The following is a 72,089-nucleotide window of genomic DNA, read 5'->3' as shown; positions in this document are numbered from 1 at the left end:
CTGAGCACTTTACTGTCAAGAGTAGCTCACGAAGGATATGGATATAAGTGTCCCTCTGATCTGAGATCATCACGGTGACTTGCAAGCAACTCACTATGCTTTGGTGCTGGACTATTTAAATTTTTAATTCAGTGATAAAAGATTTCTGGATATAGTCAAATACTTACGAAGTTGGTATGTGAGTCAAGATGAAATTGATCCCTCTGAATAAATAAGAGTTAATGTATCAGTGTGTTTCAATTCAGTAAAATCTTGATCGGAATAATCCATGTGATGAATTTTAAAAATTAAAATACAATATGGATGACCATATCAGGGTTGGCAGTTAAACTTTAGGTCATCTTGAGTATTTGGGTCAAAAAGATGAATTATACGGTAACCATATGCCAATAAGTTCTTGAATGATGCTTTGCAATCTTTCGACCTATCCGGACGTCGGGTATCAATGCTAGATGGTCACTTTGATTGGTATAGAAAGATTATTCTCATACTATCGGCTTAGATTCGAACCTATGGGGTCATACTCAAAAGAAGTTTCTAACTGATCATATGGTTGATCGACGATTAAGAATCATTGCAGGATAAAACAGTCAATTCGATTGATGATTAATCCTGTGCAAAAATTATAATGAATCAATTCGCTAATTGTTAGTGAATTATAAGAGAATTGATTAGTAATTAGATTGTTAATTAACTTAATTTGATCAAGCATTGAGGTTTGGATCGAATCTAATTGAATTGGATTCCATTTGGTTTGACTCGATTAGGTTATGAGATGACCTAATCGCTAAGGGTGTTCGATTCCTGATATGATCAGGACTTGAACTTGATTAATTTTTAATTTGATTAAAATTTGATCTAAGCTATTTCTATCTAATTAGATTAGGTTTAATAATCTAATTGGATTTAACCTAATTTGGTTGGGTTAAGAATCTAATTGGATGAGAAAAATAATGTGAATTAGAATCCCTTGCACCTCCTTTATCTGCACCCTCTTATTCTTCACGTGAGAAATATTTTATGTAATTTTTTTTCATGCTCAGAAGCCTTTCTCATATTTTTATCTGAGTTTTTTTGAATTAAAAATTGGTTGGTTTAAATTTGAGTTCAAATTGATTTGAATTTGAATGAAAACCTAGAGTCCAAATTGAGTTGGACTCTCCTCTTCATGCCACCATATTTCTCCATGCATAAAGTATTGTTGTATGAGATTTTTTATACCATTTTAATGTTGGCCAACCCTTCTCTGAGTTTATAAGATAAGGATAAAATTTGGTCCAAAATTTAATTCAAATTTGATTTGAATTGATGATAAGGATCAACCAACATTTGAATTTAAACCGAAACTAACTTATTCTTATCCTTATCTTCCATGGGACACCAACCTTAAAAGGGGATCCATTTTGTGTGAGATTAGAAGTAATTTTTGGTGTGAGAAATTTGAGAGAGGAGACATAAAAAGTTGAGAGTGGGTTGGACGTCCGTGCGTGAGAAACAGTGGAAGTGTTCTTCCTCTCGGGCGTGGGCTATGGGTTCTAGGGTTTCATCTCTAGATTTTGTGAGAAGAAAAATACAAGAGTGAGTCTTATCCAATCTTTCACACCACCATCTTCTCGTAAAGCTTCATCTTCTGATCCAAAAGAGTTTGGAAGATCTGAAGAAAAAAGCTTGGATCAGCCATCCAGAGTCTTTGACATGAGCTAGCACTCCCACGAAAGAAGATCCGATCAGAGCTTCAAGTGGATGATCTATAGAGGTCGGACGACCTATGCGACTGCTCGATATCAGTGAGAGCTTCATACCATACTTACCAACAGTGAAGATCATCAATCCATAAAAAAGTGATGAGTTTGAAACTCTACCGACATAATCTAAAAGTTAGATCAAATTCAGGGTATCGATGTGATCGATACAGTTTTCTATTTTATTTCAGATTTTATATATAAATTTTTTATATCATAGATCCTTAATAATAGTTTAGATCTAATTTAAGATATATTTAAAAGATTAAAATATTTAATTTTTTATTATTTTATTGTAAAATTTTAAAAATACATGCTTTGAACTATCCATTTTTCCTTTAGATGGTATCAGAGCAAAGTTTCTTATGACATGAATTTTTTGTATATAATTTGATTTTAATTATTTAGATTAGATCTAAATAGTTAATTTTGAATCTGAGTAGTATAGTAATCTGATTGGATAGATTCTTATAGTCGTCTGGTCATAGGAGAAATCAGGATTTCACTATTTTATTTATCCATTCGATGAGATCTCCTATGGTGTGTAGGGGTGTTACGTGGTCTTTTTTATCATGATGAATAATAAAAAAATTTTAAAATTTTATTTTAGATTTGAAATAATATGTACTATATTTAAAATTAAAATTTTGATCATTAGATGATTGATTGTAAAAAATATTTTACAAAATTAAAAACTATTTTCAAACATCGAACTTGAACCCATATCAGCCCAAAACTTAATTGAGAATTAAGCAATCTAGATTTGAGAATCAAAGATCTAAGGTATTAATTTCATAACTCATAGGTTAATGGGTTAGCTTGAGTCAAGTCCATTTAACTGGATTAGACCTAGGGTTAGAAATCATTGATAATGGATCATGTTAGTAATTGATCAAATCTAATTAAAATTAATTCTGATTGGATCAATTTCTTCTTTTGATCAATTTCGATAGATGTAGTTGGTCAAGTCCATATCTTTGATTAGACCAATATGGATTTTGATCATAGCTCCATGGTCGAATCCAAGTCTATAAGTTGATCGAATTGAAAATGACTAACCAGTTGGTGTCTAAAAAAAATATGGCAACTTTGATCAGTGGTCATTAATTAGGAGCAACTCACATATATTGAGTCTATGTCGAGTTAATAGTATATCTCTCCCATCGATCTCACTTACCTGGCCAACATGGTGAATCATATTTTGATTAGATCACTTAATGATTGGAGTTGATCCATGCTAACTAGAAAATCAGTGTGACTGATTTAGGTACTCCTAGTTTGACTTATCTTGAGTCCTCTTTATGACTTGATAAAGTCAATGGAAGGATTTATGACTGGTTGGCTGGATCAGCTTTTACCTAATCTTCTTTAATCTAACTTGGTGAAGTCAGTGAAAGGATTAAGATTAACTGATCAAGTCTTTTCTTATCTCTCAATTCAACTAATTAAATCTTCTAAAATTGTTAGGTCCTTAAAAATAAAATAGTTATGGCGATAACTAGATCATAGCCTTCCATTAAGTTGGGTGATAATGAGTCCAACAATTTAGATGATCATTGGAGGTGCCACACGCCTGATGCTCATCTAGCTGTCGGAATTATCATTCATAATATATTATTTTAGTTGTGTCTTTTTAATGATGGTCAGGTTGGCCGAGCCACACTCGAGTCTAATCACTCGTTTGTTAGATACACTAAATCCTGACATGTTAATGGTTGGACCTAACCAAAACTTTTAGTAGAGGCACCACACGCCTGTTAAAAAGGGGTCTGAGATAAAATTGAATACTAAAAATTATTTAGTGAAATAATTGGTTAAGAACCTACCCATGGGTATACAAGGGTTGGTCGAGCCAGACTCGAGCCCATGTGTAGTCCATATGGATTCTAGTATCCACTAAAAAATTGGTGTAATTTCTCGAATTAAAGATAGAGGCTATCAATTTGAATAAAATAGTGAAAAAACTTTTAGACTAAAATTTATATTTTTAAGCTTAATCAATTCATATACTAATTAGGTTCTGATTTTTCTTTTACAGTTATGGCCACCACTTTATCGCTCCGATCACTATTAGATAGTGATAAATTGATGGGATCAAATTTCGATAGCTGGTATTGAAAGCTCAAAATTATCCTAGAGCACAAATGAATCTTGTATGTGTTAACTGATCTGACACCCGAGGAGCCAGCTCCAAACACACGTAGCTCGATCAGGGACACTTATCAGAAGTGGCTCAATGATCAGACTACGGTTTGTTATATTATGCTGATAGCGATGAATGATAAGTTTAGCCATCATTTTGAGAATGCTTAGTCACATGATATGTTGCAAATATTGAATGAATCTTTTGGTACATCCAACGATGTTGAGAGGCATAAGACTAGTGGTGCCATCTTCAATACTCGAATGAGTGAAGCATCAGTCACTGATCATGTATTGTATATGATTGAGATGATTGAGCACCTAAGCAAGCTCGGCTTTCTCCTATATGAGCAGTTAGAAAATGATGTTATTCTGAACTCTCTGCCCAAGTCTTTCCTCCCTTTTCTTACTCATTTTTGAATGACAAAGCCTGCAGTTAACTACCATGGTTTGCTGAAATTGCTGCAAAACTTTGAGAAGGATCACCAGCTCCAAAAAGAGTTGGTGAATATTATGGGAGGGTCTTCTTCTGGACGTCGATCCTTTAAAAAAGGAAAGAAGAATAAGAAGAACAAAAAAAGAGTGTAAAGTGCTGGGGCACCCAAGCCCAGTCAGATCAAGAAATCCAAGTCCGATCAGAGTTAGGTGGAATGCTTCTACTACAAGAAGCAGGGGCACTGAAAAAAATTATCCTCAATATATTACCTTTCTGAATCCAAACAGATCGAAAAAGAAGCAAGTTGTTGCTGGATAGAGTAATCATATGATAATACCTTGTAATTTTTTAATTTATGATTCTACTATCTAGATATTAAATACCGAAAGTCCTTTTAATATTTACAATTCATTGCAGGGTCTATAGGTTAGTAGGAGATTTGAAGAAGGTGAAAGGTTCTTTAATATTGAAGATGGAAGATTAATTCCAGTTCTAGCATTAGGGACTATTAAGTTTGTATTCAAATCTAATATAATTATTCTAAGTGAATGTCACTTTTGTCTTTCTTTTTTATTGAATATTATTTCTGTAGGCCTTTTGACCATGTATAATTATAAAATTTTAATAAAAAAAATAATTTTAATATCATTATGAATGGTGTTAATGTGATGAATGGACAACTGAATAATGGTATTTACATATTGTCATAATCTGTTTGTGTAATGTACACATCCAACAAACACTCTAGAATTAGTGATGTCTTCGATATCTTTCTTTGGCATTGTAGGTTAGGTCATGTTAATAAGAACAGAATAAACAGGTTGACAAAAAAAAAATTTTCAAAGTCAGTGATTGTGAATCACTCCCAACTTGTGAGTTCTGTCTTCTTAAAAAATTGACCAAATTACCTTTTATTGAAAAAGATGAGCGAGCCAGTGAAGTTCTAGGTTTGATACATACTGATGTATGTGCATCAATGAATACTAGTACCAAAGGTGGATATTATTATTTCATTATATTTACAGGTGACCTATTGAGGTATGAGCACATCTACTTAATGACACATAAGTCAGGATCATTTGAAATGCTCAAATGATTCCGTAATGAAGTAGAGAAACAAACTGAAAAGAGTATTAAAACTCTTCAGTCCGATCGAGGAGGAGAATACCTCTCCAGTGAGTTTCTGACATACTTAGAAGAGAATAAAATTCTCTTACAATGGACACCTCTTAGAACACCACAGTATAATGGTGTATCGAAAAGAAGGAATCAAATCCTGTTAGACATGGTTCGATCCATGATGGGCTTTGCAAGTCTGTTAATTTTTTTTTGAAGATACGCATTCGAGTCAGCTTGTTATATTTTAAATAAAATTTTGAGTAAATCTATAACTAAAATACCACATGAGACGTGGACAGGGTATAAGCCAGCACTCTCTCATCTTAGGATTTGAGGATGTCCGGCTTATGTCAAACGTTTGAAAATTGACAAGCTTGGATTAAGTTCTGACAAATATTTATTTGTAGGGTACCCAAAAGAGATCAAGAGATATTATTTCTATCTTGCTGACGAATAAAAGGTGTTCATCAGTAATAGGACAGTCTTTTTAGAAAAAGAGTTCTTTGATGAAGGAACTAATGTCTCAAAGATTGAACTTGATGAAGTTTGATCGGTAGAAGAACTGACAATCTAGTAAATCCATAGAGTCAGACTTGATTAGATCAAATCCGAAATCTATTGTAGAAACATCTTTAAAGAGATCTGATAGAGCACTGCGTCAACCAGATAGATACTACAATTTTTTTGTCTGGGATGGGGATCCAGTTGAACTCGATGAGAACAATGAAGATCCGATTATCTATATAGATGTGATGCAGAGGTCTGACTTCGATAAGTGGCTGAAAGTCATGAAATTCGAAATGAAGTCCATGAAAATCAATAATTATGGACATTGATTGACCCACCTGAAGAGGTAAAATCCATAGGGTGTAAGTGGATCTTCTAAAGGAAGAGGGGCACAGACGAAAAGGTGGAGACTTATAAAGCTTGTCTGGTTGCAAGGATTACCGTTAATGTTATGGTTTTGATTATGACAAGATATTTTTTTCTGTGGTAATGCTCAAGTCTATTCAGATTATGCTTGCGATAGCAGTACATCTGAACTATGAAATCTGACAAATGGATATGAAAATAGCCTTCCTAAATGGAGAGCTAGAAGAGGAGATGTATATGATACAACCTGAAGATTTCATATTCATAGATGAGTCTAAGGTGTGCAAGCTTCAAAGGTCCATCTATGGACTTAAGCAGGCATCTCAGAGTTGGAACATACGTTTTGATAAAGTGATCAGAACGTATGGCTTCATTAAGAATAGAGAGAAATCCTGCATATACAAATAGATTAATAACTCTATGGTAGTATTTTTTATTTTGTATACCGATGATATTTTCTTAATCGAAAATGACATCCGTGTATTACAGAAAATAAAAGTTTGGTTGTCATCACAGTTTTCTATGAAAGACTTGGGAGAAGCATCTTTCATCCTTGGGATGAAGATCTATAGAGATAGATCTAAAAGGTTGCTTGGATTATCCCAGTTGATGTACATTGATACTGTGCTGAAAAAGTTCAGTATGAAAAATTTCACGAAAGGCTATCTTTCGATAGACCAAACAATTTCTCTTTCCAAGAGTGATTGTTCGATAACTTCTCAAGAGAGAGAACGTATAAGTAAAATTTCATATGCTTCGACAGTGGGATCTATTATATACGCCATGACATGTACGCGACTGGACGTGGCATACTTATTAGGAGTAGTGAGCAGATATTAGTTTGATCCAGATGAGAACCACTGGAAGGTCGTAAAGATCATCTTTAAGTATTTGAGAAATACTAAGGATCAGTAGCTTATCTATGGAGAATCTGACTTAAAACTTGTAGGGTTTACAGACTTCAGTTTTCAGTTGGATCATAATGACAGCAAGAGCGTGTCAGGATATATCTATATTCTGAACGGTGGAGCAATCTGCTGGAAAAATTTCAAGCAGCACACTGTGGCCAACTCTACTTGTGAGGCAGAATATATCGCGGCATCCGATGCTGTGAAGAAAGCTATGTGACTACAAAAATTCATCAACGAGCTCAGAGTGGTGCCCTCCCTTGATGGTCCCGTCTTGTTGTACTACGACAGTACTGATGCCATTGCTCAAGCGAAGGAACCGAAGTCACATCAGCGGATCAAGCACATTCTGCATCGCTATCACCTGGTCCAAAAGATCGTGGATCGAAGTGACGTCGAGCTTCAAAAGATCGAAGAAAAAGAGAATCTGACCGACCCATTTACTAAAGCCCTCGACATCAAAAAGTTCGAAGACTACAAATCAAAGATGGATATACGATACTGCACCAATTGGCTTTAGTCCAAGTAGTTGTTGAGAATTATGTTTCAAAGTCAATCGTCAGTCTGTTGATGGTTGTGCTTATCATTATAATTGTATATGAATTATTAAATTAATAAATATTATTTGATTTTTTCATCACTGTGTACATCTCATTTTGAACTCCAGTTATGTGATGAAGTCCTTAGAACTATTTGATTTGATATAGGAGGATATATCATTTAGTCCTTAAATCTTAAGTTCATGACTAAATGATATACTATTATTAGGACGATAGCTATATCAAGTATAGGTCATTGTGTGCCATGTACGTTAGTTGTCCTTTTAATCAAAGAGTATGGAGATACTAGCATGGCATACAAATGAGACGTAGGAGTACATCTCACTGAATGTGATCAATTGATGAGCACTCTGCTGTCAAGAGTAGCTTGCGAAGGATATGGGTATAAGTGTCCCTATGATCTGAGATCATCATGATGACTTGCAAGCAACTCACTATGCTTTGGTATCGAACTACCTAAATTTTTAATTCAGTGATGAAAGATTTTTGGACATAGTCAAGTATTTGCGAAGTCAGTGTGTAAGTCAAGATAGAATTTACCCCTCCGAATAAGTAAGAGTTAATGTATCAGTGTGTTTCAATTCAGTAAAATCTTGATCGGAATAATCCATGTGATAGATTTTAAAAATTAAAATATAATATGGATGATCATATTAAGATTGACAGTTAAATCCTAGGTCATCTTGAGTATTTGGGTCAAAGAGATGAATTATACAGTAATCATATGCCAATAGGTTCTTGAATGATACTTTGCAATCTTTCGATCTATCCAGATGTCGGATATCATTGCTAGATGGTCACTTTGATTAGTATAGAAAGATTATTTTTATACTATCAGCTTAGATTTGAATCTGTGGGGTCACACTCAAAAGAAGTTTCTGACGGATCATATGGTTGATCGATGATTAAGAATTATTTCAGGATAAAACAGTTAATTCGATTGATGATTAACCCTACGCAAAAGTTGTAATAAATTAATTCACTAATTATTAGTGAATTATGAGAGGATTGATTAGTAATTAGATTGCTAATTAATTTAATTTGATTGAGCATTGAGGTTCGGATCGAATCTAATTGAATTGGATTCAATTTGGTTTGAGCCGATTAGGTTATGAGATGACCTAATTGCTAAGGGTGTTCGATTCCTGATATGATTAGGACTTGAGCTTGATTAATTTTTGATTTGATTAAAATTTGATCTAAACTATTTACTATCTAATTAGATTAGGTTTAATAGTTCAATTGTATTTAATCTAATTTGGTTAGATTAAAAATCTAATTGGATGATAAAACAATTCAAATTTGAATCCCTTGCACCTTCTTTATCGATGTCTTTTTATTCTTCACATGAGAAATAATTTATATGATTTTTTCTCATTCTTAGAAGTTTTCATATTTTCATCTGAGTCTTTTTGAATTAAAAATTGGTTGATTTAAATTTGAGTTCAAATTGGTTTGAATTTGAATGAAAATTTAGAGTTCAAATTGAGTTGGACTCTCCTCTTCACACCACTATATTTCTCCATGCATAAAGTATTTTTGCATAAAATTTTTTATACCATACTAATATTGGCCGACCCCTCTTTGAGTTCACAATATAAAAATGAAGTTTGGTTCAAAATTTAATTCAAATTTGATTCGAATTGATGATAAGAATCAACCAACACTTGAATTTGAACCGAAACTAACTTATTCTTATCCTTATCTTCCATGGGATGCCAACCTTAAAAGGAGATCAGTTTTGTATGAGATTAGAAGTGATTTTTAGTGTGAAAAATTTGAGAGAGGGGACATAAAAAGTTGAGAGTGGGTTGGGCATCCGTGCATGAGAAACAGAGAAAGTGTTCTTCCTCTCGGGCGTGAGCTGTGGGTTCTAGGGTTTCATCTCTAGATTTTATGAGAAAAAAATATAAGAGTGAGTATTATCCAATCTTCTACACCACTATCTTCTCATAAAGCTTCATCTTTTGATCTGAAAGAGTCTGAGAGATCTGAAGAAAGGAGCTTGGATCAGCCATCTAGAGCCTTCGACACGAGCTAGCACTCCCACAAAGGAAGATCCAATTAGAGCTTCGAGTGGATGATCTGTAGAGGATGGATGACCTGTATGATTGGTCGACATTAGTGAGAGCTTCATACCATGCTTACCAACAATGAAGATCATCAACCCATGAAAAGATGATGAGTTCTGAACTCTACCGACATAATCTAAAAGTTAGATCAAATTCAGGACATCGATGTGATCGATGCAGTTTTTTATTTTATTTTAAATTTTATATATAAATTTTTTATATCATAGATCTTTAATGATAGTTTAGATCTGATCTAAGGTATGTTTGAAAGATTAAAATATTTAATCTTTTATTATTCTGCTGTAAAATTTTAAAAATACATGCTTTGAACTACTCATTTTTTCTTCAGTGAGTTGATACCAGGAACAATATAGCGGATCCATTCACTAAGACCTTGTCAATACAACAGTTTGACTGTCATCTTGATAGCATGGGTATCAAGTATAGGGACGATTATCTTTAAGTGCAAATGAGAGATTGAAAGAATAATGTCCTACAAGTCAATCGCATATGTGATGCGATAGGATGTTTATTGTAATTTTTCTTTCAAACTCATGTAAATTGATATTTATATTAATAACATAGATATTTTTGATTCATTATATACTACATCTTATTAATTTTAAGATTATAATGAACCCCATAAGACTGGACAATGACTTTAGGGCTGTGATGAGATCACGCCAGTGAGATCTAAATTTTTGATAGCTCTGATCTAAAATATTTTTAGTTATTGATACATTATATCGAGGATCAATGATACCGATAAGACCGGCATATCTTTTGTATGCTTATAAATGAGGATGGTTGATCTCACAATTACTTGTGTGGTGACACTAATATAAGGTATGGGTGCTCATTAGAGAATGAGTTCACTGAATTGACCTACGAGAGAATATCAGATGGAGTCTTATTTATATGTCAACTGATGATTCTCTAGTCAGAGTTGTGTGAGTGATCTTTAGACCTGAGGTCACCATAGTATCTTATGTACATGGATCTATATTTTGGTTCACTACCTAACTTGATTCTTTGATCTTTGTGTGGGTGCTCTGGATATGGTGAAGTATATATGGAGGTTGTGAGTGATCAATAAGAGATCAGTTACTCCTAATAAGGAGAGCGAACATCATATGTGATCTCATAGGATGGTGATTCTGGAAGTCTTTGGCTAAAGCAGGATGATAATTAGAAAAGAATTTCTAATGTATGATCAACTGAATCATCATCTTCAGATTGAGATACATAAAGATAAGTGATTGAGTTTGATATATTTTCATACCCACAACTCATCTGAGATGTTGTTTGACTGAAAAATTAAATTACACAAAAATTTTTTACTGAAGGATATTTTGATAATTTTTCATCAAAATTTTAAATCTTTTGGATTTTCATGACATATTACTAGATGTCAATCTTGACTTGTGAATTTATCCAAATTAAAAGAGTTTAATTCTGAAGTTGATTTGGAAGAGTCCAAGTTGATTGGGACTCTTCGGGTGACCTAATCTCATCGGATTAAGGATACATCGAAAGTCTTGATCCACTGCTGGCTAGATTTGAAACTCAATGGATCACATACTTTGAAATTTAATTTTAATCTAATTTAATTAAAGTTTAATATAAATTCTATGGATTAATTTGATATGCTAGTACATTATATTAACCCAAGTTCCCAAATTAGTTTAGATCAAAGTATTTGAGCTAACTTAGACCAGTTGCCTTTGACCTAATGGGATTGGGTCAATTTAAATTGGATCCTTATCTAACTTAAATCAATTTTAAGTAGAGAATGACTCCTCTGTGTCCACCAAAAGCCATGGCAAAAAATAAATTCCATCCATCCCTTTATGGTGTGTGAAGTGGAGAGTCCTTCTTAATGAAGGCTCTTAACTAATACGCGTTGTCTTAAATTCCTGATCAGAAATCCTATGTTTTGATTTCAAAATTTATTAAAATTTTTATGACACATAGAAGTCTTAGATTTATTTTTCTTTAAGTATCTAGATCACTAAAAATTTACTCGATGAGTTTATTTGGTGCATGGGAAGTTGGAGCGCCAAAGGTTGGCGCCCCTTCATCGCATGTGACATCCCTTGATCTTCTATTTATGAGGGATGCCCCAAATAGTTTCTTGCTAAAATTTTTTAGGTAAAATTAGAGAGAAGGGATGTGTTAAATATAGAAAAAATGTGGAAAAATTTTAAGAAAAAAAGAGAGAAAAATTTGGGAGGCAAAAGTTGTAAGAAGGGTGATGAGATTTCTAGCAAGTGTTGCTAGAGTGCCATAGGGTTTGATTTTTCCATATTTTGGAGCCAAAAATCAAATCTTAGATTGTATAACATCCAAAGAGTATCTTTCTAGTGTCATTTTGATAGCAACATCAAAAGCAACAGAGCTTTGGCGTGATCGTGACGTAAGTTCGAAGCCAGTAGTATTCTTGAGAAGACAAGGCTGCTGCAGCGTATCGGTTGGGAAAGATCTTGACCAACTTTCATGTGGATCACCATTAGAGGACTTCTACCTTGGGGTCTTGTAGAGAACACCAACATGCCACTTTTTTATTTTGATAAAAGTATAAAATTCTATCTCTTTTACATGCTTGGTTTTGTTTTATCGATATCGACAAGGTGATTCTAGGGTTTGATTTCTGGCTCGATAGTTTTATTTGATAAAACTATTGACTTGTTTAATTTTAAAATTTAAAAAATTATTTTTCACTACATGGTTGGGAACCCAACAAAGCCTTCCATTTTGGCTTCAATAATTTGTATTAGGGGTTCAGCTTCGACCCACTTATTGAAGTAATCCACGGCAATGATCAGAAACTTCCTCTAACCAGTCGTCGATGGAAAGGGACCGCATATATTGATTTTTCCTTGTGCAAAAACCTATGGTGCAATGATTGATATCAACTAACTAATCGATTGATGCTGAATGGTGGCATACTTTTGGCATAATTCGCACTTTCGAATAAGCTCGACAGCATCTTGCCTTATGGTGGGCCAGTAATATCTTTATCGTAGGACTTTATAAGCCAGTGATTTGCCCCCCAGATGATTTTCATAAATCTCTTCATGGATCTCTTAGAGAGTATAATCAGCTTCGATAGGCCTCAGGCACTTGAGCAATGGAAGAGAGAATGACCTTTTGTATAGTTATCCATCCATCAGTACATACTGTCAAGCCATCCACCTTAGTTGTTTAGCTTCCAATAGGTCTCCGAGTAGAGTTTTCCTAGTTACTGAATGATTGGATCTATCCAGCTTGGTTCATCTGTTATTTGTTGCACTTCGTTGATCTTGTTCATACTCAATTGTTCAAGATACTCAACAAACATTCAGTCGAGTAAGTTGGAACAAGTAGTCGCTAGTCGAAAAAGTGTGTTGGCCTGTGCATTCTCCATTCTGAGAATGTGAAATTATTAGGATTTGATACTTCAAGATTCAATCTACATTGAGCCCACAGTGAGGTTCGCGATAAAAATGGAGTCCAATGAGACTAAGATCACTTTAAACGGAGTTCGGATGGAGAAGATACGCACGAAAGAAGTCGGCATGAAACTCGAAGTAGCAGAGGACAGCCGGCTGCTGGCAGCGGGCCAGTGGAGCGGCCGTGCACGACGGGGCATGGTCCAGGCATGACTGCGTGAGGCCCAGGCATGCAGGGCATGGCCTAGCATGCAGCGCGCGGCCCAGGTCTAGGCGCCAGCATGTGCGGGCTGGCCCAGGCCCTGGTGCTAGAGCGCACGGGCCGGCCCAAGCCCAGGCACGTGCAGCCCAGGCCCAGCGAGCCTGCTGGGAGCCCGAATCGAGCGATCCATGGCTGGTCACATGGACTGCATGGATATTTTCCATGGATTTTCTACGGTCCACAACACTGTTCCATGGATCGATGCACGATCGGAGGGTGTGGGTAGTTCTCGATCATGATCCAACAGTCCAGGGTTTGATTTGGCTTGATTATAAGTCCTAATCAGATTCTAATTGGATCTTTTAAGCCTTTATAAGACCTTGATTACAGGATAGAAATGGTGTGGTGGCTCGATTTTTCCATAAGGTCGCGTGGTAACCCAAGTTACAGAATCCACGCGAAGAGAGAGATGCGAGGATGCTGAGAGAAAGAGCAGGGCTCCTAGACAGCAGACAGCAGTCATTTCAGGAGTTTAAGGGGATCTTTCTAGAGAGAGAACTTTTGTGAGGGAGAACTTCTTGTGAGGGAGAAATTGAATGTATGAGGGTTGAAGATGAGATCCCCTCTTGTAATATTTTTTTTCTCATAGTGAAGTTTGCATGCTCTGTGGAGGCGAGACCTTTTTTGACTGATCTATATAATTGATTGTTTTTTGTTTTATTTTTTTTTTTCTTCCTGTTGCATCGTATGATATCAAAAAGGTCCCGAGAGATGGTGTCCTGGTCAGACATCCACTAACAGAAAGATTTCAAAATATTTGAAGGTATGAATGAGATCTCTCATCTTTTGGAGGTTTTTCACTATGATCGGATTTCGGACTTCAAATTCATCCTTAACTTATCTGATGATTAGTTGAAAATCGGTGAAGACCTTTAGGTTATCTACACCAAGTTCTTTCACGATCTTCAAGCCAGCCATCAAGGTTTCATATTCAGTTTGATTATTTGAAGCTTTAAAGTTGAACCGAAGGATATATTCAATCATTATCTCTTCGATATTGGTGAGTATGAGGCTAGATCTACTTTTTTGAGCGTTAGATGCTCCATTGACATGCAACACCCAAATCGATCATGGTTCGATCTTTGAGCTCTCAACTAGCTCAAAATTGTCATCAGATTTGCTATTGGGCTAGTGCACTCGATGATGAAGTCGACCAAAACTTCTGCTTTTATCAACGATCATGGATGATACTGTATATCAAACTTGTTGAGTTTAATCATCCATTTTACCATCCGATTGGAGGTTTTTGGTCACTGTAAGATTGCACTTAGGGGCTAGTCTATCAAGACAACTATTGAGTGTGCTTGAAATATGATCGAAGTCGCTAAGTTGATATAATCAGAGCATAGATCATCTTTTTCATCTTTGAGTATTTGATCTCAGCATTGTGGAGTACTGTGCTGGTGTAGTAGATATGTTGTTGAATTCAATTTTTATCATCTTAGCTGAGAATTGAATAACTGCTTCTAAAGATGTAGCCAAGTAGAGATACAATGTTTCTTCCATCTTTGATTTTGTAAATAGTAGAGGAGATATCAGGTACCTCTTCAAGTTTTCAAAGGTCTATCGATATTCATCCAATCATGAGAAATTCTTTATTTGCCGTAAGATCTTGAAGAAGGGTAGACATCTTTTTGCCAACTTTGAAATGAATCGATTAAGTGCAACAATTCTTCTATTCAATGATTGTATCTCTTTCTTAGAGTTGGGATGTTTTATATCGAGAATGGCCTTTATCTTCTCTGGGTTAGCTTCAATTTTTCATTGTGACATAAGAAATCCAAAAAAATTTTCAGCTGTTACATGAAAGGCATACTTAGTCAGATTTATCTTCATCTGATATCGTCAAAGTATGTCGAAAGCTTCCTCCAAATCTCGGATGTGATCATGTGTTTTGATGCTTTTCACCAGTATGTTGTCGACATAAACTTTCATATTGCATTTGTTTGTGCTTTGAATACTTTATTGATCTGTCGTTGATAAGTCGCATTAGCATTCTTCAAGCTGAATGGCATCACTTTGTAGCAATAGATACTTTTATTGATCTAGAAGGCTGTATTCTCTTCACCTTCGAATGTCATTTAGATTTGATTGTATCTCGAGAAGGCATCCATAAAGCTCAAGAGTTTGTGCCCCAATATCGCATTGACTAGTTAATCAATTTTTGATAAAAAAAATTATCTTTTGGACATACTTAATTTAAGTTAGTATAGTCGATGCAGATTCATTTTTTTTATTAGCTTTCTTCACCATTGCGACATTGGCTAGTCAATCTGGATAGTTGGCTTTTCTGATGAAATCTGCCGCAAGAAGCTTGTCCACTTCTTTGTTGATGACTCTCTACCTTTCATGGGCAAAAGTTCTTTTTTCTGTCTCACCAGTTTAACTTTTGGATCGATGTTTAACTGATGAGTTATTACTTCTGAAAAAATTTCAGACATGTCAGCTACCGACTAAGCAAAAATACCAATATTTGCTCTTAGTAGATCCAGTAGTTGATTTCGCTCTGATTCAGGTAGAGGTGACCTGATTTGAATAGTTTTAGTCGGATTGGCTTCTTTCAATGGGGTCGAAATAGTTGTTCGACCGGCTCACCCCTTTCTTCATTATCCATCTGTCTAGTTTGTCAATTGATAGAGAGTCATCAGATTTATTACCGTCAATAGAGATCATAAAGTAGCATCGGGCTAGTTGTTGGTCCCTTCGTATCTCTCTGATCTTATTCTTTATCAAAAATTGGACAAGCAAATGGTAAGTCGAAACAGCCACTCTCAATGCATTGAGTCTCAGTTGTCTGAGTATGGTATTGTAAGCTAAAGGCACTCGAATAATGGTAAACATTAAGAGGATGGTGCTTTATCGTGGTTCTGATCTGATGGTTAGAGGAAGAGTAATTTTCTTCTCTACATTGACCGTATCTCTAGTGAAACCGATCAAGAGTGTAGAGACTCTTTTGAGTCGATTGGTCGATTGTCGTATTTGAGAGAAAATAGAGTAGAATAACACATTTGTTAAGCTTCTATTATCTATAAATTTTTTTTTTACATTATAGTTGCTATCATCATCAAAATGATGATAGCATCATCATGAGGAGTTTGTGCTCTCCGAGCATCATTATTCGAAAAAAATTATATTATTTTGTCATTGCTTTTTAGATGATTCTTTTTTGAAATTTGCCTCCCAGTCTATCGATCACTTAAAAATCATGTTGAAGACTCCCATCATTGGTTGATTGTTGTCTGTTTTCTCAGATTGAAGCTGAGATTGTTGGTCGGTAGGAGGTTGAGTCGGATGGTTATGATGATACTTTCCAAGATAGCTCCATCAAATCAAATTTTGTATCTTGTCCTTCAGTTGAATACACTATTCGGTATCGTGACCATGGTTATGATAGAATCAACAATATTTTTCTTATCGTGGCTCCTCGAGGGTGCTTTCATTGGTGCGAGACGATGAAGATAGTTTTCTCTCTCTATTTTCATCAAGATCTGTACACGAGGAGCAGAGAGAAGAATATAGCAGTCATACTTATAATCATAGTTATTCAGTTTTAGATTCCGTCGATCGGACGAAGCTCCTTTGTTGGCTGATACCTGACTTGGTTCAGTCGGAGCCCCACTCCTCTGCATCTTTTTCTGACCTTCTCAGATTCACGTGGATTAGAAGCACTTTCCTCTATATAGATGTACTTGTATGTGCATTCTAGGAGCTTGGGATAGGTTTAGGGGAGCGTTTTATCCAGCAACCAAGCGAACTTAGAGCTTTTGAGCCCCCTTTTCATGGTTGAGATGGCCATGTCCTTGCTGAGATTCCGAACCTCAAGTGTAGCGGTGTTGAAATGCACCATAAAATCTCTAAGTTTTTCTCTCTCTTTCTATTTGAGAAAGAAAAGGCTGTCGAATATTCACGACATCTTCCTACTAGTGCTGAAATGGGCCATAAATAACTACTCCGACTGCTCGAAGGAGTGGATGCTTTTCGGTTGGAGCTCAAAATACCATACTCGAGCAACTTTTGGAATAGTGGCCAAGAGGCCAAGACATAGGAGGGTGTTGGTTATCTTTTGAATCATCATGAGAGCTTTATAGCTCTCCAGATGGTCAAAAGGATCGATGGAGCCATTATAAGGCTCCATCTGCAGCATCTTGGACTAAGTTAGAATTGGCTCATCCAAGATGCATCGGGAGAAGGGTGGAGTAGTGTGGATGCCAAAGTCATTGGAGGACCCTTGGCCGTCCACTTGGAGCTGGATAAGTCGGTGGTCGATTTCTTTAAGCTTGCACTCATAGTTGTCGAGCTGCCATTGTTGAGAGAATTTAGAGGTAGAATTCATTGAAGAACTTGAGGATGAAGAGCCTGAAGGTGAGCACGACCTCTTCCCTTTCTTGATATTATGGTGGTGAGAAGGTGAAGGAGACCATCACTGATGGAGGGTGGTATGGTGGGAGTGCCGGGATGGTGGTGGCTCGACATAATGGGAATGTCGAGCTAGTTGTCATTCCAAAAATGGAGAAAGAGATCATCGCGGGGCATGGTGACTGTGCTTGGATGGCACTTGCACGGTGCTGGCTTCTCTGCCATCGATTGCTACTGCTATTGTTATTGTTGCATTTGCTATTGTTGGAGGCTGTGCACTGCCTCTGTCAGTATCTTTACTTGCTGCACCAAAGCAGTAAATTGTTGAGTGTCTACGGTGATGACCGGATATGAGGAACTCGCTCTACTGATGGAGATGGGAGATCTTTCCAGTAAGAAGATTGCTGGGTAGAGCCAGTGAAAATATTTTGAGCTCTCATTTTTCTCATGATGATTGATCTTCCTCCTGCTTGGCATGCCAATCTATTACGGCCAACCCCTGATTGCACCTGACTTCGATGAAGAGCGACCTCTGAAACAAGCCCACTGACCAAAATTGTCTGGCGAGGACCCTTCGATGCCTAAGTGAGTGAAAAGTGATAAACATCAGATATTTTAATATAGAATCCGACAGAGTTTAGCCCAAAAGTCTTCTACCCCTACTGTTCCCTTACCTCCCTTTTATAGGTATTTTGGGTGTAACCGTCAAACATGTGGATTTTCTCTTATTGTAGCATGAATGGGTAGTTAACCCCCATTATTGGGACATTATCACGAAATTAGTGGGTAATTTACACCCACTAATGGTCATGGTTTGGAGTCATTATCCATGATTTTATCTTCATAATTGTAGATTCTGATGTTGATTGAATGTCGATGATCTTGATGTGCCTATTGTATGTCCGTGCTTTTGGTATACCAACTGACCATCGATCAATAATTCTAATATATTGACTAGTCATCGGTTGTATAGTTGATCGAGTCGTTGAGATAGGTTGCCATCTGGAACGATGGTCAAGAGTTGTTGACAAGCAGTCAGCTTACCGAATGACATTCGACCATCCATGTTTCACGATGCCGATAGAAAGTTGGGTGACGGACTCTGTAGATGCTATAGTTGAATCGATAATTTCTTTGGGGATCCCATTTTGACGGTTCATCATCTATTACTGACACATAGTTGAGGTTCGACACTCAATCGGGGAGAGCATATCTGATTGTCCCAACAGTTATCTTTATTTAATTATAAAAAATCAAGTACTCTTAAAAAATTTAAAATCTTCAAAATAGAAGTTGAAAAATAATTATATTAGAAAATATCATCATGAACGTGAGATCTGACCATGGGGGTGAGTATTATGGTAAACATGATATGACAGGATAGGATATGGGTTAAGTTTTTAAGTATTTATAGGATTGTGGGATTGTTGCTCAATATATCATACCTAATAGCCCTAAGCAGAATGATATGACCAAGAGATATAATCGTACCCTTAAGGATATGATGAGGAGTATGATGAGTGAGTCTAACTTGCCAGAATATCTGTAAGATGAGGCTCTTAAAATCGCTTTGTATATCCTTAACAGAGTTTTCAGTAAATCTACTTTGTATATCCTTAATAAAGTTTTTAGTAAATCTATGCCTAAAATACCTTTCAAAATTTGGATCGGTAGAAAACTTTAGCTTAAATTATTTTCGAATTTGGGGTTATCCTATAGAAGTAAGAATATATAACCCGACAGAGAAAAAGACTGACCTCAGAACCAATCATTGTTATTTCATTGGATATCCAGAACATGCCAAAAGATACAGGTTCTATAGTCCTAGAAGAAGTAATAGAATGGTAGAGTCACTGATTGTCAAATTTCTAAAACTTGATATGGCTGATATTGAATCTTCCCTGACTATTGATGTTGACAATAGTTAGATTGAAATTATCTCCTTTTCTATATTTATATCATATGAGAATGTAGTTCCTGTATCTATTGATAGAGTGGATGTTCAAGCCCTTGATCTTTCCACTCCTATTGAAAATCTTCAACCAGCTCAACTTGCTTAGGAGGTACCATTAAGGAGATCTGCCAGATAGAGAAAGCTTGCCATTCCTAATGATTTCTATCTATCTTGAAAAAGTGACTATAACATTGGGCATGTAGTTGATCCAGTAATATTTCATGATGCTATGAATTGTCCCTAGTCTAATTTATGGATAGATGCTATGAAGGCAAAAATACAGTCGATGGTTAACAATGAAGTGTGGGAGCTTATTGAGCCTCCTGAGAATTATAAGTCTATTGGGTGCAAGTAGGTATACAAGACTAAGAAAGATTCTAAGAGAAGAATTGAGTATTTTAAGACTAGGTTGGTTGCTAAAGATTTTACTTAGAGAGAAGGAATAGATTAAACTGAAACTTTCTCTCAAGTATTATCAAAAGATTCCTTCAAAATCATAATATCTTTAGTAGCTCATTATGACTTGGAGCTTCATCAAATAGATATTAAAACTACTTTTCTAAATGGTAATCTCAATAAAGAAGTATATATGAAACAATCTGAGGATTTTCAAGAAAGTGGGAGAGAAAATTTATCTTACAGATTGAAGAAGCCCATCTATGGCTTGAAATAAGCATCTTGGTAATGGAACTTAAAATTTGACGAGGTGGTAACCTCTCTTGGTTTGGAGAAAAATAAGATTGATCAATGCATCTATCTTAAAATCAGTGGGAGTAAGTTTATCTTTCTTATTTTATATGTTGGTATCTTACTTGTCACTAGTGATTTTGATTTGCTTAATGAGACTAAACAAATACCATCTAGGACCTTTGATATGAAAGATATTGGTAAGGCAACCTTTGTCCTAGGTATTGAAATTCATAATAATAGATTAGATCATCTATTGGATTTGTCACAGAGGGCATACATTAACAGGATTTTTGAAAAATTTAATATGTAGAACTGCAAACTATATGATATGCATGTTATCAAGGTGATAAGTTCAGTAAAGATTAGTACCCCAAGAATGAGCTTGAGAAAGATCAGATGAAGAATATACCTTATGCCAATGCTGTAGGGAGTCTGATGTATGCTCAGATGTACACTAGACCTGACATTGCCTTTATAGCGGAAGTTTTTGGTAGGTATCTATCAAACCCAGACTTCCAATCTTGGGTTGCTGCAAAGAGAGTGATGAATGCTTATAGAAAATTAAAGACTACATGCTTATGTATAGAAGAGCTGATAACTTAGAGTTGATGGAGTATTCAGATTCAGATCTTGCTGGATGTCCTGATAATTTTAAATCAATTTTAGGATATATTTTTATGTTATCTGGGGGTGCAGTATTCTGAAGGAGTATTAAACAAATCTTGACTCCTTTTTTTGCTATGCAAGTTGAATTGACTACCTACTATGCGACTGCTACTCAAACAGTTTGGTTGAGAAATCTTATTACAGAATTTCAGATTGTTCATTTTACCATTAAACCACTAACAATCTATTATGATAATAGAGTTGCTATGTTAACTTTATAAAGAATAATAAATCTTTCAGTGGATCTAAATATTTGGATCTGAAGTATCTGACAGTTAGAGATCTTATAAAGAAATGGGATATAACTGTTGAGCACATAGACATAGAGTCCATGTTGGCTGATCTTTTGACCAAGGGTTTAAGGCCCATGAGCTTTATAAGGCTTGTTGAAAATGTGTGCATATTAAGTACTTTTAATGTACTTAGTTAGTAGGAGCAATTTTGTATTTATGTTTTATTGATGTTATATTATTATATACCTTTTTCATCTCATACACCTATGATGAATATTTACATACATTGTTGACATGATAAATTGATGGTATATTTGTGTTAATTCTTTTAATTATGTGTACATATCTATTTTAGTATACTTAGAGATATCTCTTGTTTCTGTACCTATTATATAAAATTTGAGATCAGATTTTAAGTCTTAAATATATTGAACTATCTCGTCATTGACATCATATTGAGTATACAAGATAGAATAGCTTATTGTTGAAACAGTTAAAATTTCTCTTGCTAATAGAAATTGGAGGACTGACAATAAAAATAGCATGTGTTTGGATCACTTTTGGATGTTATTTTATCACTATACTAGCACACCAAGACTCATATCGATAGTGTTGGTGATGTTTGTAATCATGGATAGATCTCATGTCAAATAAAGGATACCATGACTCCCATAATTCAGCATGATTGATACTATTGGATCGAGTCAATTTCAAAATACTATCTATAGATCATATATTTTTAAAACTATGGCCACGTACTATATTTTTTATTATTTAGCTCGAAAGTCTTTTTTAAATAAAATATTTTAAAAATTTTAAAATCATAATTAATGTTGTCCAAGTGGGAGAATGTGAGAATTTTCTTAATTATGGCTGCCAATAATTAATTAATTTATTTATTTTATTAAAAATAGGTTGATTATATGATTTAGGTTGATGAACATGCATGTAAGCCTAATGTTGTTAGTGATCCTTATATTTTGGACTATGCACACCTTATATTGGGTGGTGTGGTTGGGGTGACAAACTATAGGCCTGAACTCAACTAAAGCCCATAATGAGAAGGCCTGTTAGAGTTAGTTTTAGATGGCTGAATCCCCTCTCTACTTTCTATAAATATGATGAGATTAGTTCTCAGGTTGCCCCATCGAATAGCCAAGAGAAGAACTTAGTTTTTGGTGTTTATTTGAGTCTTTGTGATTGATCAATTATTCAGAATCTATAGTAAACACAGGTACACATCCTAAATCTTAGACTTATTATGTGTTCTAAATTTTTATAGTATTTATGAACTTTTTACCTGTGAAAATCTATTCTTAAATTATAATTTTATGTTCTAATCTTTTGCATGAGATTTATGGAAAAATCCTAACACTTCGATCATTAGAGAGAATCCAAACTCTAAGGTTGCATTTGGTAGCTGGCAATCTGTCCAGATTACTGATGATTTAATGTGGTTATCTGGATTACCATGTTTGATATGCTTTTTGGGTTGGTAATCCAGATTGCCTTGGCAATCCAGATTACCTTATGAGAGGTAATTTGGATTATCAAAGGGAGGGGTGGCTATCCAGATTGTCACTACTTTGGTAATTTTGTAATAAATTTTTAGATAAAACTACCCTCCTCCCCTCCCACCCCTCCTCCCCATGCGGCACCACCAGTCACTCGCCCGTGCCTCCCCCCGACCTAGAGACTACAGGCGAGGGCAGCGATGATGAGGATGAGGCTCACCCACTGGAGGATGGTGAGGAAATCGACTTTTGTGTGCTTGAACTCGTCGAGGATGTCCTCATCCACGAAGGGGTCCTCATTGTCCTTGTTGTAGGTGGGTTGGGACTTGCCTAGGATGCCGAACTTGAGGATGCTAGACCTAAGCAGACTAGAGTGGGAGAACCGCTCAGATTTCTTATCATCGACGGTGCCAAAGGCGATGGTGGACTGGGGCAGCAAGTCTATGAGGTGGGAGCAGGTCTTGGTGTAGAGAATGGTGGAGGGGGCGGTGAAGGAGGCGTTAGCGGTGCAGCAAAGGACCTTGCCACCAGTGAGGTCTCGAGCAGTGGAGCTGGGGGAGGTCATGAATCAGTGGAGTTGTGATCGCCATCATCATCATCGGATGAGGAGGGGGAGTAGTAGGAGAGGCGGGAGGAGGGGTTCTCGATGGAGGGATTCTGGAAGGAAACCTAGAGCTCCTTGGAGCCATTCGAGGTGAGCTTCTTAAGCTCCTCCATTTGAGAGAATGGCATTGGGGTGGGGCCGATGGTGGCGCGTTAGAGGGGGTGGGTGCGGCACCGATAGCGAAGGATCGATCGGGACGGGACGAAACGGGCGTAGGGACCGATCGGGGTGGGGGAGGGGGTGGGAGGAAAGGAAGAGAGAAACAAGGAGAAAAAATAAAAAAAAAAGATAAATAATAAAATATTTTTATTTTATTAATAGTAAAAATATTATGAGTAATAATAAAATATTATTATTATGTGATTAGTAATATTATTTTAAAATATTTTATTATTATATGGGGAATTATAAGATTATCTGATTTATTATTTGATTTAATAAATTTATCATTTATTTAATAAATTTAATTTATTATTTAATTTATTATTATTTAATTATTTGATCATTTTAATTTATTATTTAATTTAATAAATTTGATTTAAGGATATTTTGAGAATTTGATATTACATTATTGTCATACCAAACATGTCAATTAAGGTTTTCAGTAATTTTACTGCAACATTGCCAGCGTATACCAAATACAGTAATTAATATTACGGACAATCTATCTAGATTGCTGGTAATCCAGATTATCATTGTCTAGAATGCACCAAATGTAACCTAATAGTAATGGTCCATCCAGTATTTATATTTTTTTCAGTAGATTTATCACCATCTTACCAATTCCCTCAACATTTTCTTCTTCTTGTTGGGGACCTTACCATTTCCTTTTTTTTTTTAAAAAAAGAAAAAAAAATTCTTGCAAAACTATTGATTTCAGTAGATTCTCTACCTTCTTGGCAACCACATTGGCGACTTTATATGAAGTGGTCACCACGTTCTATTTTGGCTTGCCTGTCAACTTTTGGGACTTTGTTGATTTTTCAAATGAGAAATTTCTATGTTCAGATTGATGACTTGTCGTGTTGCATCAATAGTCAAGTGTTTAAGAGTGCTGATGTTGATGGGAAGAGATCAATAAGTACCGAGTCATCCGCAGTTGATTGCTGCCCAAGGATTATACAAAGTTACTAGGCATCAATTTTTAAAAAATGAAGAGGTATTTGCTATCTCCATGGTTGACTAACATTGACCTGAATCAAGATTTTATTTATCCTGGCTGGGATAGAAGATCCAAGAAGTTTGCAAAGAACAAAGATTTCAGATTTTTTAACATATAAAATGGCTATGCAAAGCCGCTGCACCGTATATTTATTGTATATCAGAGATATCGTCCAAGAAGTCTCATAGTTCTCGTGGAGCATGCCCCATCTAGCTGTGGTCTTCAACAGTGGGTGCCAACTTGTCAAATTGGTCACGTCACCGACACATTGAGGTTAACCGTCAAGTCTCAAAGTTCTCGTAGGGCATACACCATCTAGCTGTGGTCTTCAACACTGGATGCCAACTTGTCAAATTGGTCACGTCACCGACAGATTGAGGTTAACCCTCCCCCTTTCTGAAGGGAAAAAATATTGTGGTCTTAAACAATGACCTTAAGATCACGGGAACAAGATAGCTTGGTGATTTTGCAAGGGATTTGCTGATGCTCATCACTATTTTAGATATATTATATTGGTCAATATGAGGAAATTATAATTAACCACCCATTTTATGCATTTATTTTGATATTTTTAACTAAAAAGTTATTTAAGATACAATAAAAGAAAATTTTAAAAATTGGCCAATATTGGTTGATCTAGATATAGCAAAGGGTCAAGTTATATATATATATATATATATATATATATATATATATATATTACACACTATAAAAGATAAGATTTTTGCGATGGAATTATATATATATATATATATATATATATATATATATATATATATTACACACTATAAAAAATAAGATTTTTGTGATGGAATTATTTGCTATATAAATATTTTCATCGTCAATATATGTATTCGCAATGAAAAAATATTTTTATTATCAATAATATATTATTTATAATAAAAAATATTTTTCATCATAAATAATAGAGTATTTATAGTGCAAATATATTTTCATCGCAAATACAGCTTATTTGTAACTGAAAATTTTTATTACAAATAATTGATGAAAAATCAAAAATTTTTAAAAAAATAAATGATAGATTATTTATGATGAAAATTTTTTATCACAAATAAGTTCGTACTTATCATGAAAATATATTTTTCATCATAAATATTAAATTATTTTCAATAAAATTTTTTTATCACAAATAATCGATGAAAAATTAAAAATTTTTAAAAGAATAAGTGATAGATTATTTATGATGAAAATATTTTATCATAAATAATTATATATTTATGATATAAAATTTATTTTCATCATAAATACTAGTTTATTTATGATAAAATTTTTTTATCATAAATAATCGATAAAAAATTAAAAATTTAAAAAATAATAAATGACAGATTATTTATGATGAAAATTTTTTCTATCAATTTTTGCCTGACTTTTCTTTCTCTACTGATTTTTGCTCCTCTATTATACTAATATTTTCTTCAACTAGCCACAAAATCTACTAATATTCTCTTCAACTAGCCACAAAATCTGGATTTGCAACTCTCCAATTTTTTTTCACTCATCCTGTTCATCTCCTATCCTTCTCTTTTTATACTAACTTTCAAATTTTAAATATTTTTGGACCGTCAGGCTTACTCGAAAAAAAAATATCGATTCGAGTGCAGCAAAAATTGAGAGGGATGAATCATTGATGGATGCTATATTTCAATCACTAATGCCTAATTATTTACGATAAAAAATTTCGAATCGGTCTAATCGAATTGATTCGGATTGGGTCATGGGTCAATCCGGCTCATTTGCACTTTGAAGATGATGAACATATGCATCATGCATCGCATCGAACGACGTGCCTGCTACTTCACATTGAATGGTATGAAAATTATTGAAATTTCTATACTCTCTGCATCACATCGAAGTTCTTGTCATCTCCGTTCGCAGTCATAATATAGGTGGCATGCATTTGCACCTGTCCATTGCATGCCATGCGAGCCCGCATGCATGCGGTGTGTCAAACGACGTGCATGCACTCCGTGCGTCGAATAAAAATTTATTTGGAATGAAAAATTTATTTTTAGATAAAATTTATTTTAGAAAAAAATAATTTTTGGATAATTTTATTTACAGAAAGTATTTGTGACGTAAAAATATTTTTTGTCACTAATTTTTTTGTTAAATTTTTTAGGGAAAAAAATTTTAAGGAAAAAGATTTTTTTGTTGGAAATTATTAGCAACAAAAATATATTTTCATCTTTAATAATGATTATTAGCGATGAAAAATTCTATTTCACTGTAAAATAAATTTTTATAAAATTTTTTGGTTAAATTTTTTAGATGAAAAATATTTTAGAAATTTTTTTTTGACAGAAATTATTAGCGATGAAAAAATATTTTGCATTGCTAATAAACTTATTAGTGACAAAAATTTATTTTTCATCACAAATTAATTTTTTTATGAAATTTTTTTGTTAAATTTTTTTAGAGAGAAATTTTTAGAGAAAAAAAATTTGATAAAAATTATTAGCGATAGAAATAAAATATTCATCACTAATAATAGTTTTTAGCGATGAGAATCATCTTGTGTCACTAAAAGTTCAATAAAAATCTCTTTTTCGATCACTTTCGTCTACTTCTCTTGGTTTCTGCAAAATTCCCTCCTCCCTACCTCTCTCCCCCCTTCAGGGCTTCCATCGGCCGACAAGCAAGCCCCCTCTCGGGCTTCCTCTTTGTCATCACCATCGTCACCACCGTCGTCGCTACCACCACCGTCGACTGTCAAAGGTAAATTTTTTTTTTCGGCTCTGCAGGGAAGGGAGAAGTAGGGGTGGGGGGGTGGGTGCTCGAGAAGGGAGGAAAGAGAGGGAGGGGGGGTGTTTGGCGAGGGTGGGGGGCAGTGGTGATGGGTGTGGACCTATAGGGTGTTGCAGAGGGGCACCGTGGGGGGTGGAGGGTGGTGGTGACGGGCTGTGGGGCAGTGCGAGTGGTCGGGGAGCGAAGAATGGGGGGTTTGTGTTCTCGCGGATATCCTCCGAGGCTCGATGGGGAGGGGAGGGGCAGCTGGTCGCACAGAGGCTAGTCAGGGGACCAAGGGCCAATACAGGGGATGGCATGGATAGCCAGAGGGGCTGGAGATGGTGTCGATGATGAGACGACTGACGAGACAGGGGTGAATGGCTGGGGGGCTAGGGGTGGAGCGGCCAGGGTGTTGGGGGGTTGTGGTGTGCTGGGGAAGGAGAAAAAAAGAAAAAAAGAAAAAAAATTATTTTTAAAAATTAATAATTTATTAATAAAAATAATAATAAGTATTAAAAATAATAATGATAGATAAAATAAAATAAAATATTTAGAAATATTTAAAAATAAATTATTTTTTGTTATAAAAATAATTAAAATTTTAAAATAATAATAAAATATTATTTTTAAAAAAATAATTTTAAAAAATATGAGGGGAGCACTAACACGAGGGGTCGGCCTATGGGCCAAATAGGTTGGCCCATTTTTAGGGCCGAATGGGCACCGTGGGGGGTGGAAGGAGACTCTTTAATGGGTTTCGAATTTTGGATTTCAATCCAAAATCTAAACCTGATTTGCTTTATTAGGTTATATGATGTTTTTATATTTTAGACCCTATAGATTGTAATATTTGATCTCAGTCCTCAATTACTTATAGTTTAGTCCCTGTTGTGGAATTTGTTGCATAAAATTTTTTGTGTTACTATTTAGTCCCTATTGTTTAATACACATTACTTTTACTTGTTATAATTTAAATATTTTGTATGTTGTTTTGTATATTTTTGTTTGTTATAATTTAATATGAAAAATATCCATATTTTAGAGAAAACTCTATCAAAATTTTTATAAAAAAATTTCAATACAAAATTATCTTTTTTTGATAAATTAAAAATCTATTCCTGAATGTATGTTTAGAGATGGTAGTTAAATTGCATTAAGCTATAAATTCTTATTTAAGAGTCGATCTCGATCAAGATTAACTCTTGGACGCCCCTTTTTTGAATATTTTGGAAAAGTTTTAATCTTATTATTATTATTAATTATTGATATTTTGTTTTATTATATGGTATTCTTCAGTTATCTCTCATTTGTTCTTTGAGTATATTTTGTTTCATTATGTGGTATAGTGAACCCACTCACCATCTTTAATCTATTTTATGTGATTATGATTTAATATTTTAACTAAGATTAGTTGAATTCTTCAATAAATTTTTAATGCATATAAACTATTATTATTAATGAATTTATATTTTATAATTATGTGTTAATTTAACTAAGTAATTAAGTATTTATTTTTATACACATTCTATTTTTTGATTAATTTACACATTCTATGGCATCTGTACATTTATATATTTTTGTATGAATGGAAGAATTATATACATTGATTAATTGATTGTCCAGTTTGGATAGTTTGAAAATTACAATTGATTTTATAAGTAATTATAGTAATCAAATGATATGTTGAGGATTTGAAAGAAATTTTAGACAGTATTTTTCTTTAATTCTCCTCACACATCTTCAGCCGTGTAGGGAGAACTAAGAAAAAATACTATCAAAATTTTTTCGATCTCTATTGTATATTATTTGATTATTATAATTGATCTATAAAATTAATATAATTTCTGAATGGAATAGGATCTAACTTTATCTATTAGTTGGTGATAGGATGCATTTATTATGTAAGTCATTTTAAATAATAAAATAATTAGGTTGCAATTGCCTTATAGTTGTGTTTATTATGTAAGTCATTTTAAATAATTTGCATCGTTAGGATCCAATCCAAGATCCTGTCTGGATTCGGGTCAAGATCCAGGTCGGGATCCAATTCGAGATCAAGGTTGGGATCTGGTTCGAGATCCGATCTGGAATCTGAATCAAGATCCGATTGGGATGAATGCCAAGGATATTTTCTTTATTATTAATAATTTTTTTTGTTGTTAGATGGATATCAATAAAAATTAGATGAATGTTAGAAATATTTTCTTGTCTAAATATCGAAAAGATGTTTGAAATTTTATTGAATTTGCACGGCATAAGGCTGACAATGCCAGTAGGATAAAGTGTTCATGCAAGAGATATATCAATATGGTATATCATCACATATCACTTGTTGAGGAGCATCTACTATGTTATGGTATAGACACGAAGTATACTCGCTGGATATGGTATAGAGAGGGTGATCTGAATGAAGTTGCACATGACGATGATGATATTGAAGATGATAGTGATGCTGTCAAACCTATCAAATATGATGGTATAGATTCATTATTGGATGATTTACATCAGGGTGTTCACTCAAATGTATCCATGAGTACTAGTATATCTGAAGGTAGTTTTGATCACAAACACAATATTAATGAGGTAGAAGAAACTTATGAACAGTTTGTAAAGCTTGTAAGAGATGCACGAGAGCCACTCTACCCAAATTACGTAAAGTTCTTCAAATTAAAGTTTTTGATCAAATTGCTTCATATTAAAATCGTGAGCCGATGGAGTTAGAAATCATTTGATCAAAATTTGATATTGATTAAAGCAGCTCTTCCCAATGGAGAGAAACTTCTGAAATCATATTTTAAAGCAAAAATATACATACGAAAATTGAGACTTGACTATATTCCTATATATGCTTGCAAAACTAATTGTATATTATTTTATAAGAAGAACGAACCAGCAAATGAATGTTCGAAATATAGTGAGCTTAGGTACAAAATCGATAACAAAAAAATATATATATTTTATAAGATTTTGAGGTACTTTTCATTGATTCCAAGACTTTAAAGGTTGTAATGTCTACAAAGCCAGTTGAAGAAATGATATGGTATCATGAGCAGTAGATTCCAGAGGAGAACATATTTAGCAATCCGATCAACTCTATAGTGTGGAAAGACTTTGATACAAAGCATTCGTATTTTGTGAGTAATTCGTGCAATATCCAGTTTGGTCTAGCAACTGATGGATTTAATCTTTTTAGCAATTTAAGTACTTCCTATAGCATGTGGCTTGTGATGCTAATACCATATAATGTGTCACCTTGGAAGTGCATGAAAGAACTATTTATTTTTATGTCACTATTGATTTCGGATCCAAAAGTATTAGGTAATGAAATTGATGTATATCTACGATCCTTAATCAATGATCTGAAGGAGCTATGAAAAAATAGAGTACAGACATATGATTTTGCCAATCGAAAAAATTTTAAGTTACATGCTTCGATTTTATGGACTATAAATAATTTTCCTACACATGGAGACTTATTTGGATGGAGTACCAAAAGATATCTAATATGTCTAATATACAACAAGGATACACCCTCCTTGCATTTAAAGCATGAAAGAAAAATTTGCTTTATGGGTCATCGACGGTTTCTACCTGCTAATTATTCTTGGAAGATCCGTTATAATCAATATTTTGATGGTAAGTCCGATTGATGTCTGCCACCTAAGAAATTAAGTGGAGTGAAAGTTTTTAAAACAACTTGAAGTCATTAAAAATATGAAATTTAAAAAAATATTGGATACTCGCAAGCAGAAGCGTACTGAAGCTGAGTTAAATTGGATGAAGTGAAGCATATTTTTCGAACTATCATACTGGAAGTAGCTACTACTTCGTTATAACTTGGATGTAATGTATATTGAGAAGAATATTTGTGATAATATCATTGATACAATATTAAACATTACAGAAAAAATAAAAGATAATTCAAAAATTTGTTATGATTTGCAAAAATAGAGAATCCAGTCAGAGTTTCATTTAGTTCATCAAGATGATAAATTTTTTATACCACCTGCATGTTATTCACTATTTGGCGAGGAGAAGAAAAGTTTCTATGGATGGTTCAAAATCATAAAACTTTCTGATGTTTATGCTTCAAATGTATCATGGTGTGTTGGCAACAATGACAGAAATATCTCTGGCTTGAAAAGTTATGACTCTTATATGATGATGCAGTGCTTGCTTCCTATAATCATGCGTGACTATTTGAGTGGTGATATTCTAGCAGCATTGATTAAGTTGGCAGTATTCTTTCGAGAATCGTGTTGTCAAAAATTGAAGATTAATTTATTTGAAAAGTTTAAGAAGGATAATGTGCTCATTCTTTGTAAGTTAGAAAAAAATTTTTTACTATTATTTTTTGATGTTATGGTATACCTGACTATTCATCTCTTAAAAAAAAAATTTTTGATCGGACTGGTACATTATCGATGGATGTGTCCTATGAAAAGGTAAAGAAATCATAATCTCTTTGTCAAATCAGTTATAAGATGTAAATATATCAGTTAAATTTAAATTTATTTTTATTGCCAGATTCTTATGTATCTTAAAAAAGTATATGTGCAATAAGACACGATCTGAAGGGTCTATAACAGAAGCATATATAGCTATGGAGTTTATCATGTTCTGCTCGATATATTTTGACGATATCGAAATAAGATTCAATCATATAGATCGTAATGCAGATCGTGAATGGGGTGACGATGAACCGATACTATCCATATTCAAACAAATGGTTCGACCCATGGATGGAAGGAGATATGAGTTTATGAACGCGAATGAGCTATCCAAGGTATATTTCTATATTCTAAATAATTATGAAGAAATTGAAGATTTTATTGAGTAAGTACCATCTTAGCATATTTTTTAGTGTTCTATATAATTTTTTCATATCGATATAAAATTAAAAATAATAACTTGTTGTAGTGAGCACAAGAGTATACTATTCAGGAAGAATAATTCAGATGTTGATGATCGACATAGGAGAAAATTTGCAAAATGATTTGGAGATGATATAAGTTCCACTAGTATTATGTTATATTTTAATAATTATAAAATTATTTGAACCAATATAATTTTTTATGTTATATTGTAGATGAAATTTAAGCATTTCAATAAAGAAGAGGATGCGATCGATAAGTTATATGATTTAGCATGTGACCCCGATCGAAGGGTTAACTACTATGCATCTTATATTTTGGTATATTGATTGGATATTTTGGTATATTGATAGATATCATAAAATTGAAATACGGATTCAATAATTTGGTATTCTTGTTTTAGTGTGAATGGTGGGATATTAGCAATAAGAAGATCGGTATTCATATCGATCCATACTTTATCAGTATAAATTTTATATGAATATGGTACCAAAAGGAGCCGTATATATTAGCAACTCAAGCAAAATAAGTAATATATTTGAAAGATCCGAAGTATCGAGGTGATTGGCATGTCATACAAAGAATAATATCTAAAGGCATATATGACATACCAACTCGATGAGATGGACAAAAATTTAGATCTACATAAAGAGGAAGCTTTTGAAGAGGATGAATAAACATTGATCGAGCTCCTTATTGATGAAGAACTTATGATGACTCCTTTGAATAGGACTGATCTACTGTCCAACAAAGTTGAAGCTGATTTTATATTTAATCTTGATAATTCAGAAGGAAATGATCAGTTTATAAATAATGATGAGATAGAAGACGATATATTAGTTAATTATTATGATTCAAAGGAGGACCTACAAATTGAGGAGGATACGGATATTAATGAGTAGATATCAATAATGGTATGCAATACAATTCTATTCATTAGCATTTATGTATTTTTTGCTATTATTGTTTATTATTATATTAATTTATATGTCAAATTAGTTATATGCATGATTTAAGTATAGTAGGTATGGTGCTAGGAGGAAGACAACCACGTTCGAGTTTCCAACCTATCCTTGAGGATAAGCCTTCCCTATTTCCACTGTCGCACAATTGGAGCTACCAGAGAATGTTGTAGAGGTGAATTCGAGTGGTATTTTAATATTTTTTATATAGTAAAGTTTGATTTTAATTATATCTGTTAGGCTTACAGATAGCTATCATACTAATGATTTATTCATTATTGTTTCACGCCATTCTCCATAAGTGGTGAGGCAAGGGTGAGATCCATCGAAGAATCTTATCCTGGAGCATTGGAGATACGAGCACGAGGGATAGCATCTCTGTATTGAGATTTCGTTCAGCTTCACAACACTCATTAAGGGATGGTGTGAGCTATGACAGACCGAATTGGGTATCATATGCCATAGCTATATATGCTTATGTGACGCTCTTCGATTGGCATCACATAATACCAGCTTAAAAAGTTTTCTATAGCCACTTACAGATAAAATAATATTTAATAAAATATTTAATTAGTATTATATTTTTATAATATTTGTTATTGACAGGCTATATTTGATATTATTGATTTCGAGCATGATTACGTATAACGAGCTGTGGATGATCATCTATGTTCGTGTTTCAAAGATTACCGACATCGCATTCATCACCATTGGTACACTTTAGTACAGGGTCAGGGGGTGGAGGTAGCACGATAGTGACCATATGACAGAATTGGTATCAAGGACTAAGCTGTCATATACCGCAGGTATGAGGATCCGACATATCAAGTTAAGCATCTCAATTTTTTTTTCTTTAGAGTTTAATAATTAAATTATTTATTTTTAAATTTAGTTAGTTACTAATTTTGACTATTAACTGTACAGGATTGATGTGCCCAAAATATCAGATAGACTATCTCGCACTATGGGTGTTAGAGGCCGTTTGCTCGTCATATAGAGTAGATGGTAAGTAATTTCTATTTAAAATATTTTAATTCTTTAACTATTTAAAAAAAAATTATTAATTATTTTTAAATTATAGAGAGATATAGAGAGTGGCAAGCTTTCTGTAGGATCGAGATCTACCAGTAAACCTACCAGCGACGGTCAAGAGAGTGAATGGCGAGGAGTCAGGAGCTTTATGTAAATTTTTTTAAGTATTTTTTCAATGATATTTTGATTTTCAATACAAAATTAGAATAGCTATAACTTTAATTTTCAAGATCCTATGATAGAGATTAGATCTCAGTCTATCCCTGAGGGTTCGACCGCATCCACAGATGACAAGATCTGTGATCAGATGCTTGATACAAGATCCTGTTATGTTAGAAAGCTAGGGCATGGGATCAAAGCTCTCCCATCCTCACACTCGTCTAGGGCTGACGTCCATGCTGCCTACGATATACGACTGACGCAGATACAGAGATAGATTACTGAAGATCGACAGCGAGTTGATAAATTGGCTGTATACGTTGACTCGTATAAGTTATTTTAGATGCAGATGATGGAACGGATGTCACAGATAGAGCAGATGATGGAGCTGATGAGGTAGCAGTAGGCCGGTCCATCATACTCCATTGATTTTTTTTCTCCAGATGCTGATGCTTGATGGCCAGCAGCTTATTTTTATATTTTTATATTTTTATTTTGAACATCTTGTAATTATTCAATTTATTTTTTATCATTATATTATATAATTAAATGATCAAATTTATTTATGAGTTTCTTGTGTGAATTTTTTTATTTTTATTTTATAGATTATAAATATAAAATATTAAAAATATAAATTAAAAATATATATTTATAGATTATTTTTTTTAAAAAATATTATATTTTAATTAGTGATAAAATTATTTGCAATGGAATATCATCGCAAATAAACTTATTTGCGATGGAAGATTTCCATCACAAAATAATTTATTTTTTAAAATTTAAAAATATTTTTTAAAATTATTTGTGATCGAATATTTTCATCACAAATAATACTCTTTTGTGATGAAAATATTTATGACATAATTTTTTTGTCGCAAGTAACTTATTTTATTTTAAAAAATAAAATATATTTTTAAATTATTTATGATGAAAATTTTTTGTCACAAATAACCTTATTAGAGATAAAATTAAATTCATCATTAATATTTTGATTTACAAAGAAAATTTACATCGCAAATAATTTATTTTATTTTTTAAAAAAATTAATTTTTTTCTTAATTATTTGAGATGTAAAACTCCATCGTAAATAATTTTATTTCCAATAGAAATAAAATTTCATCTTAAATACGATTAGTTGTGATGGAAATTTTCATCACAAATAATTTATTTTGTTTTTTAAAAATATTAAATTTATTTATTAAATTATTGATGATGAAAATTTCCATCATAATTAATTTTATTTATGACAAAAATTTATTTCATCATAAAATCATTTATTTGCAATAAATTTTTACATTGCTAGTAATTTAAAAAATAAAAAAAATTGATAAAATTATTTCGTCACAAAAAAGTATTATTAACGATGAAAATTTTTATTTCATCATAAAATAATATCTGTGATCCCATTTTTAGTGACTAATTATTGATGATAAAATTTTAATCATAAATAATTATTTATGACAGAAATTTAGGATGCATTTGGTTAGCCATTAAAAAGTATTTTTTTTACTTTTTGATTTTTAAAAAGTAAAAATCAAAAAGTAATGTTTGGTAACACCATGAAAGCAAAAGGTAAAAATCAAAATAATCAAAATAATTACTTTATATGCAAAGCAAAAATTTTTTGCTTTTCAAAACTTACTTTTTTACTTTTTTTACTTTCGCATATCTAAAATACCAAACCAAAAAGTAAAGAATCCGAACCCTTCTCCCTCGTCGAGCTCTTCACCTCCCCACCTCCTTCTCCCTCTTTTTTCGAACTCTTCTTCCTTGTCGAGCTCTTCACTTGCCGTCCCCAAACATTGCTTTTTGCTTTATTGCAACATAGCCACTAAATATACTTTTTGATTTTTTTTTTACTCAATAGCAAAAATCAAAAACAATGAAAAAAATTTTTTAAAAATTAAAAATCAAAAAACAAAAAGTATAATCAAATACTCCCTTAATATTTGTGATGCTTGTTTTACGTTGCAAAACTTTTTTTTATTGTAGTGATATAAGCCGATATCTTAATTAGGATCTTGTCGGAGATCAAAACTTTGCTAGTCACTTGAAGGGTTGGTAGGATAAGTCTTGCTCACTTGGCCATAAGATGCTATTTTTACTGCATGAATTTAAGAGAATTTGCACTTGGATCAAAACATATGCTTTTGGATATAGCAATCTTACTCCATGCAATATATCAAAGTTTATGATGTATCCAACTCATAAGCCCTACGGTGGAAATAAATTTTTTGCGGCATGCTGAAACTAATCCACATCTTTAAATGTTTTTTTTTTCAGTATTTCAATATGGACGCTGGAGATCCAATATTACTCAGGATACTAATAATTAATCCATGATTTGTTTGAAGGAAACACTTTCATCGAGGAGAATCAAAAAATGTACTTGAAAAAAAATGTCCAACCTGATTTCTTGTTGAACTAGTTGATTCAAAATAGACATTATGTTCTCAAAAATAACATTTTTTTGACACATTGAACCTGACCCCCACCTCTTAAATTTGAACCTCCACATACCCAAGATGGTCGTTGAAGACCCAACATTACCCAACAACTTAATTGTTTGGATTCATTTTTGTTTTTTCCAAGAGAAAATATTTGACATACCAACTTTGGTGCCTTAAAAAACCTTCTATTCCTATAAAAATCGAATATGAAGTTCCATCTTTTTTTTTTTGGTGAGAATAAGACTTCATCTTAAAAGACTATCGTAGAGGTGATAATAATTTGATAACAGAACAGGGATGTGTGAAGCAAGAATTAATACTTATAGAACAAGATAGACATCCGGTGAAACGAAATCGGAGCTACCAAGTTAACAAAATATGGTTTTCACTTCCCCCAGCGGAGGTGGGACAAAGTCACAGAAGTGTGGAAGAGTTTTATGATACAAAACATCCAGACTCATGCTAAACATATAACAATCAATTACATCCGATCTCAGAATGGACTAAGTCAATTCCAAATCCTGCTGCAACATTAGTGAAGTTTTCCTTAGAATAAAATTAATTAAGAAAATGCTGTAACAGATATTTTTTCTGACATTTAGCATATTTTATTTTCCGGTTCCCACAGATATATTTTTAGTAGATTGATATAATAAATCCATCTTATCGTATCGGGGTGGGGGCGGGGAGAGGGGTGGGAAGATAACAAAGAAAGCCAATAATTCAAACATCTAGACCGAGCAACATCCAAGGTGGTCCACATGCTAATTAAAAATATCTACAGAACTCGGTCAATAACGTGTTTGCCGGTCTAAAATTAATTCCAAGGATCTTCTCTTCCGCGTCAATATGTCTATGAAATTTAGGACAAAACCAACGCATGCTTGAAATTTTTTTTTCTTTGCATCTTTATTATGATTATTATTATTATTTTTATTTGGTAGAATTGCATCTTTCTTATTTAAAGAGCTGATTTCTTCCGTCATAAGAATCTTTCAAAAGTAGAGGGATGGCATCCATGCCAGTGTTCTTGCTCCAGCTACAGCTACAGCTGCTGGTTTGGCTAGGAACAGCAGCGGTGGCATCAGCGATTACTTGGTCACCAAGCTGCCCAGCGCAGTGCGGCAATATCTCCATCCCATATCCCTTCGGCATTGGCCCGAACTGCTTCATGGAAGGTTTCGAGGTCACATGTAACAAGTCGAAGCCTCTCTTAGGTGGCAACGTCGAGCTAATCGATGTCGACCTGGTACTAGGCCTCGCGCATGTCTACAGCCCCATCAGCTCGACGTGCTACGACACCAACGGCAACTTCACCGGCAATGATTCGGGAATGAACTTTGCTGGCACACCTTTCAAGTTCTCCGACACGCGCAACAAGTTCACCATTCTTGGCTGCAGCATCGTCGTCTACCTACAAAGCTCCGACAACGGATCACAGATCTACGAAAGTGCATGCTCGCCGACATGCAACGATACAAACCGCATCACCGACGGCTCGTGCAACGGCGTGGGCTGCTGCCAGATTTCCATTCCCAAGGGGCTTGTCCGCTATAATTTTTCCTTTAATCCCACGCTCAATATCTCCAGCGTCGACCCGCAGTATCCTTGCAACTATTATTTCTTGGCAGATAAGAATCGGTACCAGTTCATGGTCTCTGATATCATAAAGCATCAGATACTTGAGAGACGTCAGAAAGGCATGCCCGTGGTGCTGGACTGGCTAGTAGGAGGCACGAGCTGTAAGAAAGCCAAGCTTAACACCACTTCTTACCTTTGTCTTAGCGAGCACAGCGAGTGTATTGACTCTACCAACGGTCTTGGATATTATTGCAGCTGTTCAGTGGGCTATGAAGGCAATCCCTTTGTCCCCAGTGGATGCCAAGGTACTGATCATGAGTTTTAAATTCCCTTTTTCCCTAAATTCGATCAGTCGTCTGAATCAACGATCATCCAATCTAGATCGGAGATTGAACAAATTTCAGGTTGGATCATCATTGAATTGCTAGCTTTTGCCTTTGAAACTTAATTAGGAAACTCAGTAAATTCCCTTTTTCCCTAAATTCAGTCGTCTGAATCAACGATCATCCAATCTAGATCGGAGATTGAACAAATTTCAGGTTGGATCATCATTGAATTTCTAGCTTTTGCCTTTGAAACTTAATTAGGAAACTCAGCTTTTTCTTTTTCAGTTTTCATTTTTTTTTTGGCACAAAGGGAACTCAGCTATTTAATTGAACAACCCACCTGGGTTTTGGGTGGATCGGCGATCTAACTTGGTCAAATTAACAACCTCTGTCAACATAAAATATTTTTCATATCATGTTGGTTAAGTATATATAGTTATTCTTGACCAGAAACTACCGTATAATTATTTTTTATGAGTCTTTATATGCACAACTTTTGTTTATCTTTCACGCGCGCACATGTGAATTCTTACAGTTGAGTTCCTAAACTTTTGTTTAAACAAATAACTTTACTGATAAGTATTTTTCTTATTGATTTCTGATTTTTTCTTTTATATGGAATTTATGGATCTGTGAGTTAATCTGACCAAGATATCAATCCGCTGGAACTGCAGTGGACTCGAGCTCTCTCTCCCCCTCGCCAAAAGTGGAGGGAGTCATGAATCCCCCACCAAATCACCAATTTATTGCCGAGAGACGTACTTCTCATAATTCTAAATTTTGCTTCAAAGCATGCCTCCTCCTCCTAATTATATTGCTGTTTTTATTGTAGACATAAACGAGTGTGGGCTTCCGGAGCAGTATCCATGCTATGGAACCTGTGTTAATTCCCCGGGGAACTACACTTGCAACTGTCCACGTGGCACCCATGGAAAAGCGCTGATAGAAGCAGGGTGCATCAGAGATAAGTCCCATTTAGGTGCGTTCTCTCTTCTACACGTAAGTACCTAAGAATTGATATACTTTTCTTGAATCACGGATTCACAAAGCAACAATGACCATAGGTTACAGAATAAATATAGGACGTTGGCAACATCCAAATACATGCATGGTGCTCGATTATGGATTATCTAAATTGTATCGATGTCCAGTTCTGTCTAGTTAAATCATCCACCATTCATTCACGAGATTCTTACTCATCAACGTCGGCTGATTGATAGACATGGTTAAAACTAGAACGGGAACCATGTGTTTGATTACTCCTTAGAAATAGAAGAGATCCACCTACGTGGATGGTGATGGCTGATTTGACTCGATGGAGTAGACACACAAACTCGGGAGGATCTCGCTAGCTCCATCATGGCCATGACTAATGGAAGCTTTATTTATTCTTTCCTACTTCTTTCTCCTGCCTGTCTGAACTTAATTTGTCTATCATTTACCATGCAAAATGTTGCAATATGTCATTATAAGTTCTTACGTTTCTTGGCAGGCACAATAATTATGATGGCTGGAGGAGTTGGAGTAGGCATTCTTCTTCTTCTTGCATCTTGTGTTCTGACTTGGAGAAAATTGAAGGAAAGACATGTAAAAAAAAGAAAAAAAAAGTTCTTTCGTCAGAATCGGGGTTTGCTATTACAACAGCTCGTCTCTTCTGATGAAACTCTTATTGAGAGGATAAAAATCTTTACACTAGAAGAGCTGGAGAAGGCGGCCAATAATTTTGATAGCACTCGTGTGGTTGGTAAAGGAGGCCATGGCACTGTTTATAAAGGAATTTTATCAGACCAACGGGTTGTTGCTATCAAAAAGTCAAAGATAGCAAATCAATTTGAGTTAGATCAATTTATAAATGAGATGGTCATTCTTTCTCAAATCAATCACAGGAATGTGGTTAAGCTCTTTGGATGTTGCCTAGAATCCAAAATCCCCTTGTTAGTATATGAATTTATCTTCGGTGGAACTCTTTTCAACCATCTCCATGATAGCCAACAATTTGCTCCTCTATCTTTGGAAGATCGTCTAAGGATTGCCGCTGAAACTGCAAGTGCACTGTCCTATCTACACTCCGAGGCTTCAATATCAATTTTCCATAGAGATGTCAAGTCATCTAACATTCTACTCAATGAAAGTTATACTGCAAAGGTATCAGATTTTGGTGCATCAAGATCTATTCCTCCTAATCGAACATGTGTAACCACAGCTGTTCAAGGAACATATGGTTATTTGGATCCTGAGTACCATCAAACAGGCCAACTAACAGAAAAAAGTGATGTTTATAGCTTTGGAGTCATTCTTCTGGAGTTGCTAACTGGGAAACATCCAAGTTCGTACGGTAGACATACAGAGAGAACTCTAACTTTGGATTTCATTTGTTGCTTTAGGGAGAATCGTCTCTATGACATTTTAGACCCCCATATTGTGGGAGTGGGAGGAGAAGAAGAGATTGAAATAGTGGCTGCTCTTACTGAATTGTGCCTGAGAGTGAAAGGGGAAGAAAGGCCCACAATGAGGGAGGTGGAACAAAAACTTGACACCATGCGAAGGTTAGGAAAATCAAAGTGCGATTTCGATGTTTTACAAAATGATGGAATGGAAGCAGACTTGCCAAGCATGATACCAGTTGAAGACAGTGCTGATGGTATGACCAGACAGTACAGTCTAGAGAAAGAGCTCATGTTGTCACTAGCAGAGCAACCAAGATGATTTCACAGCGGTAGGGAGCAATATAAATGAATGATTTGTCAGATATTAAAACGAATTTAGTAGTAGTTATAGCATGATTATCAGTTTATGAAGCAATACATCGGAGATGGAGTGGTGAGGGAGTTCCTTGATTGAAAATCTAATAGGCCAACTTCATTGGGTATTGTCATCTCTTCATTCCAAAAGGATGATGCAAGAAAATTATTCCACCTATTTGATTTCCATCTGACTTGATAAAGTACATCTTGTAAATTTTGCATTCTTGCTTGGAAATTGAAAAACAACGGAACCATGTTCTGTAAATTTCTTGCTCTGGTACGGTAGGGTTGCAAGTCTTATGAAAATCATCATTGTAAATCATCACTAGCTTGTATCTTTGTACCTTTGTTAGTTGCAGTTTCAATCATTTAACTGATTGAAAGTATCATCAAGTTTCAAGCATATGGTATTCCACAAGGCATCCTATGCAGTATAGTCAAAGAGTCAACAAGTTAATAGTGTATGTCAAGCATCATGGCAAGTAAAGAGTCACATGAGTTGAATAGCCATGAACAATTTAATGATAGTACTCATTAGGTATCTTTGGGGTTCCCAAGGGTGTTTTTTAGAATTCTATATTACTAGTTGTCTCTGAGATTTCCAGTATATTTATGTAAGGAATATATCAAGAGTCGTTAAGCAACCATATAAAGGCATGTATTGGTTCATCCTGTAAGAAAGTCAGGAGAACTAAAGAATGAAGTAATATTGGTGCGGGATACTCCACCTATCCTCTCCGGCTCTCTCCCATTGTATCAATTAAGGGTGATAACTTATAAACTTGATGCTTCCGCTGTCCCCAACATTTTGGTATCAAGCTCAACAGTGTGAACCACCACACCTGTCATGAGGTTTGCAACGCGACACTGCTGCGGAACTTATCCAAGACAAGCCCATGCTTGCTCATGGGGCGATCGCGACTTCGTTCCACTCCTCTTTCGAGCATTTCATCGAACATTCATCCTGCTCAACTGCACTACTTATATTTCCGGAGTCACTGTTGTGGTGTTGCTCACTGAGAAGTTTCCGGTTTGTTGCAACAGAAATAAAGGGAGATTTAACACTGGATTTTATTTGTTCATTAAGAGAGAAGTATCCTTCTTATATCCTAGACTCTCGCATTTAGAAATGGGGAGGACAAGCAGAGATCGAAATAGTTGCTGCTCTTACTGAATCGTGCCTACGATTGGAAGGGGAGGAAAGGCCTACGATTAAAGAGGTGGAGCAAAAACATGATGTCGTAAGAAAATTTGTAAAATTGAAGCATGACATTGATGTTTTACAAAAAGATGGAGCAATTCCAGGTTTACCAAGCAACATACCAGTTAACGGCAATGATAGTGATACAATGTCACTAGCAAATCAGCACAATATGATTTCACATTGGCCGAGAGCAATACGAATGATTTGATGTTAGAGTAGCAGCAGCATCGGGATATGATGACCGACGAGGATGAAGGGTACGCTGATGAGGCTGAGGAGAGTATAATTACAAATATCTACATCTATAGCTGAAAGAAGAACGAAGAAAGGCTTCCCTTCTTCTTTGCTAGCATAGGCACGTCAAGGACCCACTTACCTCAAGTCTTTGCAGAGCACAGAACAGCGTGCCCCGTTAGCCTGAGGACGTTTGATCAGAGCATGCCCGTGCATGCTCTCGTCTCTATCGAGCATTTCATCGAACAGATGTCCCGCTCAACAGCTCTACCGCTTCACCTATCCACCATCTTCCAAGCCGCGGCACGCGAAGCGGACAGCGGCGAGGGTGGAGAAGATCGCCGGAGATTCGGCGAGTAATAGAATGATGTGGTGACGGAGTACTAGCAATACCACGATGCCGTGGCTGAGGAGGATGACGAGGGTTATGCCGATAAGGTTGAGCCGGAGAGTTAAATTGATGTTCTGTGAATAAACTTCATCATTGAATTCATGTTGCAGCTGGGGTCATTAGAGCCTGTGGCAACACTCAGAGAAGAAAAGAAAGAAGCACGAAGTTATAACGAAAATTTCCCCAATTATTTTCCTAAGGCTTTTCCCATTTAATACTTAGCATTTCACCAAGGCTTCCTTCTTCATGTCTTCTAGAAATGTTTTATAGGTTCATTCTGATCAGTCAATGGATAACTTCTTGCCGAATGGCGACCAAATAACGTAAGGATAAACTACCTGTTGGGTGGATATTTAGTCAGGACACCATTTTGTAGGATCTTTTCAGTACTACGTGATGCAGTAGAAAAAAAGAAGAAATAAAATAAAAACAATCAAAATACGTAGATTAGCCATAAAAGAACTCGTCTCTACGGGGCATGCAAACTTTACTATGAAAAAAAAAATTTACGAGAGAAGATCTCACCCTCAATCCTTGTATATCCAATTCTCTCTTCTGAAGTTCTCCCTCACAAAAGCTCTCTTTCTTGGAAAAAATCCCTGAACCCCTGAAGCGACCACTGTCCAAGAGCCCCGCTCCTTCTCTCTCAGCGTCAAGCAGCTCTCTCTCTCCCTCGGGTTCCTTCTCAGGTTCATGCCGCCATAGGCACTCACAGGTCTCCGTGAGAAAACCAAGCCAAAAGATCACCTTCCTCTGTTTTTCTCTGATCACAAGCCTTTTATAGGACTTAAATCCAATTAGATTAGGTTTAAGACTCCTTAATCAGCCCAAATCAAGCCTTTGGATCGTCGGATCATGATCAGAAGCTCCTTGGGCCCTTCGATCGTATTTCGGTCCACGAAATAGTATCGTGGACCGCGAGAAATGCGTAGAAAATGCCCACGCGGTCCACAAGTCCAGCCGTGGACCTCCTGATCCATGGTGGACTGGGGTACAGGGCCCAGGTAAGGCGCCTGGGCCTGGGCCGGCCCACGCGCGTGGGCCTGGGCTGGGCCGCCCGCCCGCCTGGGCCGCACGCTCGCCTGGGCTGCGCGCCCGTCTGGATCGCGCGTCCCGCACGTTTGCCCCACTTGGACCGCACCGCCGCCGCTCTGCCGACCCACCGCCAGCCATCGACCGTCCTCCGCCACTTCGGCTTACGTGCAATCATCAAAAGCCCGTATCTTCTCCATTTGAGCTCCATTTTGGATGATCTTGATCTTGTTGGACTTCATTTTTCATCGCGAACCTCGTTGTGGTCTCAATATGGGCTAAATCTTGAGGCATCAAATCCTAACAATCTCCATCTCGACTCGATATTCGGCCTCCTCTAAACTTCAAGAGCTTCTGAATCTCCTTGCCTCCACGCCCTGGGACAATCACCTGCTGATCATGGATGGGCAAATATGGGAGTCGAGCCAGACTGCTCGATCCCATCTCCATCATATGCTGTGCTTCTCCTGACCTGAGACCTGCTCGGGGCATCATCCTGCAGTAATAGGAATCTCACCTTGCGACGTCGCCTCTCGTCCTCCCGAGTCTCCTGTCTCGTGCCTGATCCACCTCCACCTGGAGCTCCACCTCGCTCTAGGCTCCTCCTGACTCCCGAAGCTCCACCTCGCACTGGGCTCCCCACCAGGTAATAATGTCCTCTGCTCCCCTTCTTCCTCTCTAGCATAATCCTATCGCCGCGTAGCACCTTCAGGATTGTTCCACCAGCTACCGTCCTGTAGCCTCTCGAATCCAGTCTAGTAAGTGAGATAAGATTTCGTCTGAAATCGGGTATGTATCGGATCTCCCCCAATCTCCTCACTGCACCGTCATGTGTCCTCCAACTAACCGTCCCAATATCTCTGATTGCACAGCTCGATCCATTCGATAGATATACAGTACCCTCACTGTTCTTTAGGGAGTCAAACTACTCCTCTCTACAACATACATGATAGGGGCATGCAGAATCTAATATCCACTGCAGGAAAGAAGTAGATACCTTGTCCTCCAACTGACCGTCCCAATATCTCTGATTGCACAGCTCGATCTATCCGATAGATACACAGTACCCTCACTGTTCTTTAGGGAGTCAAACTACTCCTCTCTACAACATACATGATAGGGGCATGCAGAATCTAATATCTACTGCAGGAAAGAAGTAGATACCTCGTCAGATATCTCTAGGACATCTCCATCTGAATCACTGTCGGCCGTCGCTACAGCAGCCATCGTCTGATTTTTGAGTTAAGGACAATCTCTGGCTAGATGCCCCAACTCCTCACACCGATAACACCTGATTTTGCTCAAGTCCCTCCTGGACTTGGACTGCCCTCGTCACGATCTCCTGTCGCTCCGTCTACCACCTCCTGCTTCTCTAGAAGCCACAAAGCTAAGCTACTACCACCTGAGCTCAAAGCCGGGTTCTCCCTCCTGAGAACCTCGTTCTGGAGTATCACCACGGTGACCTCATCCATCTTGATAGTACTCTTCTCCACTAGAAGAGCAGTCACCAAGGACTCGTATGAAGGAGGAAGCGACGCCAGCAAAACCAGCATCTTGATCTTCTCCTCAACATTCTCACCAACGCTGAGAAGGTCGGTGAGGATCTTCTGGAAGTGGCTTAGATGCTCCTGCACGCTTTGTCCCTCTGCCATCCGCAGCTGGTAAAACTGCCTCCAGAGGAAAAGAGTGTTGGTGAGAGACTTTGCCATGTACAACTCCTCGAGCTTCGACCACGCACCATCGGAGAAATCTCGCTCAGCACATGGATCACCACCTCATCTGCTAGGTACATACGGATGGTACTCACTGTCTGCATCTGTAGCCATTTTCAATCCCGCACCTCCATGGTGGTCGACTTCTTATCGCACAAGAGAGCATCGATCAATCCTTGTTGGATGAGCACGTCCTTCACCCTTGCCTGCCACAAGGAGAAATTACTCTTACCATCAAACTTGTTGATCTCAATCTTGATTGTTCCTGTCTTCTCCATCTTTAGTCTTGCTCACCATAACTGCAATCTTCGTTCTTGTACCGCCTTATTCTGATACTACTTGTTGGATGGATGTCTGACCAGGACACCACCTCCCAGGACCTTTTCAGTACCATGCTATGCAGCAGGAAGAAAGAAGAAACAAAACAAAAACAATCAAAATACATGGATCAGCCACAAAAGGGCTCGCCTCCACGGGGCATGCAAACTTCACTATAAAAAAAAAATTACAAGAGGAGTCCTCACCTTCAATCCTTGTACACCCAATTCTCTCTCCTAAAGTTCTCCCTCACAAAAGCTCTCTTTCTTGGAAAAAACTCCAGAACCCCTGAAGCGATCGATGTTCGCTGTCCAAGAGCCCCACTCCTTCTCTCTCAATGTCAAGCAGCTCTCTCTCTCCCTCGGGTTCTTTCTCGGGTTTACGTCGCCACAGGCACTCACAGGTCTCCGTGAGAAAACCAAGCCAAAAGACCACCTTTTTCTGTTTTTCCTTGATCACAAGCTTTTTATAGGGCTTAAAGATTAGGTTTAAGACTCCTTAATTAGCCCAAATCAAGCCCTTGGACCGTCGGATCATGATCGGGAGCTCCCTGGGTGCTCTGATCGTGCTTCGGTCTATAGAATAGTGCCGTGGATCATGAAAAATACATGGAAAATGCCCATGTGGTCCACAAGTCCAGTCGTGGACCTCCCGGTCCATGGTGGACCAGGGTACAGGGCCCAGGTAAGGTGCTTGGGCCTGGGCCGGCCCATGCGCGTGGGCCTGGGCCGTGCCCGCGTTGGGTGCCTGGGCTCAGGCCGTGCCCTGCGGGCCCGCACGTCGGTTGGGCCGCGCGCCCGCCTGGGCCGCGCGCCCGCTTGGGCCGCGCGCCCGCTTGGGTCGCGTATCCTTTGCGTTGGCCTCGCACCCGCCTGGGTCACGCGTCCCACGTGTTGGCCCCGCCTGGGCCACGCTTCGTCGCCTGCGACCACGTCGCCGCTGCTCTGCCGGCCGTCCTCCGCCACCTCGACTTACGTGCAATTTTCAAAAGCCCGTATCTTCTCCGTCCGAGCTCCGTTTTGGATGATCTTGATCTCGTTGGACTCCATTTTTCATTGCAAACCTTGCTGTGGGCTCAGTGTGGGCTGAATCTCGAGGCATCAAATCCTAACACTACCATTGAGTACCATGTACTTGGGGATAAATATTTCCTAGTTTCTATCCGCATGTAAATGAGCTACTGCATTAAAACAAAATATAACTCACTACAAGCACACCTAAAGCCAATGAATTCTCTAGGAAAATTCCCCAAATAATTATTATTTGTTATTAGTCTACTTTATGAATACTAGCACACAGCATATTTGATGCACAGGATATGGCTTAGATGATTGTCTCAGGTCAATCCGGAGTGATCAGGCAGGCTTTTTTTTTTCCCCCTTTGCCTCGTTCGTTTCCTGCCAGCATTGTGCAGTTGCAATGTCCGTGATGAGGGCCAAGATGGACAGATAAGATTTCAAGATCCTTTTAAATACATTCTCTCTTTTAATTGAACTGGACCCTTCGACCATTGGCTAGACAGGATCCAAACTCTAATAGTGGTAGTCCATCCATTACTTCTATATTTTTTTCATAGATTTATCACTTATCTTACCAATTCCGATAATATTTTTCTCTTTCTTTCTCTCTTCTCCCTGTTGGGGACCTTTTAATTAGGTATGGTGATTTTAGCAGGTGCGTCGGGTATCCGACCTAATCCGAATAGGATAGATTTTATCTGATTCGATTAGAACTCGGGATGAATATGGGTTTTAAAAAAAATATATAAAGTTGGTTCGGATCAGATAATGGTATATTTTGCATCAAGTCCAACTTGATTTAACTTTAATATATATCTCCTTTTCAAAATTATAATTATTTTATAATATTTATATATATCTAATTCAGTGCAACCGAATCCAATCCCTCTTATCTATTCAATACGATCTAATCGGTATCTCTACTTGACTTGATCCGACGTAGATATGGGATGGATATGGATATGAGATTTTTTTTTTAATTACAGATTGAATATGGATATTGACCGACATGATCCATATTTGATCCATTACCATCTCTAATTTTAAGTAATTTTTTAGAAATTTTTTTTCACAAATATTGATTCTAGGGGATTCAATGTCTTCTTGAAAAATATGAAGTGGCCCTAGCGTTTTATTTGGGTTTGCCTGTCAATTTTTGGGACTTTGTTGATCTATGTTAGCCATGGCCCGGCCCATTAGGCCTTAAACCCAGCCTAATACACAAACGAAAAAAAGGAAGGAAGAAACAGAGGAGAAGACTCCCTCTAACATAGACCGGCCCATTAGGCCTTAAACCCAGCCTAATACACAAACGAAAAAAAGGAAGGAAGAAACAGAGGAGAAGACTCCCAAAGGGAGTCTTCTTCCTCCTTTCACCTTCTCCCAATCGAAGTCGGAAAGAGGCCCCCTCCGACTCTATTTAAGGAGGAGATCCCTCCTCTCTCTCTTCCACTGAAAATCCCGAAGTCCATCGACGGCAATCGCCAAAAAATCATCGCGGAAGACCGACTCTGTGCCTGTCCAATTTTTTCGCCAGAAAGCCTCATCGGCATCGAAGGTGAGCCTCCTCCCCTTTCTCTCTTCTCCTCTTTTCTTTCAATGCCAGTGTGCACGCTCGTCGGTGATCGAAGTCATCGAATTTCTTTGAGAAAGGGGTTTCGATTTTATTTGGGTTTGGGTGCCGGTTGTCGCCGCTGGCCATCAAATTTGTGTTTTCTTAGGCGGTGAGTCGCCGCCCTCCTGTCGATGGCCACCCCATGCCGGCTGCGCTGCCAGTCGGCCAGCCAACGAAGGGATTTGATATCCCCTGTTTCGGCCCAAGGCAAGCCGTGGGAAGAAGAAAAGAAAAAGAAGAAGAAGAAGGAAAAGAAAAGAAAAAGAAAAAGAAAAGAAAAAAAAAAGAAGAAAAAGAAGAAGAAAAATAGAAAAAAATATAGACTCTCTGCTTTCTCGCTCTCCCTCTTTTCTTCTCTCTACTTTCTTTTTCTCTCTCTAGTCTTTCTTTACTTTCTCTTTCTAGGTTATTTCTCTCTCCTATTTTTTTTTTTAGAATTTTGAGAAGAATGATGATGAATTTAAATAATCCTAGTGATGGATTTTTGATCTGTGATCGTCGGACGGTACACCGGCATCCTCTTTGATCAGATCAGATATTTTTAGATTATAATTTTTATAATTTTATTAAATTATCCACATGCTAATTTCAGCATGATTTGATCTGATCGATCGAATTTTTGTTGAATCATATCGTCTAAAGAGTCCAAGATAAATTTTCTCTCTCTAAAATTATTTCTCTCTTTTGATTGATTTATCAATGAGAAATTTTTTTAATATTTTTGATCTGATGAAGAATCCTGATCTATGATTGTCGGATAGCGTACTGGCACCCATCTTGATCAGATCAAATATCTTTAGATTTTATCACCCATGATTCTATTGAATTATCCATGTGGTAATTTCAGTATGATTTGATTAATTTATCTTGATTTGATCAATCGAATTTATTGAACCGTATTGTTTGATTAGTATAGATTCATCTTCATAAATTTCTCTCTCTAGAATTGTATTTCTCTAAAAATTTATTTTTTAAAAATTTATCAAAAAAAAATTATTTTGATGAGTTTGAATGATTCTAGTGAAAGCATCCTGATCTGTGATTATCAGGTAGTATGCCAGCACCTTGATTAGACCATGAATCATTAGATTTGATCATCCATGACCCGATCTAGCCATGACTTGATTTGATCATGTTGATTTCACAAATCGAGATATTGGACCAATCGTAATGTTGGATTGTGTCACCTGATCAATTCGAATTGTACCTCATGAATTTTTTCTCCTCTGATTTTTTCTCTCTACTCGATTTTATGAAACCAATGAAGAATCCTCGATCCTATCACTTCGAATTTGATTTAATCTGATAGTCAAAATTTAGATCGTTTATGTCCTAATTAGATTTTGATTAGATAAAATTAGATGATCGGGCCCAATCTAAACTGTTGAAATATGGTATTCATATTCTTTCTAATTATTGAATTTGATCTCATATAGGTATCATTGACACCTGATAATCGGATATTGTGATATGATTTATGAACTAAAAAATTTTGAAAAAAAAATTATAGAATTATGTGAATTTATTGGAATACGTTCGAGGTAAGTAATATTTTATTTTTTTTAGATTTATCGATAAATTATAACATATTTTTCTGACATGATTTGAGAAACGATGTATGAATTGGATGAAATAATATTTTGTTATGAAAATATCATATTTTGATATGCTATGATGAAGTATGATTGAACATATTGATTTCATAATGCATTATATTGATTGATTTCGATACTACATGATTATATATTTTTTTATCAAAATTAGAATATGAAATATGATTTATGAAGAATTTTGATATAAGAACAATATAAATTGATAACCTGACTATGTAAAGAACCCTGCCAATGGGGGCATATATGGCAATTAATTTGTCCTGAGGGTTTATGTCGTCAGAGAGACCAGCGATATATCGTCAGAAAGACCAGCGACAAACCGTCAGAGAGACTAGCGGTTCTGAAGGACTTTGCAGCCAGATGATTCGCAGCTCACCGTAAGAAGATATGCAGTATTATGACCCTGCCATAGAAAAAATATGATCATAGTTCATAATTGATGAAAAGAACTTAAGAATGAAAGAAATTAAAATCTCGAAAGAAACTCGAATTTTTGAAAAAAAAATGAATTTGACATGAACTATGTTGCATAATCGAAATTGATTTCGAATTGATGAACTCTATATGCTTATTTTTTATAAATAATTATTTACTTAAATACTTGATAAAATCTGTTGAAAGTGATCATTACTTACTGGGCTATCCATCTCATTATCTTTTATTTTATTTTTTTTACAGATATTAAGAAATTAAGATGATACAAGATATGAATGGAAGAGTGATTAGAAGCAGAATCTTCATACTTTTATTTTAAGTTGAAAGTCTTATTGAATTTGATGTAAGGTCTATGAAATTTTGTTGACTTTATTGAGATATTAGAGTTGAAATTTGGATTGTTATATTTTTGATTTAAATTATTGACTAACTTTTTTGCTGTGAAGCATTGATATCGTGATAAGATGCCTTGCATGCTTATGGAAAGAGTTTTCTATGAGTATACGGTGGTTGCCATGACTTTCGATTCACAATTTCGGGTTGAGAGCATGACAATTAAAGTGGTATCAGAGTATTAGTGCATGAACTAAGATGTGTATAGAATGAGTGTCAGTGAATAGACACTAGGGACATTATGGTGTAGATCTTTGATGATTGTAGTGGAAGAAATCTTTATAATTTTTGATTAAATATTGAGATTATGTATGAAAAGACCACAAGAGATTATAACAAGTAAAGTTTGAAATATGATGGGTGATCTATGGATTATGATATGATTAGTTAGATTTTGATCGAAAGTAATTACAAAAGGATTGATATAAAAATTTTATTGTGTATTATGATTATTAATTTGATCATTGATTATTCAAGTGAATCGTAAGCTCAAATTCGATGTGAGAATAATACTATGATATTATTTCTAGTTGAGACGTTGACTATTATTGGCAAGATAAAGATTTGATGATAAAATGTTGTTCCAAGATGGATTAAGAAAGTCTTTTATGATGCTTGATTGAAATATTTATCAAAATTAAATTTAGTATGTGGATCATATATAAAGTGACATATTAGGATGAATGCATATTTGAGGATATTGCAAAGAAACCTATTTCTTATTGATTAAATCGATTATGAGATGGTAGGATATTCATTGTACTGAAATCTTTAATCATAATCTTTGGATCTAAATAATAGATCTTATTATGTCTCTTGGAGACTATATGATGTGTATAAAATTTTAATTTAAAAATTTCGTATCTAAATTGATCAAATTTTTTTTTAATATTATTATTGAGGTTGTTAATAAAAAATTGATATTCTTAGATTAAGATAAAAGATCTGATTTATATTTATTCAAGATTATGTGATCCATATGAATTTGTAATTTAAAATTTTTAGATTTAGAAATTGATATGAAGTTCCTTTGCTTTTGTTAATGAGATCCAAGATTGAATCTATTATTAAATACAGATTTAATTTTTTGAGGCTTATATGATTATTATGAAAGGATACTTGATAGATATTAAGAATCTTGATGATAGAAAATTTAAAAAAGATAATGATATAAAATTCTTATATATTCTGATTATGTTCTAATTTGGTGAAGCATCGAAGGATTTTCTTATTGATTTTACTTATAGGATTTTGATTTAGAATTATCGAATTGAATTGATATGAGAATTAAGATTTGATTTATATTGATTATAGTAGATCTATATGATGGTTTTAAATGAGATATTGGACTCAAGGATTAATCAAGATTATTGTATACCAGTAAAAGTAAGATTGAGAATTGAAAGTTAATCTTTGGTTTTAATTGGAATTTAAAATTGTAGATCTTTTCCATTGATAAGATAAAAAAATAATTTGATCAAAATTTTTTGGTGAACCTAAAAAATTTTGATTGTTAGAACAGAGTACACAGCGGAAGCATGGTGATCTGGATTATTTTTAGTAAGTCAAGAATATTGATTCTTTGAGTCAAAGAATCATGATAGATGATATAATTTGATACAAAAAAATTATTGATATTAGAAAAAATAATATTTTAAAATTTTGGATTATTTGGATATCCTTAATGTGATTTTTTAAAGTAGTGCTTCCACCTACTATGCTATAAAAATATTTAGCATCCTAATTCTAGGATGAGTGGACCCTTGATTTTTGATTTTAGATTTAGAATATTTAGAGATAATTTTTTTTTATCTTAGAATTGAATAATTTTTTATTTATTAGAAAGAATTTGAGATTGTTTATTGAATAATAATTTTGATCTTAGATTTTTATACTCAAAAATTTATCTATGGAGAATGTAGTAAAATTTATTTATGATCTTGTGATGAATTGATTAAATTATGAGCAGTTAAGAATTTTTGATGAGAAATTTGATATCTTTATCTAGAATTAAGAGATTAATTTTGATAATCAAAAATAGCGGTATTGATTCTAATCAATATTAGTGATATTAATTTTTTCTTTATAAAATGATTTAATGATGAAGTTGCATCGAGAATTAAAATATCAAAAATTTGAGAATGAGATTGAAATGGTAAATCTTCAATCTTTAAAAGTATAAATAAAAAAAAATATTTTTGAATTTTGATTGATTAAGATGTCATCATATGATTCATAAAAGTATATTTTTCTATCTTATGATGGGTTAGATTAATTAAGGGCAGCTAGTATTTTGAAAAAAAAATTCTTATTCAAGAATTAAGATATTGATTTTGTTCTATTTACAAGACATAGATTTGATTTTAATCTAGTCATGAGGTATTGAACATTATTTTATAGAGAATGAGAGCATGATTTTGAAATATTAAAATATTAAAAATCTTTGAGATGCTGATTTTGATAATAAGAAATGAATGGTTCTGTTTCAGATCGATATTTGATGTATTAATTTTTTTTTCTTATTAAATAATTTAAGAATAAATTTTATATCAAGAATTAGAATATTGAAATATTTATGGATGAGATTCAAGTAAGAAACTATGAAGACTCAAACAAAAAAAAATTTCGAGGATGAAATTTTTTTTAGAGGAGAAGAATGTCATGGCCCGGCTCATTGGGCCTTGAACCCAGCCTAATATACAAATGAAAAAAAGAAGGAAGAAACAGAGGAGAAGACTCCCTTTGGGAGTCTTCTTCCTCCTTTCACTGACTCCCAATCGGAGTCAGAAAGAGGCCCCCTCTGGCTCTATTTAAGGAGGGGATCCCTCCTCTCTTTCTTCCACTGAAAATCCCAAAGTCCATCAACGGCAATCGTCGAAAAATCATCGTGGAAGATCGACTCTGTGCCCGTCCAATTTTCTCGCCAGAAAGCCTCATCAGCGTCGAAGGTGAGCCTCCTCCCCTTCCTCTCTTCTCCTCCTTTCTTCCCATACCGATGTGCACGCTCGTCAGTGATTGGAGTCGTCAGATTTCTTTGAGAAAGGAGTTTCGATTTCATTTGGGTCTGGGCACCGGTGGTCGCCACTGGCCATCGAATTTGTGTTTCCTTGGACGATGGGTCACCGCCCTCCTGTCGATGGCCGCCCCCATGCCGGCTGCGCCATCGGTCGGCCAGCCAACGAAGGGATTTGAGATCCCCTGTTTCGGCCCAAGGCAAGCCGTGGGAAGAAGAAAAGAAAAAGAAGAAGAAGAAGGAAAAGAAAAGAAAAAGAAAAAGAAAAGAAAAAAAAAGAAGAAAAAGAAGAAAAAAAATAGAAAAAAATTATAGACTCTCTGCTTTCTCTCTCTCCCTCTTTTCTTCTCTCTACTTTCTCTTTCTCTCTCTAGTCTCTTTACTTTCTCTCTCTAGATTATTTCTCTCTCTTAAGATTTTTTTAGAATTTTGAGAAGAATGATGATAAATTTAAATGATCCTAATGATAGATTTTTGATTTGTGATCATCGAACGGTATACCGGCATCCTCTTTGATAAGATCAGGTATTTTTAGATTTTTTTTTATAATTTTATTGAATTATTTATATGATAATTTTAGCATGATTTGATCTGATCGATCAGATTTTTATTGAATTATATCATCTAAAGAGTCCAAGATGAATTTTTTCTCTCTAAAACTGTTTCTCTCTGTTGATCGATTTATCAATAAATTTTTTTTTTAATATTTTTGATCTGATGAAGAATTCTGATTCATGATTGTCGAACAGCGTACTGGCATCCATCTTGATCTGATCAAATATCTTTAGATTTTATCATTCATAATTCTATTAAATTATCCATTTGATAATTTCAGCATGATTTGATTAATTTATCTTGATCTGATCAATCGAATTTATTGAACTGTATCGTCTGATTAGTACAGATTTATCTTCATAAATTTTTCTCTCTAAAATTGTATCTCTCTAAAAATTTATTTTTTTAAAATTTATCAAGAAAAAAAAATTTATTTTGATGAGTTTGAATGATTCTAATGAAAGCATCTTGATCCGTGGTTGTCAGGTAGTATGCCAGCACCTTGATTAGATCATGAATCATTAGATTTGATCATCCATGATCCCAATCTAGCCATGACTTGATTTGATCATGTTGATTTCATAAATCGAGATATTGGACTAATCGTAATGTTGGATTGTGTCACCTGATCAATTCAAATTGTACCTCATGAATTTTCTCTCTTTTGATTTTCTCTCTCTACTTGATTTTATGAAACTATTGAAGAAACCTCAGTCCTATCACTTCGAATCTGATTTGATTTGATAGTCAAACTTTGGATCGTTTATGTCCTAATTAGATTTTGATTAGATGAAATTAGATGATCGAACCCAATCTAAACCGTTGAAATATGATATTCGTATTCTTTTTGATTATTGAATTTGATCTCGTATAGGTATCGTTGACACTTGATAATCGGATATTATGATATGATTTATGAATTAAAAAATTTTGAAAAAAAAATTATAGAATTATGTGGATTTATTGGAATGCATTTAGGGTAAGTAATGTTTCATTTTTTTTTAGATTTATCGATAAATTATAATATATTTTTCTGACATGATTTGAGAAATGATGCATGAATTGGATGAAATGATATTTTGTTATGAAAATATCATATTTTGATATGTTATGATGAAGCATGATTGAACATATTGATTTAATAATACATTATATTGATTGATTTCGATACTACATGATTATATATTTTCTTATCGAAATTAGAATATAAAATATGATTTATGAAAAATTTTGATATAAAAATAATATAAATTGACAACCTAACTATGTAAAGGATCCTGCCAATGGGGACATATACGTTGGCAATTGATTTATCCTGAAGATTTATATCATCAGAGAGATCAGCGACATGTCGCCAGATAGACCAGCGACAAACTGCTAGAGAGATCAGTGGTTCCGAAGGACTTTACTGTCAGATGATTCGTAGCTCACCGCAAGAAGATATGTGGTATTATGATCCTGCCATAGAAAAAATATGGTCATAGCTCATGGTTGATAAATAGAACTTAAGAATAAAAGAAATTGAAATCTTGAAAGAAACTCGAATTTTTTAAAAAGAAATAAATTTGGCATGAACTATGTTGCATAATCGAAATTGATTTCGAATTAATGAACTCTATATACTTATTTTTTATAAATAATTATTTACTTAAATACCTGATAAAATCTATTGAAAATGATCATTGCTTACTGGGCTGTCCAGCTCATTACCTCCTATTTTACTATTTTTATAGATGTTGAGAAATTAAAATGATACAAGATGTGAATGGAAGAGTGATTAGAAGCAGAATCTTCATACTTTTATTTTAAGTTGAAAGTCTTATTGAATTTGATATAAGACCTATGAAACTTTGTTGACTTTATTGAGATATTAGAGTGGAAATTTGGATTGTTATATTTTTGATTTAAATTATTGACTAATTTTTTCACTGTGAAGCATTGATATCGTGATAAGATGCCTTGTATGCTTATGGGAAGAGTTTTCTATGAGTATGCGGCGGTTGCCATGACCTTCGATTCATAATCTCGGATCAGAGGTATGACAATGTTCAAATTAATGACTTATCTTGCATCAACGATCAAGAGTTTAGAAGTGCTAAAGTTGACGAGAAGAGAAAGGAAGGACCGTGTCATCCTCAATTGAATGCTACCCAAGCATTATACAAAGTTACTGAGCATCAATTCTTAAAAATGAAGAGGGTATTAGCTCTCTTTATGGTTGGTTAACATAGAGGGGTATTTAGTTGGAGTTGGGGCCTGAAATAAGAATGAAAATCGATGACTTCCAGTGCAACCATTTGGTTGGAGAGAGTTGTATTCTGATTCCAATTAAGATGGAATAACCCAATCCCTCCAAAACCTCATCTTGACTCTCCTGTAAGGATTCAAACTCTATTTTGATTCCGATCATGAACCAAATATTTTCTTAATTTATCTCAAATCATTTTGATTCATGATAGGAATCGGAATGAATTGGAATAGAATCAAAATAGCTGTATCTCCTAAAGCATTTGGTTTATGATTAGAATCAAAATTAGAATTAGAATGGAGATTTGAATTCTTAGGAGAACATGGGGATTGAGTTTTAGAGCGGTTGAGCTATTTTCATTCTATCTTGAAATTGAAATTGAAATAGGACTCTCCTAAGTAAACGGTCTGAATAAAAATCATCCATTTATATTTCTATTCCAGATTCCAACTCTAACCCCCCTGAGATTTTATTTATCCTAGCAGGGATGGAAGATCCGAGAAGTTTGCAAAGAACAAAGATCCCAGATTTTTTAACATACAAAATGGCTGTGCAAACCACTGCATTTTATATATATTTATTATACATTAGAGAAATGTCTTCAAAGTGAGAAGTCCCCCAGTTCTCGCACAGCATTCCCTGTAGCTGTGGTCTTCACCAGTGGGTGCCAGCTTGTCAAATTGGTCAAGTCACTGGCAAGTCGAGGTTAACCCCCTCTTTTCTTAAAAGAATAAAAAAATGTGGGTCTCAAACAATGACCTTAAGGTCACCAGAATAAGATAGCTTGGTGATTGTCCACGAAATTTGCTGTTGCCCATCAATATTTTGGATATACTATATTGGTAGACGAGACAAAACTATAATTAACGACCCATTTTATACATTTATTTTGACATTTATAACTAAAAACTTATTAAAAATATATTTTTTTTGTTACAATTAAAAATATAGTTTAAAAAAATAAAAATTGACTAATATTGGTTGATAGTTGACGGGGTAAACTAACCTATATGGCTGCCATGAAGCTGGAGGAAGAGCTGATGGATGTGAGTTTTCTTCCTTCTGAAGTGTCACAAATCCTCCACGAGTTGAAAAATGTCATGTCTCCAAAGTTACCAAAGGCTTTGCCACCCATACAGATAGTGGACCACAAGATTAAGCTGGAGACAGGGACAAAGCCGCCTGCGCGTCCCCTCAATTACATGGCACCTCTAGAGCTAGCATAACTTCTGAAACAACTTGATCGAAATTATTATAAGTAGAACTCATTCGCAGCTCAAAGACTCTTTTTGGAGCCCCAATGCTCTTTCAGAAGAAGTTTGTAATTAGGATCTCAACAAGGTGATCACGAAGAACAAGTATCCGACTCATCTAATATCAGACTTGTTTAACCAACTTGGTGGAGCTCAGTTTTTCAAGCTAACCTCCAGTTTGGATATTCATAAGTTTGGATTGTAGAGCAGTATGAAGGCAAGAAGACAACACATATGACAAGGAATAAGTCATTCGAGTTTTTAACGACGCCTAACGCCCAAGCCAAGTTCAACAGTACACTAATGAAGCAACTCTTGGGCAACTATCTCAACATATTTATAATGGCGTACTTGGTCTAAATCATCTTGTATAGTCAAATGCTAGAGCAACATCTGGAGCACCTGCCCCCCATTCTCAAAATTCTGTAGGAGAAATCCCTCTATTGGAAGGAGAAATATTACTTAGGAAGAGATATTCTTGGGGCATCATATCAGCGGCAACGCGCTCTGACAAGGAGAAATTCCACGCTATCTAGGCGTGGTAGGCCTTACCAAGGTGATAAATTATGTGTTGATATTTTTTCTGATATTTAGCATATTTTACTTTCCGATCCCACAGATATATTTTTAGTAGATTAATATAATAAATCCATGTCTCATCAGGGTGAGGTGAAGGTAGAAAAGATTGTTGCGGCCAACACCCCGTCACCTGTCATCAGGAACGAACACCTGCAAGACAGCATCCACACAGATTGGATTTATGTCCGGTAGAGACCTTTCGATATCTAAGTCAGAGAGGAAAGTTGGTGAACAGAAGTTGAATGTAAGAAAAATAGCAGAGTTTTGGCCCAAAGTTGGCTTACCAACCCTTTTCCCTTACCCCCTTTTATAGATGAGATTATTGTAACCGTCGGACGTGGTCCCGCATTTTATGACGCTAAATTATCATGCCATAAATATAGAATTAGTGGGGCATTACTTCTCCTTAATAGCCGTGACATAGTCGATAATCATTCGTGACGGTTATGCTATGTTGAGCAGATTAGCCGACCATATGTCGATAGAACCGACCATATGTCAGTAGAATCTATGAGCGACTGTCGGCAAGTAGTTCTGTTATGTCGATGGTCTAAATCGTCCGCTGTTGATTGATAGTAGTCAAATCATTAATTGGTCAACCGGCAGTAGGTCGGTGCGGTTCGCTTAGTTGGTCGATGAAGAGTCAAAATCGTATATTCAGCCGATGTAGAGTCGGGGTTGTATGTTCGATCGGTCGGCTGTTGTTGAGTCGAAGTCGGTAGTTGATTGACCTGAGTTAGGGGTCGATTTACTTATCCCAACAGTTGCCCTCCACTCACAAGTCCAAGGTGAGTCGATGTGTATATTACTACGTAGTTTGTCACGTTGGACGAAGGGAGTTATTTTTTATCACATCAAATCCCAATTTTGATGCCATTTTCTTCGAGATATGGGTGATCGACTATTTTATTATATTGGTAGGTACAGTTGTCTGTCACACTGACTGGATGATTCGGTATCAATTATCAGTGTCAGACGTCATTTCGAAAAGTCAATTCGACATCTGATGATATGATTTTGACAAGTAGATTTGTTTCACTTGTCTGAATGTTATTGGATCGGAATTGTTCACATGGATAGAGGTGACATGGCTCAATCTGGTGTAGGTGCATCGAACCGTTCGATCAATGATCGGTCTAGATATTGTCACGTGTCATCATCTGATAGATCTTTGATTTGACCGTCTTCATCTCGATCATTGAGGGATCCTATATATAGGGTCACTCTCAGCCAAATTTTTACTTTTCAGTATTTTTGGTACTGGAACTCTGTCGGATTGTTGTCCCAACGTCCAAGGTTATCACTTCCAACTTTCAGGTTAACTTTGTCTTTCTTTTGAGTCCTTTCCTCTAAAGTCTTTGTCTTCTTCAGAGTCATTCTCATGACTAGGGCTTCTCCTTCTTGGGAAGATCGGTCGGAGAATCCGACTGATGAATCCCAGTCGAGTCCGGATGTGGAGGCCTCTTCACTTTCGAGACCGAATATTGAGCAGCTCTGGAAGTAGTTTTATATCTCGAAGCAGTTTCAACTTTTTGCCCGTGGAGCTGATGGTCGGGTGAATAACCCTCCTTCGGGCCAAGTGGCCTTCTACGTCGAAGATCTTCAGGCGGATCTTCGATTTTCGATCTCAGAATTTATCCAAAATATTTTGAACTATTACGGACTTTGCCCGGCTCAGCTGGCACCGAACTCGATCCGGCTAATAATTAGTTTTGCTTTGCTGTGTCAGATGTTGCCGACCATACCTCTTCCTTCTCTTTTTCGAGCCTTCTTTGTCCTCCGATCTCATCCAAAAGTTCGAAGGTGGTGGTTTTTCAACTCCCAAAAAGGTCTATCCTTTATTACTGATCTTCCATCGTCCATTCATGGATGGAAGAACTAATTATTCTTTGCTTTTTCTTCCCTTCTTAGAAATTTTCCTTCTCGTTGGGGCGATCCACGAACCGATCCTAATAACTATAGCCGAGTAGAGGTCAACGACTAGGAAGACTTTCACCGACTGAAAGATATATCGATGCCGAAACAGAAAGAGCTTGTAACCGAATAAGCCCTTTATGATGCCAGCCTTAGTTTGGTTCCTCGTCTAGGTATAGTACAGTTGATCGATTATTTCTGACTTTTCTTTTACTTGTTGAATTGTACTGACCTTCATTGTAACTACAGCTATGCAGCAGAGAGTGTGAGTGTTGAATACTGATATTCGTCAGCATGCTATCAAGAAGAGGGCAGCATCTGAGGTCGGGCCTTTGCGACCATCGAAGAGGCATCAAGCACTAGCTTCAATCGGTGTTTCAACATCGATTGTGGAACCCGATGCCCCATTGGCATTGGTTCCTGAACCAATCCTGGCACTGTCGACTCTGATAGTGCTCCCTGCTGTGTCATCTGTTGAAAGGGCGGCAAGGAGAACTACCGAAATGACATCGGTAGTCCCACCACTTGAGGAGGTTCGAGCTGAGGCAAGAGAGCCCGAACAATCTGCTACTGCACCAGTTGCTCCTTCAGTTGGGGTGCAGTCAAGCTCAAGCTTCCCCTCTCTTTCAAACATGGGGCTGCCGACAACAGATCGGGGGAAAGCTCCGGTGGCGTCGGTGGAAGAAGTTGCATCGAAGGGCCATGCAGTTCATTTCGACCTTCAAGTGCCCGTCGATGAATCGGCCTTGGTTAATTCTAGATTGGCCAAGCGACTGTGCCAGGCTACTCTTCTTCCGACTGATCGGGAGCGTCGGAGGAAACAGTCGATGGTCGAGATATTTTTGACTTTTTATCCAATAGTCATCGGGGTAAGTTTTTTTTTTTAACTCGATTTATCTTTTGTCTGCAGTTGATCCACGACATGTCTGACCTAGAGGTCGGCTACACAAAGTTCGTCGATATCCATAGTGCATGGAAGAATAAAGTGGCAGCCGTCAATGCTGAGAAAGTGGCTGTGTTTGAATAACTCAAGTTGGCAGTAGAGTGGGAAGTCAAACTTCAAGAGGAGGTTTTTCGACTAACTGACGACTTGACATCCTCGAGGGTCGAACTTAAGTCGGCTCACGAGGCTATTTCGGCTCTTGAGTCACAGATCAAGAGCAAGAAGTACTTTATCCACCGACTTCGATGAGAGCGAGACGGATGCATCGAAGGACTCGAAGCCGAATGTAAATATCATCGGGCCAGCCTGGAAAGGTTGGCACTAGCCGAAGAAGAATTATCTTCTGCTCGAGCCGATGCTGATTTGGCAAAGGCGGAAGCGGAGTCGGCAAGGGAAGCACTGAGTCAGACAGTCGAGGATTTTTGAGGTTCGAAAGAATTCAAGGAAGAGATCCTCGAAAGTGGCTTCACATCGTATTGCATCGAGTATGAAGACGGTCGAGATACGGTCGAAAAATTATATCTGACCTCAACTTGAGCAGTATCATGCCTCCAGGATTGGAAGACGGAGTTGCTAAAGAAGAAACCACTCCGATACAAGAAGAAGCACCGATCGGATCCAAAATCGTTCAAGTTGGTAATGCTACCCCCGAACAAAGGAACAAGAACGATGATGAAGATTAGTCGGTGTATTTTGTCCTCTTTTTTTTTGTGTAGTCTGATACTTATAGTCAGACTTCGGTCCAATTTTGTAACTTTTTGTTGATAATGAATGAAAATATTTCTAAGTTTGAACTCCTATTTTTTGGAATGTCTGCAATGTTTGCAATATAAAATAACCATTGAATATTAATCGATGATCCAATCATTCGGTAGGATTTATAGAATATCCGTTAGTCATATAGTATTTGATGTACTTGATAGAAGTTAGGATAACGATGGTAAGTCAAATTTCTATGTTCGATGCTCGGTCGGATCTGTACGTCGAATTATTTGATAATCGGTGGCAAGCCGAATATCCTTCGACTAGCTGCAGCCATGTTGGTATAATTTCAATCTGACTTTGGTCATTTTGGTATTTTAGTTTCACTTAGTTGGGACTAAGTCAGTATATTAGTCTTTCGACTATAGTTAGTTTTTACAATGGAGAGCCGATATTGAGAATCGAGGTATAATCGATAGTACAGCTTTTGCAGTGAAAACCTGTATAGTCGATGTCGACTGAGATTACAGTCGGTATATCAATTTTTACAGGAGAACGAAAATATAGTCATCACCAAAGTAGTTGATTCTTCAGCTTTTATAGTGGAGGCTGAGATAAACTTAATATCAAAGTGCAGCAGATAGCTCGGCTTTAGCAATAAAAACCGACATATAGCCAGTAGTTAATAAAACTTGTCAAAGGCTTATAATTCTAAAATTCTGATTGCATTTCAAATAATGTATATATCGACGACTTTATTGATAATACATCTTCAGATTATCGGTATTCCATGTTCGAAGAATCGTTGATCCTTCGAGAGTTTCTAGCCGATATGCACCCAGTCTAAAAGTTTCAGATATTCTGTAAGGTCCTTCCCAGTTCAGAGATAGTTTTTCTTGATTCAAGGATTTTGAGACTTCTGCTTTTCTTAAGACCAAATCTCCTGATCAGAAGACCTTTGGCTTGACTCTTGTATTATAATATCGGACTATCCTTTGTCGATATGTAGCCATTCGAACTTGAGCTTGCTGTTGGAGTTCTAGAAGGAGATCTAAGTCGACTCTCTGATATTCAAAGTTGTTCGGTTCACTATATTATTCGACTCTTGTTGATGGCAATCCGATCTCGAGCAGCATCATTGCTTTTATCCCATAAGCTAAATTGAAGGAGAATTCTCTAGTCGGTATGTGGAGAGTCATTTGATACGTCCATAAGATCGGATATAGTTCTTCCACCCAGAGGCCTTTGGCTTCATTCAGTTGGATTTTTCGCCCGTGCAGAATTATCTGATTATTTTCTTCCACCTCACCATTTGATTGTGGATAGCCGACTGACGTGAGTTTATGCGTAATATGAAATTTCGCACAAAACTCTCTAAAATTTTGGTTGTCAAATTATCTACCATTGCGATGATGATGGTGTGTGACAAATCGAATCTGTAAATGATGAATTTCTGAATGAAGTCTTCCATCTTGCTTTCAGTGATTTGCATCAGAGATTCGGCTTCTACCTATTTGGTAAAGTAGTCCATGACAATCACTGAATTTTTTTTGACTAAATACCGAAGAAAAAAGACCAAGTATGCCAATTTCCCATTGCACAAAGGGCCATGATGCTACAATCGATGTCAGATGACTAGCTGGTTGATGTTGTATATTTACATATTTTTGACATGGTTCACACCTTCGAACGAGTTCGGTTGCATCATTTTTCATGGTGGGCCAATAATATCCTTGTCATAGAATTTTATAAGTCAGAGACTTGCCCCCTAAGTAATTTTCACAAATTCCTTCATGTACTTCTTTGAGTGCATAGTCGGCATCTGTAGGTTCCAAACACTTCAACAAGGAGAGAGAGAGGACGATCTTTTGTAAAGATAACCATTCATTATTATATATTGAGAGGTCATCCATCAGAGTCGTTTAGCCTCTGAGGAGTCTGCAGGAAGGGTCCCATCGATTAGGTATTGAACGATCGGATCCATCCAGCTTGGTTCGATAGTCAGCTGCAATACCTCCTCGACTTTATCGATACTCGACTATTCGAGGCATTCAACAAATATCCGGCCCAGCGAGTTGAAAGTGATAGTAATCAGTCGTGAAAGTATGTCAGTCCGAGCATTTTTTATTCTTGAAATATGAAAGATCTTGAAATACTTCAAGCTTGTCGTAAAATTTTTCACCTTCTGAAGGTACTTCATCATAATGGGGTCACGTGCCTCAAATTCACCCTTGATCTGTCCAGCAATTAGTTGTGAGTCGGTAAAGACCTTCAAACTGTCAATCTCAAGCTCTTTGGCTATATTCAAGCCGACTAAAAGTGCTTCATATTTGGCTTGATTATTTGAGGCTTTAAAGTTGAATCAAGGGGTGTATTCAGTGATTACCCCTTCAGAATTTGTGAGCATAAGGTCGGCTCCACTATCTTGTGCATTAGATGCTCCGTCAATGTGCAGCACCCAGATCGATCTTAGATTGGGTTCGAAAGTCGTAACCTACTTTATTGTATTATCATCTGTATCTTCTGACTTATTATTGGATATAGTACATTCGACGATAAAATCAGTTAGGACTTACGCCTTCATGGACGGTCATGGGCGATATTGAATATCGAACTCACCAAGCTTTACTACCCACTTTGCCATCCGACCTAACTTGTCAGGTTGATGTAAGATTGCCTTCAGCGGCTGATCTATCAGAACTACAATCGAATGGACTTAAAAGTACAGATAAAATCATTATGCTGATATGATTAGGGCATAGATCATTTCCTCCATCCTTGAGTATCGAATTTTGGTATTGTGAAGTACTTTGCTGGTGTAGTAGATTGATCGATGGATTCGATTCTCATCCTCTTGGATGAGCACTGAACTAACTGCTTCTGCTGAAGTCGCCAAGTAGAGATGCAATGTTTCTCTGACCCTTGGTTTTATGAGCAAAGGTGGAGAAGCCAAGTAGTTTTTCAAGTTTTCAAAGGATTGTCGGCATTCATCCGACCATGAGAAGTCCTTCGTCTGTCGTAAAGTTTTGAAAAATGGCAAGCATCTCTCGGCTAACCTAGAAATAAATCGATTGAGCATGGCAATCCTTTCGTTGAGTTACTGTATCTCTTTCTTTGAACTCGTGTGTTTCATGTCGATAACAGCTTTGATCTTTTTGGGATTAGTCTCGATTCCTCATTGTGAAACAAGAAATCCGAAGAATTTCTCAGAGGTTATCCCAAATGCAACTTAGTTGGGTTTAATTTCATCTGATGTCATCGGAGTGTGTCGAAAGCTTCCTCCAGATCTCGACCATAATCTGAAGTTTGGAGACTCTTCACTAGCATATCGTCCACATATACTTTCATGTTCTGTCTGATCTGTATCTTGAAGATCTTATTGACGAGCCGTTGATAGGTAGCACCGATATTTTTCAGATCGAAGGGCATTACTTTATAGCAGTATATGCCTTTGTCGGTCATAAAAGTCGTGTGCTCCTTATCTTCTGATGCCATATGGATTTGATCATATCTAGCGAAGGCATCTATGAAACTCAAAAATCGATGGTCAGAAGTTGCATCAACCAATTGGTCAATCTTTGGCAATGAAAAACTGTCCTTCGGATAAGCTATATTCAGATTAGTATAGTTAATGCAGATCCTCTACTTCCTATTGGCTTTTCTTACCATTACCACATTGGCAAGTCAGTCAGGATATGTAGCTTCTCTGATGAAGATTGCTGCGAGGAGTTTGTCAACTTATTCATCAATGACCTTTTATTTTTCAGAAGTAAAAGGTCGTTTCTTCTGTCTCACCGGCTTAACATTTGGATTGATGTTAAGTCGGTGAGTTATTATTTTTGAAAAAATCCCGAGCATGTCGGTGGCCGACTAAGCAAAAACGTCAATGTTGGCTCTGAGTCGGATAATTGTGATCCAATTCAGTGAAGCAAAAATTCAGTGCAGGGGCAACATGGTAATTTTAAAACTTTTTCAAAATTACTATTTTACAGTGAAATTATTAATTAATCTCATTAATAAATACTAATTAACCCTACACTAGGATCTAAATATGATACAACAGCATGTATTTAAATTTGAAATTCAAATTTGAAACAATAAACTTTTTACTGTACTGTGTTCAGAACACATCACCTTTTGCGGGTAGTCGATTACCGCAATCTGATCACCGTCAGGGGGCTCTGATCATCACGTCGTAGCCACACTAGTGTCTGGCCTCTGTGGATCATCCACACGAAGCTCCCGTCTGATCGGCTCCTCACGAATGCTAGTTCATGATTTCATCCTTTTGGTGGCTGATGTTGATCGAACTCCTTCGATCGATGTGTGCCGACTCTTCGGATGCTCTGAATCATCTGCACGATTGGTTGAGAGGCTGATGGATCTCTTCCTAAAATTTGGTGGACTCACGACACTCATGGCATACCAATCTCACTTTCCGAACCCTAGGTAAAAACCCTAGGGTACACACCAAAAACCCTGCGCCCACTTCTCTCTGCTTTTTCTCTCCTCTCGGTAAATTTTGAACACTTCAAAATTTTTTCAGAACCTCCCCACGCCCCTTATCTCTTCTTTCTTTTTTACCCATGCCCCCTCCCTTTCTCATTTTATAAAACATCGCAAGAGATGTTGAAAGTGTGTGAGTGGATAAGAAGAGGTGGTTGCTCACTTGAATTCAAATCAAATTTGAATTCAAGTGCCAACCAATCTTATCCTCATCCATTTGTACGAGAAAGAAGAGATGGCGTGGCCCTTTTTTTTTTTTCCTTTTTTGTGCGTGGAGACTTTCACAAGAAACCATTTCTCGTGTGGAATATGGGACGCACAAAAGAGGATAAGCTGGCGCATGGTTATTTGGTTATCCATTCAAATTCAAAATTCCTTTGAATTTGGATGGATAACAAACCAAGTTAATCCAAATAATTAGCGCACAAAAACATGGGCGTGAGAGAGCTTTACATGGGAGAAAATTCATGAGAAAATTTCTTCTCATGAATTCAAATGGGCGCAAGGAAGTTGGGTGGCGCAGAGAATTTAAAACAAGGTGGTTTGATTCAAATTGAGCCAACCTAATTAAAATAGGTTAAGCACAATTAGACCAGATTAAACCCAACATAATTAGGCTTAATTAAGCTCCATAAAATCTTAATCAAATCAAGAATTAACTAAACTAACCCCTGATCAAATCAGGGACTAAGCCACCTTAGCGATTAGATCAACACTTAACCTAATCGGGTCAATCCAAACTGAATCCAATTCAATTGGACTTGATGTAAAAATAATTACTCAATCAAATTGAGTTAATTAGCGATCAAACCACTAATTAAACCTCTCATAAATATTGAGTCCAAATCCGATGGGCAATTAGGCATCAGAGACCATCGATATGAAACCCTGATCAAAGAGTTCAAATTTCAAATTCAAAATTTCAAATTCAAAATTTTGACCCCGGTACCCAAAATGTGTGGAACTCATGATCAGAGAATCTTAATTCTCAATCATAGAGTCTCAGACACATAAGACTCATAATCAGCCATCAGATCAGAAAGGAACCTCTAATGTGTGTGACCCCGCAGGTTCGAACCTAAGCCGGTAGCACAGGAACCAATTCCTGTACTAATCGAAGTGACCATCTAGCAATGGTACCCGACGACTGGATAGATCGAATAGTCACAATCGCAATATTCAGAACCTACGTGAATATGGTTACTGTATAATTCATCTCTTTTGACCCCTATGTTTAGGACGACTCAGGATTAAACTGTCAACCCTGATGAGATCATCCGAATCGTGCTCAACTCAATTAGTCCTGTGACTCCTCACTAGGACTACCCTGGTCAAGGTTTTGCTAAATTAAAATATGACTGTACACAGCTCCTAAACTGGAGTGGTCAATCCCATCTTGACACACGCACTGACAAGTCAAGTACTTGACTACATCCGACAGCCTTCCGTCACTGAATTAAAAATTTAGGTAGTCCAGTGCCTAAGTGCAGTGAGTTGCTTGCAAGTCACCGTGACGGTCTCAGGTCGGAGGGACATTTATACCCATATCCCATCGGAACAAATCTTGACAGCAAAAATAGCTCCGGAATCGGTCACGTTCAGTACAGATGTACCATTACATCTCACCTGTATGCCATACCAGTATCTCCACACTCCTTGGTTATGAGGACGACCAACCCATATGGCACACAACGACCTATGCTCGATAAATATTGTCGTCCTTGGTAACAATGTATCATTTGATCGCGAACATGTTTAAGGACTAAGCGACAAATCCTCCTTTGTCGAGTCTAAATAGTCCTAAGGACTTCACCATAACACAGGAGTTCATTAGAAGATGAAACATTTGTGATGAAAAAATATCAAAATAACTTTTATTTATTTATAATTCATGTACTAATACAAAAGGAGCACAACTGTCAACAGGCTGACGATTGGCTTTGGGATACTATTCCCAACAATCTCTCACTTGGCCTAAAGCCAATCGGTGCAGTATCTAATACCCATCTTTGACTTGTAGTCGTTGAACTCCTTCACCGCAATGGTTTTAGTGAATGGGTCGGCCAGGTTCTCCTTCCCATCGATCTTCTGAAGGTCGACGTCACCTCGATCCACGATCTCCCGGATGAGATGGTAGCGGCACAGAATATGCTTCGTCCGCTGGTGTGCCTTCGGTTCCTTCGCTTGAGCAATGGCTCCAGAGCTGTCACAGTAGAGCAAAACTGGACCAACAAGGGAGGGTGCTACTCCGAGCTCGGTGATGAATTTTTTCAGCCACACCGCTTCTTTGGCAGCATCTGATGCAGCAATATACTCTGCCTCGCATACTGAATCAGCCACAGTGTGCTGCTTGAAACTCTTCCAGCAGACAGCCCCACCATTAAGGGTAAAAATAAATCCTGACACACTCTTGCTGTCATCACGATCAGACGGGAAACTAGAGTCTGTAAACCCTATAAGTCTCAAGTCTGATTCACCATATACAAGCCACTGATCCTTAGTATTTCTTAAATACTTCAGGATGGTTTTAACAACCTTCCAGTGATTCTCTCCTGGATCAGATTGGTATCTACTCACTACTCCTAGTGAGTATACCACATCTGGTCGTGTACATGTCATGGCGTACATGATAGATCCCACTGCCGAAGCGTATGGAATCCTACCCATACGCTCTCTCTCTTGAGGTGTTGTCGGACGATCCCTTTTCGAGAGAAAAATTCCATGGCCTATCGGTAGATAGCCTTTCTTGGAATTCTCCATGCTGAACCTTTTCAGCATAGTATCAATGTACGTGGACTGGGATAAGCCAAGCAACCTTTTGGATCTATCCCTATAGATCCTCATCCCTAGGATGTAGGAAGCTTCTTTCAGATCCTTCATGGAGAACTGTGACGATAGCCAAATCTTTATTCCCTGTAATGCAGGGACATCATTCCTGATTAAGAGAATGTCATCCACATACAATACAAGAAATACTACTACTGGACCATTAGCCCACTTATAAATGCAGGACTCTTCTCCATTCTTAATGAAGCCATACGTTTTGATTGTCCTATCAAAATGTATGTTCCAACTCCGAGATGCTTGCTTAAGTCCATAAATGGACCTTTGTAGCTTGCATATCTTAGACTCATCTGTGGATGTGAACTCTTCAGGTTGTATCATATACACCTCTTCGTCCAGCTCTCCGTTTAGGAAAGCTGTCTTCACATCCATGTGCCAGATTTCATAGTCTAGATGGGCAGCTATCGCAAAAATAATCTGAATGGATTTGAGCATTGCCACAGGAAAAAATATCTCGTCATAGTCTATACCATAACATTGACGATATCCCTTGACAACCAGACGGGCTTTATAGATCTCCACCTTTCCGTCTGCGACCCTCTTCCACTTGAAGACCCACTTACACCCTATGGGTTTTACTCCTTCGGGTGAGTCAACTAGTGTCCACACATCATTGACCTTCATGGACTCCATTTCGGATTTCATGGCCTCTAGCCATTTCTCAGAGTCAGGTCTCTACATTGCATCCATGTAGGTGATCGAATCCTCATCATTTTCATCAAGTTCGACAAGATCGCCATCCCGGACCAAGAAACCATAGTATCTGTCCGGTTGATGTAGTACTCTACCAGACCGCCTTAAGGGTGCATAATCAATGGGCTCCGGATCTGATCTAATCAAATTCGATTCAGGTTCAGTAACATGTGTCGGATTTTTTACCTGTCGAACTTCGTCAAGTTCGACTTTAGAGGCAACAGTTCCTTCACTAAGAAACTCCTTTTCTAAAAAGATTGCCTTAAGGCTGACAAACACCTTTTGCTCATCAGCAAGGTAGAAATAATACCCTTTGGTCTCTTTTGGGTACCCTATAAAATTATACTTGTCAGACCTAGGTCCAAGCTTGTCTGTAATTAAACGTTTAACATAAGCCGGACACCCCCAAACCCTAAGGTGCGAGAGTACTGGCTTACGTCCTATCCATATCTCATATAGCATTTTGGGTACAGACTTACTCGGAACTCTATTTAGAAGGTAACAAGCCGATTCGAGCGCATATCTCTAGAGGGAGATCGGTAGACCAGCAAACCCCATCATGGATCGAGCCATGTCCAATAAGGTCCGATTCCTCCTTTCAGACACACCATTATGCTGTGGTGTTCCAGAAAGAGTCCACTGAGAGAGAATCCCATTCTCCCTTAGATATGTCAGAAACTCATTGAAAAGGTATTCACCTCCTCGATCAGATCGAAGAATTTTAATACACTTCCCAGTTTGTTTTTCTACCTCATTTCGAAATAGTTTGAACATTTCAAATGACTCCGACTTATGCTTCATTAAGTAGACATACCCATACCTAGATAGGTCGTCTGTGAAGGTTATGAAATAGAAATATCCACCTCTTGCACTTGAGCTCATAGGTCCACATACATCAGAATGTACCAGACCCAAGAGTTCACTGGCTCGCTCACCTTTTCCAGTAAAAGGTGATTTGGTCATCTTTTAAAGAAGACAAGACTCATAGGTTGGAAGTGATTCACAATCACCAAGTTCAAGAATTCCTTCTTGAGCCAACCTGTTTATCCTATTCTTATTGATATGACCTAGCCTACAGTGCCAAAGGTAGACTTCTGACACATTATCTATTCTAGGGTGTTTACCTAAGTTTTGAACCACATTAATAGGCTATGATAGTAAGTAAATTCTATTATTTAATTATCCAACAAACATTGTAACACCATTCAAAATGATATTACAAATATTTTTTTTATTAAAAAATTATAACCATACATGGCCAAAAGGCCTACAA

General features: G+C 36.3%; 1 protein-coding gene and 1 long non-coding RNA gene across 3 annotated transcripts; one reads left to right on the top strand and one right to left on the bottom strand.

Moving 5' to 3' along the window:
* Nucleotides 1-37,813: 37,813 nt before the first annotated feature.
* Nucleotides 37,814-41,865, top strand: LOC105054851 (wall-associated receptor kinase 2-like). Of its 2 annotated transcripts, XM_010936467.4 has the most exons (3): nucleotides 37,815-38,835; nucleotides 39,689-39,835; nucleotides 40,349-41,865. In XM_010936467.4, exons 1-3 carry the CDS (start codon nucleotides 37,959-37,961, stop codon nucleotides 41,560-41,562), a joined length of 2,238 nt encoding a protein of 745 aa, XP_010934769.4. In that variant the 5' UTR covers nucleotides 37,815-37,958; the 3' UTR covers nucleotides 41,563-41,865. The 2 variants fall into 2 exon arrangements, with proteins under 2 accessions (XP_073102984.1, XP_010934769.4); XM_073246883.1 differs by lacking the exon at nucleotides 39,689-39,835 and having other exon boundaries at nucleotides 37,814-38,835.
* A 1,041-nt stretch (nucleotides 41,866-42,906) lies between these two features.
* Nucleotides 42,907-43,665, bottom strand: LOC114914682 (uncharacterized). The gene is made up of 2 exons (XR_003802221.2): nucleotides 43,181-43,665; nucleotides 42,907-43,066 (listed from the first exon to the last, which is right to left on the bottom strand). It is a non-coding gene; the product is annotated as an uncharacterized lncRNA (long non-coding RNA).
* Nucleotides 43,666-72,089: the final 28,424 nt, after the last annotated feature.

Source organism: Elaeis guineensis, chromosome 12, assembly GCF_000442705.2.
Source record: "Elaeis guineensis isolate ETL-2024a chromosome 12, EG11, whole genome shotgun sequence".
NCBI classification, from domain to species: Eukaryota; Viridiplantae; Streptophyta; class Magnoliopsida; order Arecales; family Arecaceae; genus Elaeis; species Elaeis guineensis.
Note: the sequence above shows the minus strand (reverse complement) of the source record. Positions and strands in the feature narration are given on the sequence as shown.

What these genes read in the sequence shown, in the direction of transcription:
- LOC105054851 (XM_010936467.4), top strand. Translation starts at nt 37,959, where the DNA reads ATGGCATCCATGCCAGTGTTCTTGCTCCAGCTACAGCTACAGCTGCTG. An exon ending in TGTCCCCAGTGGATGCCAAG is followed by an intron (nt 38,836 to 39,688) that starts GTACTGATCATG and finishes TTTTTATTGTAG; the next exon opens with ACATAAACGAGTGTGGGCTT. An exon ending in CAGAGATAAGTCCCATTTAG is followed by an intron (nt 39,836 to 40,348) that starts GTGCGTTCTCTC and finishes GTTTCTTGGCAG; the next exon opens with GCACAATAATTATGATGGCT.